Genomic DNA, 72,089 nt, shown 5'->3' with positions numbered 1-72,089 from the left:
AACTGTCATTTTTAATATGCATCATTATTAATATGCATTTAAAACCCAAATGTCACATATATTTGATCGTTATGGAGTGTTTGTTGTGTGTATTACTTTAGTAAATATCCAGGAAACGTCAAGTTGGCTATCAAATACAACAGAGACGGATTGCAATTAACCAATGGCTCTCTGGTGACTTTGTTTTGTGTGAAGGTGTCTTCACGTCAGTTCTGTCCGTCAGAAAGGACAGAGAAAATGTTCAAAAGCTTTTGTATGGTGGGATGCACTATCAGCAAGGTAAAGAACCTAGAAACAATGTTTTTATAAGCATCTAAACAGAAAAACTAAGTAAGGCAAAGAGGCACTTGAGGCATCAGCAGCAAGGACAGGAAAACTGCGAGAGCTTGACGCTCACTTTTTTTGGCAAGACAAATTGGAAAGTTTGAAGCTAAGCTGTGAGAGGCCTGGTTTGATCCCAGGTTATATGATGATCTTACCTGCCGATTCAAAACATACAATAGTTGTAAATCTGAAAGTACCTGATACACACTGGGATAGTTACTCCAAGAAAAACAACGTAAGGAGACATTGAGAGAGGAAGCGGTCGTGAGTTTGTCAGCACACCTTTTTCCTATCTGGTTGAACTAAGCTGCTAAAATAATCCTTTGACACGCTTAATTCTAATGTTTTAAGCTTGGAAACTTCTTGGGCTCATTTTCATATTTTTAGATACAAATCATATTTCATGTTTGTATGTTTACTCCTCATTAAGTCCCTGTTTGTTGTCACTGGGCATTTGGAGTAAATTTTCCAAACAGGATCAAGTTCAAATTGTAATATCCGCCTTCAGCGAGATATTTTAACCCAACCTCTTCTGCATCTGACTTGACCTTTGACCCTTATAAGCAGAAATGTCCTAAAGGGATTAATAAAGTGCGAACCACATGCATGAATGTATCTTTGATTAACACACACAATACAGATTGTTGTTGTGACTCTAAAAAGTCTGCTATTATGATATTTATTTTCTTCTATCACATCATCCACACACATGCAGTTTCAACTACTTTGCAATCAGGTTCATACTCACACACAAGGCAAACACACACACACACACACACACACACACGGACTAACACGCGCTCGCACACATCTGTTATGATGCTGTGGAGGCCAAATGCCATTATTCTAATTCAAGACTCAAGCAGTTCTGGACCATCAGATTGTTGGATAGCCGTACCCTTCAAACCTGTGACACACAGCCTGCCTCTCACACACTCACTCATGTGTGCACATGCATGTAGAACCCCATCTCATCCCATCTCGTCACCTTGCCCCCCTAAAAACGCCCCGAAACAAAATTTATTCATTCATTTATTCATTCATCCAATCATTTTGGCCCCTTCACTTTTTGAGAGGAGGTGAATAGGCCCATTGTGCTGCAACCTGTGTACCTCCACCCCTCAAGCACTCTGGCCAATTTCTGCTCCCATGCTGTCCCCCCTTAAGAGGAGAGAGCTGAAATGAAAAGCCTTGTCCTTCTCTCTCCCTCCTCCCCGCTCTCCTTACCCCCGCCATCATCCTCCCATCCTCCTCTCCTCTCCAAAAACAACCCATAATGGGGGACTGGAGGCTGTCTATCTATTTTTCTGCCAAAAGAAGGGAGAGAGGAAGAGCGAGGGAGAGAGAGACCAACAGTGAGCTCATCATCCTTGATTAGGCCTGTCACCACCAGGTAGGAGGCAGCAATTAGCCTTGGCCAGGCCTGTTCCACTGAGACACACACACACGCACACATGCCCACACGTGTGCCCCCGCACACACATGCATAATTACACAGACACAACAGACACCCGTTCAGACACACACGCGTACACTAGGGAGGCCGACTGAATGAGCGCGGCATCTGTTAGAGAGTGATTTGGCTGCCGAAGTGAAGGAAAGGATGGATGAATGTGTGGCAAGGAGGAGAGGAGCGGAGGCACACACTGGCATGGAGGGATGGAGAGCGGGAGGAGAAGTCATGGTGAAGGACAGGAGAGGGAAAAGGGGGAAAAGTTTTCAGGAGAGGACAGGTGTGAGAGTAAAAGGAGGCGAGGAGAGGAAGTAAGGATGCATGGAAAATGGGTAGAGGAGTTTAAAAAATGAGGAAGGAATAAAGGAAGCATTGAGGAAAGGGAGAGAGAGGAGGAATTTAAGAAATGAAAGGGGGATTAAAAACAAGAGCAAGGCTGCTTGGATTGATAGTTTGTGTTGGGACAAAAGGAGGGAAGGATGGAGTTAGGCGAGAGGAAAATGAGGGACGAGGAGGTGGAGAGAGAGAGGGAGTGAGAGGGGGCAAAAGAGGGATGAGGAAGAGGAGGGGGGGACAGATGGAGTGAGGGAAGGGAAAGAAAAAAGCAGGCACAGAGCAAAAAAAAAAGGGGGAAGGAGAAACGGGGTGCAGAGATGGACGGGAGGGGGGGGAAGAGGAGATTGGCTGTTTGGTTTTGATAGCATGTGCCAAATCGATTGTGGCTGACTAATCCAGTTAGTTATGGCAGAGGCATGCAGAAGAGGCGCTTATGGGGGTGTTAGGTTATAGTGTAGGGGTGTGTGTGTGTGTGTGTGTGTGTGAGAGAGTGTGTCGTCTGGGGTGTGTTTCCTGCCCTGTGTGTTTGTGTGAGGCATGTCCAAAGCTGACATGAGGCAAAGCTACCGCCATGCTGCGAGACTTAGCGTTTGGAGGAGAAACAACAAGCGCACACTCGTCAGCATTCACTCGCACACGCACAGGGAGAAGTGAGGAAACGTTAAATTAAAATGCTTCTGCGGGAAATTTAAGGACGATTATGACAACGGCTAACTTTAATATGCCGCCTCGATTCTTTTGGCTAAGTGTTGTATTAATTAGATGCTTTAAAAGTACACATTTTGAAGCACACACAGATGAGGACAGATGGAGCCTGCTGGCACTTACAAAGAGTTTTTTCTTCAGCTGGAAGTGGAGCTGTTTCCCCACTAGCCATTTCCGCAGTCCAAGAAATATGGTACAGAATAAAAAAATCCCTTTGTCATTTTCCATTTAAAGACTTTGTTGGAAATTATGACCAAGGCCACAGCCATAACATGCAGCAGTGCTTTGCTTAGCGTGCCCCGGCCCCTTAGCCTGCTCTTTACAATGAGCCACTTATGTAGAAAAGGAATGCTGGCATGTTAAATCACTTCATCTATAATTGCCTGCATTTACTTCTCCTTAGAGGCCCAAACATAAGAAATCCTCGCAGGCCCAATAAATGCTGCTGCTGACCGTATTTCTGATTAGGGGCTGGGGGGCGGAGGGAAAGGGGGTTGACGCTCATTTTTCACAAACAATTTTTCCATTTTTCTTCACAGGCAGACAGTTGGCATTAGATTAGGGCAGGCCTAACAGAAGCAGGGCCGCTAGCAAATTGTGCGGCTTGAAGGGCAAATGCCCCTCTGAATTTATCAACTTATGGCTCCAGTGAGCTGCGAGGGATGGTGATGACCTTAAGATACCCTCCTAAGGATGCTTTTACCGTCACTCGGCGCTACACGCAGAGGCTCTTTACAGGGCCATGGGCTACTGGTCTGAATGAGAAACAGCGGTCCTTTTGAAGTTTCAGGTTTAATAAATGTGTAAGTAAATTGGCTGCACATAGCTGTGGTTGTTTTATGTGTTTTCACTCATGATTGTACCAGAAGTATGCGCCTTTTTTACACAGTATGTAATGCTTTCACCATGACGCATAAAACTCAGGTATGACCATTAGGAAAAGTTTGAAACAACCATTTTTTCTTGTCTTATCTTTATATTAAATGTTTTGGAACTTTTGTTTTATATTGTTTTTCATAAAAAATATTTGAAACGTTAATTTTGGTTTCATTTTTCTGTATTTTTCTATTTATTTTTTAGCCTTTTATGACTTTATTTGAGAGCGAAAAAGGACAGTTAATAGTGTAGGAAACAGGAAGAGAAAGTGGGGATGACGGCCGGCAAAGAGCCGCCGCATTGAGGACTGCAGCCTCTGTATACGAGCCGCACGACTTTACCGCTGAGTTAAACCGGCATCCTAACTTTCCTGTATAACTTAAACATTGTAGTGAAGGGTTGCCATTAGCATATAATATGTTAAAGGGTAGGTAATACACCCACACCTTTTCGGTCAGTATTTTTGGTTTCCTTTTTTATTTAATCCCCTTAATGGCCCGAATATAAGACACGTTTTTTTTCCCTTTACATACGTCTAAAAAAGTTGGATCATCATATATTTGGGATCTAGACTTCAAAGGATAATGCACTTTCACCACAGTAGACAGAACCACTTATCTGTAAAGCGAGTGTACCCCTCATGACTGAGGCCAGCCGTCACTCACAACTACAGTGCCGGGAGGCTGAAAGATGGATGAAAGTAGGCCAATGATGTCAATTTTAAGATACCTGTTGTCACAGAGTGTAATGTCCTTACAGGCCACCGTAGCGCTGCATAGTTCCGCCTCGTGCACCGTCCTCTTCGGCTCTCAGCGGGCTTAGCACCTTGGTTAAGCTCCTAGGAGTCCCCCAGGACCTGGCCTGCCTTCTCTGGCCCGGAAAAACACTGCAACAGGTCGCCGTACAGTCGCGTCTTAAAAATGCTAACAGTCTTACCTAACAGATGGTAAAAGAGAAAAACGTACCGTGGTCAAAGCGGCCACTTCCAAGAGATTGACAGGAGAGAACGAAGGTTACCAGAGCTGTCAAATTGACCTCACTTTGATGGTGAATGATTTATTAAAATTAAAATTAAATTTAAATGTGACAATTAAATTTTAGAGATATTGAAAACATAATTTTATTCAAAAGGTAAAATAAACGGTTTCCTTTATAAGAACAATGGAGGTAAAACAATTACATAATAAACTGTATCATGATAAGAAGCAATGCTGATATGAGATCAGTTGAACAGAGTGTATGACAGACTCTAGGATGTGCACACATGCACGCAGCCGTGTGAAAGTGTAAGTGTGTGCAGCAGTGCGTAAAGCCAGAAGTGTGTTTCCCCCAAACTCTATCACTCACCTCCTGTGACAACTCCATACAAAGAAGCGTTGTTCCATCAGGCTCGTAACTCAGCTGGAAGGACAGATACAGTGGAAACACACACATCTCAAAGCTGGTGTAAAACACACTGCTCTGCGCTGCTGTCTGCGAGGACTTACTGTACGGTTCAGTGAAATGCTGGTGAATGAATACATTGTGCCTTTGAAACCGCCGGTAAATTCTACAGTTCAGCAGACATGTGGCCATGAAGGTGGACGGATATACGCACTCAGACATGCAGACGGATGATCATTAAAGACAGCGAGGAAAATGTTTCCTGTAATTTTGTGCAGCTTTAATGCAGGTCGAGGTAAAAGCACCTGAGTGCTGAATATACTGCAACTGTTTCATACTCCCATAGGACTGTAGTATGTAATAAAAACAGTAGCTTTTGTGTTGTTTTATTGAGATTATTGACACATTTCAAGCAAACCATCCCCACGTGACCAGTCCATACATTAACAGTAAGAGAACACCATGCCTGCTAATGGTGTTATAAGGATAATGCATGGTTTACCGTGGACATATTACATGGGTATGATTAAATACACCTACAAAGTCATTTATCCTAACTGTAATTATCATGCAATCTAGACGATCTGAAAGCCTGATAGTAGTTTAGAGTGTAAGGTCACCCTTACTAATGCCTACTTAATGAAAAATGAGGCGTTTCAGTGCACGCTAATGTCATAAACAGCAGCGTGAGGTACTGACCGTGATCATCTTCCAATCTTTACCATCATATTTCATCTGTGGAACGAGGACGTAGAGTGAAAGCGGGGTAAAATCAGTAGTTCTGGCTGTATATATGACGCTAAACTGACACTGTGAATTAAATTCTTTATCGTCTAAATGAAATCCGGAGACAACATTGTTACAAACGATGCAATGCAAAGAAACATGCAGGGAGCACGTAGAAGAGATAAAGCCTGCAGCAGAATGGCTGTGGAGTAACGAGACCCCTTTTTAAGGAAATGAACTGAACTCATTTCTGTTTTTCAGCATGTATTTAGTCTGTATCTTAAGAGGCTTGATTTTGGCGGGAGAAATTATTTACAGCATGAGTACCTCAATCAAAACCTCAAGTACCAACCCGAAAAGCACTGTAGTCACGACTCTGTCACCAAAGCTGTCATTACTGTCTCATTTGTGAATACTTATACTGTCTCATTTGGTGCAACAGCGCAAGCAACATGTTTCTAATATTGACATATCATCTTTCATCCACCCAGCTTATCCTGCTCAGGGTCACGATGGGGCTGGAGCCGATCCCAGCTGTCGTTGGGCGAGAGGCGGGGTACGACAACTTTTGACGCTCACTTTCACACCTACAGGCAATTTTAGAGTCACAAGCATGTCTTTGGATGGTGGGAGGAAGCCAGAGGACCCAGACGAATGCACGGGGAGAACATGCCAACTCCATAACCAGGGACCTTAACCATGAAGGCCTGACATATCGTCTTTCCTTACCAAATTTTAGATTCACTTTTAAAGCCGTTATTTCAGAACAGAATTTCTGTGATTGACACACAGATTTAACATTTTAAGATCTTTAATTAAAAAAACATCAAATAGACAGTTATGAATTGGAAATCAGTCAAAGTAACTGATTTTAGCTCATTTTTTTGTGTAAGTAAGAAAAAAAATATTTTCTCATGATAAACTATCTAAAAAGACCACTCTCAAAAACATCGCGAGCGCCCCCTGCTGAATGGCTGCAGTATAGGTCTTAAGGTCGCCTCCTTTATGTTAACAGATGGAACATGAGTCAAACTATAAAATCAAAATACACATGGTTTCTGTCATTATAGGTAGTTATAATCATTATGATTTACATACAAGTGTTCATCTTTTAAAATTAGTGATTTGATGCTATAATAAGGGTCTTACACCATGATTGACAGCTCTGTTGACCAATACGGCTCCTGCAGCCGATCTATTCCGGAGTAGCAGAGTTTCGGTGGGTTAAATGTGTGTTTTGGTTAGCAGAAGGGGCGGGACATCGTTACCGTGGCTCCACTCGCCGATCTCCAACTCCAAATAACGTCACCATTGCAAGATGGCAGGGCCCGCCTCAAGCATTGATTCTAATTTATCAGTCTAATCAATGCTTTATATAACTCTGAGGCTTATCTACTACCGTACACAACTCCTTCAGTGCCAACATTTACATTAACAGAGGATGAAACAATGACATTTCCCTCCTTCTTTATATGCTCATATTAATATTACACTTTATCCAAAGCAATTACAAAAAGGAAAGTATCAACATCCTTAAGAATCAAGGTAACCATTCATATATGCAAACAATCCATAAAGCAACCCCTGCAGTCTCTCTTAAACGGTGCGTTCACTTTGATCCATGACATGTTTTGTTGCCGATGGCAGGTTGCATTATTTTAGCACTTGATGAATGGAAACCTGTCACACATCTGAAAGTGTAAAATGCAGTCATGCGTGCTGGGAGTCTCACTATATATAGGACATAGAGACTAATGGAATCCGCCTCAAATACTCTCAGAGTCTAATCAATGGAATCCCTACTTTTACGGTAGTCTGCTGTTTAAATTGGAATAGCTTTATTTGAGTCGGAGCCATCAATCAAACGGTCCACACATATTAAAGTCCGGGGATATTTTGATGGTGTGACTAAACCGTTCAATCATGTGTGCTTGACGACCTAGATGAATGTGCGTTTATACAATTTTATGAATGTGTGAATAAAGAAATGCATACTGCATGGAATTATCTTTCATGATCTTAGCCTTAGCCAGTGGGCAGGCTTTATCCCTACTCTGAGCTCCTCTGCCTATACTTAAGGTGACTCTGCATTTTGAGCAATTACAGAAACGGTATTTGTTTATTAAATCTTTTTTTTAAGCTGGTAAAAGCAACGCAACAAGGAATAATCCAATTGGATTGGACACAGCTAAAATAAACAGAGGTGGTATCCAAATGTCCGGATTTTACTGGCCTTGCAGACTTCACTGGGAGCAGCAGGATAGGACAAGCAGAAGGACAACCCATGCGTGAATTTGATTCTTCAGTTCTTATTGGTTATGTAAACTCTGAATGCTAATTGTGCAATTACAGGTAGATAGAGTCCAGAGGTGGAGTATTAAGACTCTGCAGCATGCATGAGCATTGAGGTGACCTTCTTACATTGGACAAACTCCAACATTAGGAGCTCTACTGGGGCCTTGTGTGTATCCTGACCACCTGTTCATTACAACTCCAGAAAAAGGAATGAATCCAACCTTTATCCAAAAGCCAGACATTAGCCATAGATTGTTAGCTAGCAAAAGCAACATGCTAACAAGGTTTAGTCATGACATCAGTACAATCTGAAGGTTCATTTTCTCATTCCACGTTCAGACAAAAGTAATCTGCAGATTGCAGCGTAAATTCCAGATCACAGACTGATGTGCAATGTGTAATAATGACACATGTCCGGTCCAATCAATGTTCTTAAACGTATTAAACCACATCAGAGCCACCTTGATGTAGTAAAGAAAACTATGATCTTTTAGAAATCAATGCTATTACTGTAATCAACAAAATCAAGCTATTGCAAAGGACCTCTGGGACCTAAGCGAGCCAAACATATGAGCTCCAACTACATGATTGCCTTTGCTTTCGCTGTTCAAGCCGTTATGGCTGCATTAAATTATGAACTCTCCCTCATAACCTCAGGTATTGCAGAGCTTTGCAAAGCCACGGCTGATTCAATTGCCTACATATAAAAACCCGGGACAACGGCCTGTAATCAATGGATAATTTCCACGTTACATGTCCCGTGGACTTCTGAGGTGTCAAATGCAATCAAAAGTGTCAAAACCTGTAAAGCTTCCTCTCTGCCTGTGTGTACATGACGTTGTGTAAGTGTGAGTGGACGATGTGTGTGCACTTGATCTCGCCACTCAATATCTGCACTACCTACTGCTCACTGCTCTTGGAACAAATGGAACCAACCACTGTGGTGTAAATCCAATTTTCAACACCCAGTAGGTGTCATCGTGCGCCTCATGTCAATCTCTCTACTTTCTTATAATTAAAACATTACTTTCCCTTACACAAGGCTCAATTAATACTAAAGCAGTGCCTGTTCTTAGTGTTAGATATTGTCACCTTTCTTAAACACAAAGCACTAACATAAGCCACTGCAGGAGCACTGATGTATGTCAAACTCCAGGCTTCTTACACATGTTCCTCTCAATTAGCAACATCTAATCTTTCCTTTGATTATTTATGTCCAAACCACTAAGTGAATTGGAGGCCAAAGAAGTGTAGCATCTTATGTGTTGATTAGCATTAGCTTACACCAACTATTCAGATATACTAAACACAGATCATCAATCACACCATGGAATTTCTAGTAATGTCTAGTAATGACTAGTCCTTATACTAAGACAGGAAACATCACTAGTTATAATACAAAGTGTATCCTAACCACTCTACTCTCTTAAGACATGAGAATAAGAGAAATCATTAAATTGGTCTCCTTTTTTTGTGCTTGCTAATGGCATTACATCTCTTTGTTATGCCTCGCTGGTGCAGACAGCAGTCCCTCAGTAATTAAGTACAAATGCTAAAGAGAGAAAGAGCGAGAGAGGGAGAGAAAAGGGGAAAGAGGCAGGCTCAGCTGGTTCCCTGAACATAAAAACAGGTCTAATTAACAGCGCTGACTTCACACATGAGATTGACTCAAAGGGGAGTGAATTGCAGGCAATTACTCATACGGCAGAATATCATTTATAGACAATTCATTTGGAAACTTCCGCCAGTTTTTATTCCCTTTTTAGCCGAGCAGATTGTAGAAAAAGCAAAGTTTAAATGTGTTTTATTTTAGGGAATGTATCAGGTGTAATAATATTTATGTCAATATTAGTGTTGTTCATTTTTAACACATGTAAAGATCAGAAAACACTTGACTCGATTAGCTTAGAAATAGGGATGCATAATATTATTGTCACATTATCGGTATCTGGAGATAATCACATGCCAATGCCGATATGTCATTTTTCTGACGATATTTTCCACTGATAAAACAAGGCTTTAATTCTGCCTTAATGCTCGATGATTCCCTAAAATAGCTTGACGTAATGCTACGACATTAACTCAGCATCAGAGTGCGTGCGCACTGCCTGCGCAAAGTTAACAATATACAAATAAAGACTAAAAAGTCACAGAAACTCCAGCCAATGAATTGAACGACTTTCACAACTCGTAACGAACTAACAGTTTGCTAACATTCTCATCATTTTACCGGACTTAACATCAAACATGCCGAAAATACACTCGCGGCCAAAGCCGACGCTAACAGAGTGTAACATAAACATCAGTGCAAAACTAACTTACATATTCATGGACGCACACACGATAAAAAGAGTCCGTCAGCGATCACTAATGTCTCCATAGTAGGTGCAGTAAAAAAGTCTGGGCATGTCTCTCTCACTGCCGCGTTTAAGGGGGGAAGCTGCATTCAGGTGCGCTCAGAAACGTGAGCGATCAGTGACCTTTTGGTCAACGCCTCTTTAGTCAAGCGCGAAGAAGGGTGCAAGATGTCTGCGGTATGTTTTTGGCCATTACAATAAGAGTAGGCATGATATCAATTCCAGTACAGGGGAAGCTTGATGTTCTCTGCAAAAAGGTGGAAAAAAACATGTCTAATATATCGGTATCGAAATTGGCAATCTGCAAAAAGGGTTGGAAAATAACGGATATGGGCAACATTTCCAATATCGTGCATCCCTACATGGAACAGAATACTACATAATCCACATCCATATAGCTCCCACATGTACCTTCTTTTGAGAGGACAAAGACAGACATCTATTTCTCCTAAAATGTAGGCCAATCATGGCCCCTTATTTCGGCTTTGTATGGAGTTGTTCCAATTTCACAATGGGGAAGTTACCTTGTGTGTGGATAGTGCTTTGTCATCAGGTTTGTCTGACAAGAGATTGAAAAAAAAACACCCTCCACCGTCCTTCTGCCTTCTTCTTTTCTTTTCACAGTGAGGCGTGATAAATGGCTAGTCAGCGTCCCACTAGAGAATAATATAACTCCAGCCTTTACTGTCTGTCCATGCCTCCTGTCTCTACCTCTGCCAGGATTTTCCATTTCTCTTTCCTCTTTTTTTTTTTTTTACTCGCCATCTCTCGCAGACACTCCCCACCTCCCGCCCGTCTTAACCCTATCTCTCCCTCCTGTCTGGAACACTCCCCTCCCTCTCCCTCATACCTCCCCTTTCCCCTTCTCCCTCTCTCCATCATCTCCCCCCTCATCCTCTCGCTCCCCCACCCCACAGAACAGAGAGAGAAGCCAACATTATTCTAGCAGAGGAGCAGGTGAGGGTTAAAAGGCGACCGCGGCCTAGTCTTCCAGGAATTAAAGGGAAAGAGCTCGGGGAAGCAGGGGGGATAAAGACGGGGCCCTGTTTAAAATTCTGACACCTCTCCGCTATAAAGTAGGATTTCTGAGCCACTTGGGGCACAGGGAGGAGGAAAAGAGACTTAAGCAGATGCAGAGGGTAAATGCAAGGCTTTGTTATCCCTGACAAGCCCACAGAATGGAAATGTCATTAACCGACTGTAAATATTCAAACTCCATCTTTCTCGCTTTCGCTCTGTGATGGAGGTTTTCACAATGTTGTTTTGTCTTTAGGCACATGCATAGATAATCCACGTTTGTGCACAGAGAAGATATTCTGGGAGTCTTATATCAATAATTCAGGCATATAGGTAGAAAAAAAAAGAAAGGCATACGTAAGTCTCCACACGTAGAATTATTCATACCCATGCATTTTGTAAGTCGGAGCCTTTTTGAATTATGAAACTTAGAAATGGGACAATGTTTTGCATAGTATAGAAGGTGCAGTTTATGAAAGGGTTTTTTTGTGTGTAGGCAGCTGTAGTACATTATGCTGAAACTGTATCATAAGAAATTCATTGACATTCTGCAGTGCACTTAAACTTGAAGACCGTAAGAGTTTCACTTTTTTATCCCCCGAAGTTTGCAGAGTGGCCTTTGACTTTTTACAGTATATTTCAATGTATTTATTTCACTTACTGCAGCACACACAAGTAGATTTATACCCCTTAAGCTACAAGGATTTGTTTATATTTGGGAACTTTACAATCTTACATAGAAAGCTATTTTTTGCTTGTCTATCTCTAAATATTTTCATAGCGTACATCGGAAGACAAGAGGTACAACAAGAACCGATAAAAAAGAAAGCAGGGAAGACAGACATCTCATAATGTGTTAAAGACTCACAAGTCCAAAAAAACCAAGAGATTTAGTGAAGGTACTGTACACACACACACAAACTAGGCAACAAAAGACAACCCGAGCAGATGACAACATTTTCAGCCAACATCTTCAAGGACAAATGGAATAGCGCTGGCAGCCGCAGAGCACCTGAGGGCAGCCAGCAGAATCACTCTCTACCACCAACAACATATATTTGTCATTTAGCCCTCGGCAATTCAGTCCCCTCGAGACATTTGGAATGCCTCATCAAATGATGCCGATGTTCCCTTTCGCTGGTTTTGTGTTGTGTGCCCAAAAGCTGCGAGGCACATTCATCTTTGGAATAACCCAATCCCTCTCTTTCTTCCTCCCCTTGTGGGTAAGTTGAGAGGCCTGCTGATGTGGGTTATTTGTCCCCTCATGCTGAACACATGGAGGTAGTGTATTTGGGTTGATGTTGCAGTGTACTCTACTGTGTTGCAGCAGATTGGAGGACTGAAAAAACAAAAGGAATGCTCAGTTATTTGCTTTGCTTGCTTAAGTTTGGTTAGTCCACTTCTTTGGTTGATCCTAAAAGGTCTCAAATGTAGATGATGGATTGCCAAGAAGTTCAGGCGTTCATGGTCACCAGAAGTTGAATCCTTCCGACTTTGGAGATATGATGACTTTTCCTTTTGCGCCATATTTTGACATATTTGGCTTACGTTGAAATACCAACAATCACTAACTGCTTTATCATAAAATTGGGTAGGGATATTCATGATCCTCAGAGGATGCATGCCAATGACTTTGTAGCTCCCCTGACTTTTAGAGGCACCATTTGGCATTTGAAGTTTGTGGATTTCAAGGAACATATCCGAACAACGGCGTGATAGATTGCCTTAAAATTGGGTGCACACATTCATGTTCCCCTCAGGATCAACTGCAACAAATTTGGTGATCCTCTGACTTTTATTCCAGCATCATTATCAGCTTTAAAGTAATAATCTCAAAGATTATTACACCACCCAGCAGTGGTTGGTCTGCCAGAGAGGGTAGGCGGAGCTAAGCGGCTGCTTCTCCGGTCTCTGCAAGTGTTGCGAGTAAACAGTAATCTACTATGGCTGAACAAACAAAGAAAAGATGGATGACTACAGATACAACTTCAACAATAAGTGAAAATTCAAAGAAAAAGAAACAAATTTGACGCTCAGATGAAGGCAAACAGTCTGAAAAGGAAAGCGACCGTCAGCCAGGAAAACAACTGGAGTCAACCGCAGACGTCACACATGCAACACTGTCTGGATATTTGGGAAGTGTGCTCCTGCAATTATCGTTTATCACCATGGGTGATCTTCAAGATTACCACTTTAATTCTTAATTTTGTCTTTGGAAAACTTCTGTCATTTCCATTGGCTTCAGGTGTGCTTTAAATGTAATGCTGAACCAGATGAACATGTCTTTGGACTGTGGGAGGAAGCTGGAATACTCCGAGGGAACCCACACATGCACAAGGAGAACATGCTAACTCCACACAGAAAGGCCATCTACGTCCCGACCGAGATGCGAACCAGGAACCTTCCAGCTGTGAACCCCCTGTTAACGACAATGTACTAAATTGAGATTGTGAACAAAACATCAGCTTTATATCAGCAAGAAAGCATTGCCATTGTGAGCATGTTAGCGTGCTGATGTAGCATTAACTTTAGGGACCAGTAACAGAGCACTTACAAGGCCATAAACCAAAGATCCATACAATATTACACTGTCACTTAGACAGCAGGAAGCTAATAACAACATGGTGGAACACCAGTAGATACTGTGAAGAAAACAGGATAAGGGTAATACCTTCAAAAAATTAAATTGATGCAATATCTTTACAAACCAAGTGTGAGCTAATCCGACAAACAGGGGTTAAAATAATTCTCAATCCATAACAGACAGACACACAATTGTAATGAAAAAGGCACGCTCATTATCTGCCCATTTAAAGTTAGAAATAGCCATTCTACACGCTGCAGCTCTGTGCAGGCAGCTCGTTATGAAGAATGGAAAGGTACTGAACATCAATAGCATGCATGACTTCTTTTATGAGCCTTGCACACAGTTAAATTGGTGACATTTGGCCTTTAATGGGCTGGCTGAAAACTCATATCCCTTCTAACTACTGAATGAGGACTTCTAATGAACACCCAACCAGCTACGAGAGTCAGTGGCCAGTACTCACTGAACTGAGAAACCAGGAAAGGCAATTATCAAGGTTCCCAAACAGCGCTGATCGAGGATTGCTGCCCAGAGCAATGTTTCTAACCTTGGTTTTAGAGCTCTGGTTTTACTGCTGCAGCCTTGCAGCAGTTTTCATTATTAAACAAATGCCACTTCGTTCTTTTCAGGGACAGAATTCCCCCAAATCTGAGCCTCCAAAGCAGCTGTAAAATCAGGAATAAAAATTAAACACACACGAATAAAAACAGGACCCAAATTTGGGCTTATCAGAAGATGACATGCGCGCAGTACGCAGACTTTAATCACGTCATAAGCACCCAAACCTCCAGATCAGCTCCTAAATGATGATCTGAAAGGCCACAGCAGCGAGTATCTGACCCCGCCAGCTGTAAAGTTGCTGATGGAGAACATATACGACGCGTTTTATACTTCAGCATCACTTTTCATGCCTTCATTTTTAGCACGCGACTGTGCTATTGATCTACGAGTGAGGTGATTGGACGCTGCGATTAATGACCTCAGATGAAAGAAGTATTCCTCTGAGGTCCATTCCCTGAAATGCCACTAGATTACCTTCCACCTTCCACCGGAGCTTTATCATCAGAGTGAGTGATACAGGGGGCAGGAGGACAGAACAAATGACGGGCCCTGAGTCACAAGAGAGCTGTGCAAGTGTAGAGGTAAGGTAATTTTTGTAAAGAGCAAAGACTCCATCTCTCTCGTTCTGTCATTTATTCATTCTCTCAATCTCCCTCTTCCTCCTCTCCCTGTCCCGTCCCCTCGCTCCCTCTCTTTACTCACCCCTCCCTTTGCTGCAGCTCAAGTCCTCAATTATTTTCAGACTGCCAGGCAAGGCACTGCGGGGGCACAGGGGACCATTTGGACTTAGTACATTAAAGAATTCATGATTTGAAACCACCACAGCCCACCCTGACGACTCTATGATATGACTTTTCAGTGCCCGAAGCTCCTTCCCTCTTTTCCCCCCTTTTTCCACCAGACTGGCTTTCATTCCCCCTGACGGCTGACATTGATCTATCCTTGAGTCTTTTAGCTCCAGGACTCCCATACCTTAAACTTCTGACTCCTGACCATTAAAAGAAACAGAGTAGCCGATATTTATGAATCTGTCCGTAATGATTTCCTTGTCCGTTCCTCGTGTCGCCATCTGTAAATTGGCCTGTTGGTGTCAGGGACATGCAGCGATAGACATGACAGCAGACAGCTGAGAAAGAGATGAAATGTCTCGGTGTAACACATGAGATCAATCTGTGTAGAAAGTGGGGCCGTTGTTAAAGAGAAAATGGGACAAGGACACAGCACTGTGTAGTGTGTCTTGGACTTTTAACTAGAGTCATGTATTTCCACAAAAATTCAACATATCGGCCATTAATTGTCATTTAAGACACAAAAAAACGTCTAGATTAAGACAAAATGAATTTTTAATATGTTTTTGGCCTCTGCCTGTATTTGGTAGGACAGTGGACAGAGTCGTAAATATGGGCGAGAGTGAGGTCGACATGCAGCAAAGGGCCGAAGGTTGAAGTCTGACAAAAAAAACAAAACAAACAAATTGTATGAAATAACCATATAGTACACTAGAAATAAAGTAGTTCCTAACACAGATATTATCTGTTCCGCTTATCCGTCTCAGGGTTGCAGGGAGCTGGAGCCTATCCCAGCTGTCATTAGGCGAGAGGCGGGGTACATCCTGGACTGGTTGCCATTCAATCACAGGGCTGACACATACGGGGCTTTTGCATTAGGGACCCATGCCCGGATCCGAGTAGGCTACACTTGGCCCCAGAGTGCAGTTTGTTTGATTAGTGTGAACACTGTGTAGCGTACCTGGGTCCACTTGAAAAGGTGGTCTCGAATACGGTTCATGTGTACTCGGGTACGGTACGCATCAGGTGTGAAAAGCTACTGTACAAACCACGGAAGTGGACCGCTGTTTATAATGTCTCCTCTGAAATCCACGTACGCGTGCAGCACCGCTGATCTCATCCTCTGAACTGCACAGCCATGGCTGATACCGTAGGAATGTAGGTGAGAGGGTCGTTCTTGAGATTTTCTTTAAAATATGAATAATAGCAGCACAGTGAGAAGGTCAGCTCCATTGTATGGGCTGGGGATCACGCGATTTGCACGCTTTTCTACACTGGAACGACAACATACTCTTATTCTCATCCTCATGTATTCTATTCTATACTTCTTATTCCTACCACAAGTGTACTCGGGTACAGAACGAAATTATTAATGTGAAAGCTGACCAGCGGGGGAGAGGAGAGGGGGGGCAAGCGTCAGGCATGGTAGAGAGACAGACAACCTTTCAAACTCACATTCACACCTAAGGAAATTTCGATTCCCCAATTAACCTAACGAGCATGTCTTTGGACTGTGGGAGTAAGACGGAGTACCCGAGGAGAACCCATGAAAAGGCCCCCTACGTCCAGACTGGGATTTGAACCATGAACCTTCTAGCTGTGAGGCGACAGTGCTAACCCCTGGTTAGACCATAACATGCTATATTGAGATTATAAACAACCCCCTATGTCCAAACTGGGATTTGAACCAGGAACCTTCTAGTTGTGAGGCAATAGCGCTAACCACTGCACCACCATGCAGCCCAATGCAACCAATATGCTTCCATCGGATCACTAACGAACCAGAATAAACAAAATTCCTCATTAATGCTTAAATGTAATGGATGGGAAATGTGCATCAGCCTGATGATTATTTATAGTATTTATTAGCACAATCACGGTCAATTGCCACCTCCACAAGTGAAGACACTTTGTAATTTGACAAATTGCTTTCTGACAGAAGTGTTATCACTACACAGCAAGTGCAACAAGACTCCACACCCTCTCCTGCACCTGTTTGCTCTTCAGGGGAGAGGATGACATCACCGGCTTCTACCTCTCAACAACACCAGAGTTCGTTTCGGTGAGAGAGTCGAAGACACTGCAGACGTTTACTACGCCGCTCACAGTGGCCTCATTCATAAATTTCCATCAGCCGCATGCGCGAAAGGAGAAAACAGGAATATCCAAAACTAAAAATAATGTCAGCTCCATAAACCACTCGCGCCTCAAATGTGCTTGTAAAGTGAGCCGACCATAAAATTAGAGGAGCACCCTGCTGCGTTCTTTCAGCCTTCAAAATAACATTTTCAGTTGCTGATGTAACGCTCGCTCAGAAAATGAGTTTTAAAAAAGTCTTTCTGCCTCAATCTGAAATGCAACATCCTCATGTAAAGTCATGCATTTGGTTTCCTGTAATGTCTTAATTGTTTTGACATTTCAACATATTTGCATGCCAACACTATATAAATGCCAGAACAGTAAAAAGCTTTTAGACAGCCAGTCATTCAACCTCTACCTTTTCATTCAAGCCCTCCTGTGCATCTCATTTTGCATGCTTTTTTTGTTGTTGTTGAAGCAACCTGCTTTCCTATGATTACAGTCCAAGGAAAGGTGTTTGCAATGTGATGGGAACATACTGCCATCTCCTGGCCTGGACGGGCTCTGTCATATTCCTGAATTCAACTTGGCTGGCTGTCTGAGACATCTGGTTGCAGACGTATAATGTTGCTCAATCCCTTGAGACTCTCTTCTTTGCTCTTCTCCTGTCCAGCCTGCTGTTTCTGTTCTCTTTATGTGTGTTTGTCTGGAGCGGCGAGGAAGAGACAAAGCAGGAGAGTAACTCGGGAGAGGGAGGGATATCATCTCTGCAGCACCCTCCTAGTAAAGACACAGAAAGCTTTAACATGTGTTTCCAGGATGCAGGGACATTATTACGCTCCTTGGCTGCAACACCCGACGACAAGCGAGCCCTCCTCACTGTGGGCGGCATGCTACTCTCAGTGTGAGTTCCCTAATGGCCATAATGGAGGACAAGCCCATTTATTATTACTTGGAGGGTGGGGCGAGGTATGTATACGGCTACAATTAAGGAGAAAAACATCCTGGTGCTTGTAAAGGGCAGTAATGTGACTCGGGGAGTGATGGATGCTGGGGGAATGAGTCGGAGGCCGGTGGGAGTATCTTATTATCTGAGGCAGGTTGGGGATCCGTCATTGAGGTAAATTAGAGAAGGGGGAGAGAAGGGGAAGGAAGAAATTAAGAGGGGAGAGAGAAGAAAGAGGGGATCTTGATATGGCAGAGAAGTGGAGAGGAAGTAAGAGATGATTTTTAAGGATATTTATCTTTTTTATTGCCTTTAGGGCCTTTAACCAAATGCTTCCCATTTTGCAATCACTGCACTCCCTTTGGAATTACATCATTGTTAAAATAATGTAGATATTTCAGATTGCCAACAATGATTTTCCTTATGGTTTCTATGGGAAACATGCCTTTAATGCATGCATTTGCATGAGTACGTCAATGTACATTTGTGTCACTGTGCAGCTATCCAACAGAATTATCAAATGTCTAGTCATTATGTGTGCACAGGTGTGTATAGGGGGAGTATGTATATAATTATGTACACCTCTGTTGATGTAATGTGTGCATGCAGGCCTATTTTTCTCCGCAGCCATCCACTGAAATTATTTTGTCACTGCAGGATCCACAGTCATTAGTGTATGCCTGGTAACACATTCTCGCATGCATGTACAGAACATGCCTGTATACCCTTTTTAATAAGTAGCTATCTGTTTGAATTACTGTATCTGGCTGCATCCACAATCACTACTTTACCCCGGGGACTCACTCAGACAGACGGTATGGGTGGTCAGCAGCAAGCAAATCTCAATTACACTGACAGGTGACGGTGAACTGAATAAATTATCATTATGCCTGCACAGTAAAGCCAAATGTATTACCGACCCTATGTGGGTCTATGTGTATGTTTATGTGTGGGGCCCGTACACGTGTGGGCTCTTTTGGGATAATCAGCCGTATGCATGAATTCATTGTGCAGCGCAACAAATGCCAATGAGCAGCCTAATAGCACCATTAGGCTCTGACAAATGAAAACGCTAACTTGCACCAAAATGGAGATTCATAGGTTTCAGTGCAGTCGGTTTCTTAACCATCACTGCAGGGTCAATCTTATGATTATGTATGCCTGTGACATTTTGAACCGCCATTGATTCAAATGGAACATTTATGTCCATGGATCACAGTTATTCAGGTTGTACAAGAGGTGAAATTGTGGAATGTAATGTGGGCGGATTTCATTATGAGTTAGTGATTGGTAACGTCCAGCCCTCGTACAGGAGACAGTCTGCTCGAATCAGGCAATCAGGGGAGGTTAACTCTGTCTGACTGAGGTTTTCAAACACTAATATTTTATGAGGTTAGATGGCTGTTATATGATTTAGCAAAACGCTCAAAGACGCAGGTGAAACATTAGAAAATTCGGCAAATTGATTCATAAACACAACAGAAGTTCCCTTTGCAAATGCAATATGATACTACTCTGTACTTTACAACTGCAAATTGGTCATCTATGTTTGAATATTCTGTTTAAAAATGTAGAACCAGTTGACGCAGGACTGGATTTTACTACTGGAAGTGTACTGGTTTCCCTTTGTAGTGCGATTATAGGCCACGTAGTACTGACCAATCACGGATTAGCAGGCTTCGGTTGCATGCAGGAAAAACAGTCCGTGTGGAGAGCAAAGAGCAGGTGGAATGCAATCCGCCGTAATGCCAACCCAGCTCCCTTTGCCTAAAGACGATTTAGCTTTTTATTCATCTCCATAAAGAGACATTTGCATGCAAGTGCAGCTAACAATTCGTTCTTAGACCATAGCCGAGTCCCAGTTCAGGGGCTGCAGCCTTCGGAGGCCGTATTTGAAGGCTGATTGTGTCACAGTGGCGTGTCGAAGGCTGTCTCATTATCAAGGCTCCTTCAGATGCAGCCACGAAGAATCCATCCTTTGTGGCCCAACGTATCCCAAGATTCATTGTGCGTCATTTCAAACGAGATGGCGGACACTTAAGCGGCAGAGGAGTATACACTTTTAAATGTAAATGTTTTTGGTTTTAACTCAATCAAATAGCTAGCGATACACATGTTTAAAAAAACAAAAGGACCCTTGAAACAAATTATCTTTAACATAATAGGTTAAGTTATGTGACGTTAGTTATGCTAGCTAGTTAGCCAGCTAGCTACCTGTTGGAGCTGAATTTAGTGATGCAAGTGTAAAGGTGGGAACGTCTGGTGACGCAAACAGGAACTCCTCCGTGGACCAGACCGTCTCATTTCAGTTCAGCTTTAGCAGTCTTCGCAGGCTATGAATGGAGCATCCTCCGTGGACCGCCTCCTTCGAAGGCTGCAGCCCGTGGATTGGGACACAGCTGTTGTCTCTCTACTCTAACTCCATTTACGCTTCTCCATCCATCATCCATTTTCCCCCGCTTATCCAGGGTCGGGTTGTGGTGGCATCAGGCTAAGCCAGTTAGCCCAGACGTCACTCTTCTTAGCAACATTTTCCTGCTCTTCCGAGGCGTTCCCAGGCCAGGTGGGATATATAATCCTTCTAGCTGGGTTTGGGTCAACCCACATTCCCAGTCACGCTTCTCAAGTTGGTAATTTGACTGTAAAAAATGCAGTGCAAGGAAAAGGAAGTCTTCAAAGCTGGTGTTCTCTGTAATCGATAGAAGAAATAATATTTGAAATTGCCGGCATAGTTTTGGGAAGTTGTACAAACAGCTTGTGGTTTCGCCCATTCTACATTCCTACAACACCCAGCATGCATTGCGCCCCTCCCTCTGAAAGGAATGGCCCAGCGAGAGACGCTGGAGTGAAATACTAACGTTTCGCTGCAGGCAACGGCTCAGAGCGGGACAGAATCCAAAATACGACGAGAATATACCGGTGCATCGTCTAAAAAATCTTCAGGTCTGAAGTCTACATTTCAAACCTGACGATTTTGAACGAGACATGACTTCAGAGGCGGGCGTCCTAGATTGAGGAAGATGCAGTTTAGCGAGCTCCCTGGCCTCCACCAGATGACGTGTTTTACGTCATCTGGCCCATTGGAGAAGCGATAGCGTCCTCCAAAGGCACAGAGCCAGATTGCATTTTTTTCCTACCATAATGGCATTAGCTCCCCATAATAGCATGAAAGGACTGAGGTTTGAAATCGGCGAACTGGCCCTTTAAATCCAAGTTCTTTACAGAATAAACCATGTAGCAGTTCTCCTTGTGGGAAAAAATGCAGTATGTAACCTGAGAAAAGCATTTGGTATTCTTAATGTGCATGCCAGCTAGGGGACTAAGAAATATCCCATTTAAACCATGCTGATATGCTGTTTAGACACCATGCAACGTTTTTCCATCTCATCCTTATCTGGCTAATCCAAAATTCCAAAAATGGGAATAAAATGTCACGGTCCTCTATCTCATGTACATACCCGTGACATTTCTTGAGCATGGGGTATAAACTTTGTTTATCCCTGTATCTGTGTGTGTTGTGCATGTGCCAATGCATATGAAATTTCATCTTTTAGTGTGTAATCGAATGCGTTCATTGAATATGTGTGTGTTGCGTCTGTGTGTGCAGGTGGACTTTGTCAATTTACTTTTGGGTAGATGTCCTTGATTCGCAGTGTCAGTGGTGTGCAATGAGAGACAGAGCAGTTTAATGCACAAATAGATAATCCCCAGCCTCATGATGGATGCAATATGATAAGACATTTATTGTCATACGAATGTGCTTTCATTGATATCATCATCTGCCAAAAAGGCAGGGAGGGAGAGCGGAGAAAGAGGAAACACCGCAGAGAAATAGAACGACACGAGAAGCGGGGAAAAAGACAGACACTGAGACAATTAGTCCTAAAATGAGACAGAATGAGCACGAGCGAGAATAAAAAAGCCATTCAGTCATACAGACAGAAGGAATGACAAAGACAGTCAGACAGCAGGAGCACGAGATAGAAAGAGGCAGATGGGGGACATTAAGTCAAAGTTAAGTAACCATCGTCTGCTTCTTTATCTCACCCAGATATGCTAATCCAGTGAGCCTCTGCTGATATGAGTTTAACAGCCTGCCTGGTGTGTATGTGTGTGTTATAAGTGTGTGTGTGTGAGAGAGAGCTTGAGAGTGAGAAAAAGACCCAGTTGTCCTTTTTCATCATGCTTCCAGTTATACCATCCCTGCTCAGCCAGTACCGGATGACACAGTTATAATCTCATTGCAATGGAAAAGTAAGTATAAATTACCTCTAAGGCACTCAGCAAAATGTGACTGTGTGTGTGTGTGTGTGTGTGTGTGTGTGTGTGTGTGTGTGTGTGTGTGTGTGTGTGTGTTAGGGAAAGGGTAAACATGAGAACAGTGTGTGTAGAGATTGAATGTGTGTGTGTGTGGAAGGAAGCAAGGGAGAGTAGAAGTTTCTTCTGTTCGTGGAGGAAGGGATTAATGTGTGCGCGCATTTGAATATGGGACAGAGGGATGAGAGTATCAGTACTAAATTGTAAATATACATATTTAGAGCAAGAGCAAAAGGTCACTCATGCTTGAGTATACAGTATATCTCAAGGCAAAGGTGTTGTTTCAGCAACACTAAGACATTTCCATTTGCTAGATGCCAACTTCATTGAAACTAAATTCTATTTTCAAGTGCTTGGATGGATTAAATTGCAAAATACGAGCCTAAAAGGAGCAGTGTGTAGGGTTGAGGAGAACCTATGGCGGCCACAAAAAAGAAAATAGGCCTTCTGTAGAGTTAGTGTTTGGTTTGTCCGCTCAGGGCTACTGTAGAAAAAATGGTGGTGCAACTGTCATGACATCTGTGTCCCAATTCAGCAGGTGCATCCTTCAAAGGTTATACTTCAAGGCCGATTGGGTCACAGCGATGCGGCCGAGAAATGCCTCCTTTTCCTGGGCCACAAAAAAGCCATCAGGTGTATCCTTTGTGGCCCAGCGTATCCCAAGATTCACTGCACGCCAATTCACGAGATGGCGGACTCTCAAGCTTTTGGTTTCAATCGAATAGCTAGTGATGCAAATGTTAAAAAACGAAAGGTGCCTTGAAATGCCACATTATCATTAAAATAATAGGTTAAGTCGCGCGAATTATGTTAGCTAGTTAGCCAGCTTGCTACCTGTTGCTAGGGGGCAGGAGCGGTGACGCAAACAGGAAATCCTCCGTAGACCAGACCGTCTCATTTCAGTTCGGCCTTAGCGGCTACACAGCCTTCAAGTGACTCATCCTTCATAGCCGGCGTCCTTTGAAGGATGCAGCCCCTGAATTGAGACACAGCTGATTAAATGCAGGCAGGAAGGTCAGACCTAAGCGCAGATGATAACAGACATACTTGTGCAATGTATTGTAAAATAAAAAAGAGGACTTACAGGCAGGTTTTGTCGATAGGCTGGGAGGAAAACTGGGACATGAAAGCGGCAGGTAGGTCCAGGATACAAGTACTTGAACATCTACAAAGCCGAGTAACCATGGGGAGTAACAAGGCAGAGTGAATAAAGATGAACTTGCAACAATGAAAAGAGTCCAGTATATATGGAGTGAGGCTGATTAGTGAATTGGACGCAGGTGAGCAGGGCAGGTCAGGACTCTGGTTGGTTGATTGTGACAGGGAACAGGTGTGTAGAGTGAGAAAGGAGGGAAAGTCTGAGGACATCTGGTGGAGAGGTGGAGAATAGCAGGGACATTGGGGAGTTGAAATGTGGAGGAGGAATTGAGGAGGAACAGGGAGACAGACAGTTCTGTATTTAAACTGCAACCACATTTAACCTAACCATTTCCTGTTTACATTATCTGTAATAGTGCTACCATCACTAGGAAGGTGTGGTTATGTTCTGCCTGTCACTGCAGATGCGTTCATAATAATAGATGATTACCTTCTGGCATGCTGGTAGGTGCCACTGGCCTCATCTGAAGCATTCTAATGGTACTCATACCATCTGATAATCAGCCATATAATGTTCTGATAACATCCTCACCAAGTGGATTTTACCCATCACACATTTCTGTTCCAGAGAGAGGCCTAATTACCATTTTACCATCCCAAATGCTCGGCATAAATCTGGGTAAAATTGCCTCACAGGGTCCCTCACATATCAGAACTTCAAGATCAGACAACCCATAGACACTGTAATTTCACATCACATGGCTATGAGTTAATCTTCCACTCTTGTGACCAATCGATTGGACATGCATCCCGCTATCTCTGAGACCTGACCTAGTAACACAATTAGATTATAATCTAACACATACTTTCATGTCAGGACAAGTGTGGGACGTTAAAAACTGTCAGTTCTGTGTTCACGTGGAGAGCGTGACCGATCGGCTGCTTCGACGTCATTCAAATAAACCTTGTTTCATTTTCAGCGGCGTGTTCATGCTACAGTTAGCTGTGTCCAATCGCTGCTCTCCCCTAACGATTGCAGGGATATACTGTAACATAGTATAAAACCATGTGCACGGCCGCATGCTGTGAAATCCATGGCACATCTGCAAGAACAGACACGCATCCAGAGTCATGCATGATCACTGACATGCACACACTCTCACTCACACACCGTAGGACCCCTTTGCTGCTAAAATTACTATTTCAGGCCCCGGTGGCTAAAGTGAATAAGGCTCCATTAACTCTCTCTCTCTACAATTCTCTCCATTTTTCTCTCACCTTCTGTTTATTTCCTTACTTCCTCTCTCTCTCACTCCCTCTTCTCTTCCTTCCTGTGGCCTCTCTATCCATCTAACTCCCTCTCTTCTCACCCCTCTCTCTCTAATATCTCCCCTGCAGCCATTTTCGGGGCTCTACAGGGAGGGAAGCAATCTTAGATTTATTTTACCTCCAATTTCCAATTTGAGAGACCCCTGCTGCTGGAGGCGAATCTTCAGAGGGCCTGATGTGAGTCGTCCTGTTAAATTAAAGTCTGTAAAAAATGGCAAAAGATTTCAACGGCTCCACATGTTTATAGAGCGAGAACACCATCCGTGTGCTGTACACAGAGCAGTATGCATCAGTTACCATTATGGTTTTTAGGGCTTTGACTCGGGGACCCATTACAGTTGAGTTCCCATGTGACATGAGAAGAAACATGACTCAAAGAGGCTAAATTGAAGGTGAGACAAAATTTCGCCGAGAGCAAAAAAGAAAAGTCATAAAAACGCCCTGAGTTCAATAGTTTCTGAACGTCTCTCATGTGACAGTAAATCCTTTAAAATAGGGATGCATGATATTGGATTTTTTGCCGATATCCGATATTTTCCAACCCTTTTCGACGATTGCGATACCGATATATTAGGCACATGTTTTTTTCCACCTAATTGCAGAGAACATCAATTCTCCACTGCAGTGGAATTGATGTCATGCCTGCTCTTATTGTAGTGGCCAAAAACTGCCATACCGCAGACATCTTGCACCCTTCTTCACGCTTGACAGAAGAAGCGTTGTATAAAAGGTCACATGTCTGATCACTCAGATTTCTGAGTGCACCTGAATGCAGCACCCCCCCAGAACATGGCAGTGAGGGAGACATGCCCGGACTTGTTTACCGCACCTACTACAGAGACATCAGTGATCGCCGACGGACTCTTTTTATCGTGTGTGCGTCCATGAATACATAACTTAGTTTTGCACTGATGTTGATGTTACACTCAGTGTGTCGGCTTTAGCCACGAGTGTATTTTCGGCGTGTTTGATGTTGTTAAGTCCATAAAAATGTGCTGTAAGTTGTTTAACTCCTATTCATTGGCTCGAGTTTCTGTGACTTTTTTGTCTTAATTTGTATATTGTTGATAACTTTACGCAGGCAGTGCCAGCACACTCTTGTTAAGTTAATGTCGTAGCATTGCGTCAAGCTTTTTTAGGGAATCATCGAGCATTTAGGCAGAATTAAAGCGCCGTTTTATCAGCGGAAAATATCAGCAGAAAAATGACATGTCTGCCGATGGCGATAACGTGTCGATAATACTGGCATCCCTACTTTAAACAGAGTTGTTCATATTGACTAAACCTTTAGAGTCTGCTCTTTGTATTCGCAGTTTAATATGCTTGTTAAATGCCTTTTGTGTTGCATAATGCGTCTGGAACTTATACAGTATATCTTCAGTCTCTGCCAAAAGGCAGACATTCAACAGTTACAGTGGGTATCATTCACACTGCAATGAAAGCTCTCTTAGTCTCCTGGTTACTGCTAATCTGACCCCCTGCAAAATAAAACCCCATCTATTCCCAAAATGCCCTTTGATAGTCCATTACCACTGAAAAGAATACAGTCCGCCTTGTAGTCTCCATATGTCCATTCTCAAATCCCCGCACAAAAGAGCCACGCACACAATATTTCTCTTTTTGCTCTTGATCTCGCAGAAACACAAACTGTCTCACTCTCTTTTTAAACGACACTCGCGCTCTCTCCCGTCCACACTGTACTCACTCAGCGCACACTCCTCTATTCCCAGTATAAAGCCTGGAGACAGGTGTTGGATTAGCTCTCTGGAAGAAAAGAGCTCAGCGCCTTTGATAGGAGTTGAGCTGGCCTGGAGAGCAGGGAGGCAGGTGCACCACGAGAAGATGTGTGTGTGTGTTAATGTGTGTGTCAGAGGATGCAGCCCAGTCATCCCGTCTATTGAGAGGAATAGAGGGGGTTTTGGCAGAGCCGGCTTCTGTAATTGGAGAGCTTGGCGCGGCCAGAAGTGAAGCATGGTTGGCTGTGGCCACGTGGTGACAGTTGCTTGCCAGCCGGCCTGTCTGTACACATGTAAACACACACGTTCGTGCACACAGACACACACGAATACACACTCTGCCAGACGGTTAAACTTCTGAGTGCCTCCATTGACGAACATTTGGTAGCCAGTGGAGGACAGTTTTGGTCCTGCGACCATTTTCATGACCTGAAATGTGATTCTCAACCTCATCTCTGAGATTAAATACAATTTTTCTAACATAAATCCTTAAAATAAAAGTTTGGTTGAGATATTTTGACTGCACACCATAGTAAATACTTCCATTAACTACTAACACGCTGTACAAACACACACACACGCTGCCAGCCTGTAACCACAGTAACTGAGAAAGCAAAGGAGGCCTCCTCCAGATGCTTTTGTTCTTAAGGACATCCCTCTGAGACTGTCTGCCCTATCAGCATGGGACTGCCTGTCTCTCTCCCACTAACACATAGAGAGAGACAGAAAGAGAGCGAGACATGCACGTCTAATCCTCCAATTTGGGGCTTTTTCATTTAAATGACCAATTACAGAGACAGAGGGAGAAGGAGAGGGGAAGGGAGCCGAAGCAGAGGGGGTCGAGGAGGAGAGTAAACTGAACGGCAGATGGAAACTACAGAACACAAAAAGAGCAGTAGACGGGAGAGTCACTGAAGTGTGTGTGATGTGAAAGTCCAGCTGGACCCAACCTCGCCCTGCAGACTGGGAGGCAGGTGCAAGGTGGCGTGTAACAGGTTCAGGGTGAGTTGAAAATCAAGGAAGTTGCACTTTTATACAGTGTTTATTTTGAGGCTTGGACTGTTGCACTGGAAGAGCTCAATTTCTCTACATTACTGCCAAAGTGGTCGAATTTTCCAGCATTCAAATGTCATGATGAAAGCAGAACAAGGCTATTCATACTGTAAATCATGAGCAACAAAGTATGCATGTTCAGAAACACTGCCTTTATACTTACAGTTTCTGTTGCAGGTGTATTAAGAGACGGCCAGATCCTACATTTCTAACCCGGAAATCTTAAACCTTTAAGCCACTGGAACACCAAATCCACAATTACCTTCAAACTTAGTAAAAACGCATCATAAGCACCTAAAAAGTATCGTGTTTGATCTGTTAAGTTCCTTTAACGTACCCAATATGGGTTTGATATGAATAGTAACAGGGCAATATTTAGATAAACACACTGCGTTAGAGGTTATTATTGATGGACGCAGGTGTTGAGTGTTGAGTGGATTAGCAGAGCAGAGGAGGAACAGCGAGAGGAGACGTAACTAAAACAATCACTACAGTCACTGAAGTTTACATTTCTGTGAGCGTCTGCTTCAGACCAACACAAGAAGCTGTTCTGCTGTTAAACACGCCGACGTGCGGGATCTTTGCTGCTTTTTCAGGAAGTTAAGTGTGTGTTTTGGTTCGCGGAATCGGCTGCTCCACCCACCGATCTCATGACTCTGGCTCCAAATGATGTCCCCATCGCAAGATGGCAGCGCCCGTCACCGGGGCTATTTTGGCATCAATATTGTACAATGAGAGCAGATGGAGATGTCCAATGGAGTACCCGGAGGGAACCCACGCATGCACGGGGAGAACATGCAAACTCGGCACAGAAAGGCCCCCTACGTCTAAACTGGGATTTGAACCAGGAACCTTCTAGCTGTTAAACACTGCACCACCGTGCAGCCTGAATCTGACTCATTCACCATAAGCACGCTGTATAGGGTTAGACTAAGCTAGCACGGCCGTGACTTAGCTTTGAGTGGAGCCTGGCAGATGTCAATCAAATGGTGGTCTCACCACACCTCCACAATCTTAAAAAAATTGTGAAATTAGCTATTTTTAAAAAATGTTTTTGTTATAGTTCTGAATGTTTATTTTCACTCAGATTTTTGTGGATGTTAAATAAGACACTAAACTTTTATACCATATCTGTATTTTCAGCTAAATTCAGTGGAAACTGCCGGGGAACTGTCTGAACATTTGATCCTAGTTTGCTTTCTTGACAATACTCACATATATAGCTTGAAAAACGCAATATGAAAATGTGTGTGCGTGTGCACGAGAGTCAGCAGGGTGTGATCCAGCGTGATTAATTACCGTTAAGTGTGTCTCTCGTAAGTGATGTTGTGCCTGAAGAGCAAAGCACAGACGATTACAGCTCAGACCCATACATCAACCCCCACAGACCGCTGACTGATGACCACTCAGAGCAAATGTTTGAAAGGGGACAATTAAAATATGGGGGTAGCTGAGGATCACTGTGGGAGCACCAGGCTGGAGCCCCACAAACTGCGTGTGTTAATGCATGCTTCAGCCTGCAGGTAAAGAGTTGTCAGGAAGCTGTAACAAATCATCGCCTATTATTTATGAATGATGCATGATTATGACGAATGTCCGTGCACTGATGCATTTTTCAAATAGAGGCATTTTCTTTACACCAGACTTGCTATAATTGTAAGGAGGCTAGAAATGAGGCACGTTACATGGACAACTATTTCTTAGATAACACTTGACAAGGTTGCACACTCCTTAAACTTTTTACTTTCGCATACCTTCCTGAACCTAGAAAATTTATAACAAAGGAGATTTACACTCAATTTGTATTCAAACCCAAGTGTCTGATGCCCTTTTGCTTCATATATAATGGAAAATATTCCCATATAGCTCCACGCCTACATTTCCTGACTGATCGGTTTATAAATCCCAACTGTGGCTTTACCAACCTAACTTGATTCTCTGTTTCCCCCCTGAAGCTCCTCGGAGCGTTAATAAATTATTACAGCACACATAAGCCATGTTCTCATAACTAGATTTGTTGAAGGCCGAGTAATACAGATAGCCTTTGGCCACAGTTTTAATATGTGGAAATCATTAATGTTGGGGGAGGATGTGTCGGGATTAAATGAAAGTTTTCAGAACAGTTATATAAATGTTTCCTCAGTATTTCTCCTTATGTAACTTTAAATTAAGAGATGAGGACACTGGTCTCAGATTTTAAGTATCACTGGAATGAGTGGAATAATTGTGCTATGACAGGGCTGTTTGGTACGGAAGCCCTAAGCGATTCTTTTCTCGAGATCTCGACTTATTTATCTCGTTATCAGATGATCATAACTTGTATCCCCAAAGTTGCAAAAAGCAACAACATTATGGGAAAACAAGCTTTGTTATCTTGAGATAATGAGCTAAATTTATCCGTTATAATGGGAAAACCAGCTTTGTATATCCTCAGATAATGAGATAAGTAAGTCGAGATCTCGAGAAAAGAACTGAAATGAACTCGTTATAACGGGAAAACCAGCCTTGCTATCTCGAGATAAGAAAAATATGTCGAGATCTCAAGAAAAACAACCGAAAAAAATCATAATCACGGGAAAACCAGCGTTATCGCGAGATAATGACATAAATTAATCCCTTCTAATGGGAAAACCAGATTGTTATATCCCAAGATAACGAGAAAAATAGTCGAGATCAGGAGAAAACAACTGAAATTAACTTACCACAGGAAGACCAGCGTTGCTATCTCGAGGTAACTAGATAAACAAGTCAAGATCTCGAGAAAACAACCAGAAATGAACTTGTTATCATGGGAAAACCAGCGTTGTTATCTTGACATAACAGGATAATGAAGTTGAGAGCTCAAGAAAACAACAAAAAATGACTCGTTACTGCAGGAAAACGGAGTAAATAAAATATATGGATGCGTGCCCTCTTAGGGCTTCCGTACTTTGGTGCCATTTCTACATTACTGTAAATGTACCGGAAATACTTTTTATATACAAAAACAAGACCAGAAGCTTTCCCTGACCCCAACCTTATTATCTGTATGGAACACAAGATTGAACATAACACACTCAAAAAATAGGTCAAACTTGTGATATTACTGTTGGTTTGTGATCAATCATGCCATCTACATAGTAAAAATAAATGTAATCAAAGTGATCCTGTTATCTAAATTGCACATCAGAGCTTTTATTCGGTTGTTTCCTCACTCGTGCCACCTTTCTTTGCGACTGTATAAATGTTGCCTCAGTTTAATGTCCACACAGCTATAACTTTGACAGCTTTGTCCCACAGAGAATGATCACTTCCATCACAGCGACACTTTTTTTTGCGCCCTCCAGTCAGTGCTTTATGAAATACAGCACGGCCCAAGTGGAAAGTCCGAGCTTGCAGCCCTGGTGTGGCAGAGTGACAGAGGAATCAATAGGATGAAGAATGGACAATAACACCAAGGCTAAGGTTCCTGAGATGGATAGATCAGGTGTCCCTCCCTCTCATCTATCATCAAATATAAGAGGGGAGTGGGGGGACTAATGGAGGACAGCTCAAACCAGGAGTACTTGAAGAGGAGATTTATTGATACAGTGTGTTTTTGTTTCACTCGCAACATTTGCCAGTCTTTTAAGTGTCATTACAAGTTCCTGTTGTTTTTCCAGTTGATTTTCTGTCAATGCTCTTTGCACATTATGTTTGACTTAACAAGTTGCGTCATGAAAGCTACACTAATGCAGTTTTTACTACTTTATATAATAGCACTAAAATACCACCTATTAAAACTGAACAGTGAATACAAAGATTTATCCAAGATGACTGAATCAAACATTTTCAACACATGGGGCAGTAAACATGGCAGACATATTCAGAGCATTTACACAGTGTTGATGCAGAGCCTGAGATGCCCAGTAGATGGCAGCCTTGTTAGTTATTTCCGCCTCTGCTGATGGTGTTTACAGCGGTACATAAATGAGCTGCTGGAGTCATTTATCATTTAAATTCCTTTAAAGCAACACTCCCATCATTATAATCATCATGTAGTATGTATTGGATTGACTATCAGAGGACAAATAATCATAATAATATAGTGCACAGAGAATAAGGGACAAAAGGTAAAACAATCGACCAACAGACAGAAGAACTCACAGCATGACTACCATTTACTTTAGACTGCTGCTCCCTCTGTCTGCTGACTAGTGTTTGTTTTTACTCTTCATTAAATTACTTTATGTAAATATCTGACAGTAAAAATATACACAGACCCACACGTCTTAATCTAGATAATCTAGTTGATTTTGCCGTTGCAGGGACTTGTAGGAAAACATAAACAGTCAGCCACCAGCATGATTTAAGAGGACTATTTATTTTAAAAACACACACACATTATACTATTAGTATGAGAGTACAGGGTGTCAAGGAAATCAGCCATATTGCCATAATTCTCTGTTTTTGGGGGTAAACAGTGTAAGAATTTTTGATGACACTTAACATTAAGGGTACAATTTATATGCTTAAGTAAGGCTTAATTAATGCATGACTCATGATGATTTAATGCATGAATTAATGCAGGATGTATCATGAATTCCTGTTGCTCACCATTTAGAAGTCACTGTGACTTTATGTGATTAGTTTACACTTAATAGATCATCAATTAAGGGGTGTTAATTCACAGTTACTTCATTAATTAATTGATATGCAGCCATTTTCAAATGATTATTATGACGTGAGCAATGCAACAGCATCCACCACAGACAGAACTCCCACGTTTTCATGCTATCCAATGTTAGCATGTAAAGCTAGCTAATGATGGGTTAGCCTATGTGTCGTGTGTGTCATATTTGCGGTAGAACGAGTTTTTTTGCCATATGCTTCACAACTTCACAAATACGACACAAATGACACGATACAAAAGCTAATCTGTACTGCGATAACGTTAGCTAGCTTTACATGCTTACATTGGTAGCATGTTAGAAAACGTGCGAGTTACATCACGACACATCCTGCATTAAATCATGCATTAAATCGTTATAAATCATGCATTAGTTAAGCATTACTTAAGTATATAACTTGTACCCTTAATGTAAAGTGTTTCTTTGCTGTAACTGAGTCACCAACATGACTGCCTTGTGTTAATTGGGTGAAGTCATGGTCTGCTCTGAGGTGAGAGAAAAATAAATGACACACGCTTAAAGGAAACACACCTCGACTTACTCCCCAAGGTAGACTGCAGGCAACAAGAAAAGCCTTGTTATGACTACAAGCTTGTGTCAAACACATACCTTAATCCTGAATAATCCAACATCAATTTCAATAGACCAAAAGTTGTATTTTCTTATATAAATATATACCGGGTGGGGGGAGGTGACACTTTAAGACACTTGATTACATGATGTCATACTCTGACGGCAGAGAAAAGACCTGCGGACAAAAGATCTTGATTGAAGTGATTTCTTATGACTGTTATTTTGCAGTTCTCGGTCTCTCAGGCCTTGTTAAACTCATATACTTTTGTCATCACTGACCCAATGCAGCCGCAGCATTACCTCTTATGTAGGTCACAATGCCCTGCTGGGCAGCCAGGTAGCATTGCCCTATATGCCAGTGACTGCAGGTCCTCTTGTTTGTTTCTGTTTAAATGATCTGACAACCACAGCAAAAAAAAATATGGCCTACTTTAGCAGATACATTTTCCACTAGCTTCAGAGTTTGCTGCTTATCCTCGTGCAGAGTTAGAGCCATGTCTGCTTGGCTGCTTTCGATGTCCATCCCTTCCTGTATGAATAAAGTGAGCCTTTCTTTGCAGCCTTTCACATTAATTGTGTTGCCGGTGGGATTTGCATCTGTGACCAACACCTTCCTCCAACAGAGACACACACACACTGTGTAAGTGCAGCATACCATTAGTATAAATGTTCTATTGTTTCTTTGCTCTATGATTAATAATCTCTCCCGATCGCCCCCCTCCCCACCCTACCCGCTCTCTCTCTCTTTCTCTCTAATGAGCTGTGGTCTGTTATCAGTCATTACGGGAAGCCTGATTATCCCACTGGCATGCTGCACACGCTCACAGAGAACTTCCTGAAGGTGACCTTTTCACGTCGCCATAGAAACCGCCTCTCTCTGCTCGGAGATGTTCTGCTTGTACACAGACTTAGAGAGAGAGAGAGAAAGAGCGGGAGAGAGAGAGAGAGAGAGAGATGACAGAACAGTTTCTCCCAAACAAAAGTCTATTAGTATGCTGCAATGTGATAGCACGTGCACAAGTCATCCAACAACGTGGCAGCACAGATTATATTGTTCACCAATAATATATTAGATATGACCTCACCTATTATTAAACACAGGGCATTGAAGAGCTTCAATTTCTCACACTTCATTGCATCTAATTTATTTGACAAATAGGACTGTGAAGGTCTCACAAACGCACTTAGTACTCGGAGTCAATCCAAACACATTCTGATATAATTGAAAGTGGATTCAGCCCAAAGAAAAGCACAAATAACTGTTTAAAAGGCAACCTCAGTGCGCGCGTGTGCGCGTGCACTACTTTGTGTAAATGTGTCTTCAACTGTTAGTTACAATAGATAAGTTAATGCTGGGGATAAGAGGTATTCTGGCATGTCAAAAATACACAATGAAACCACATTCGAAACAATAACACAAAAGAGAGTTGGAAAATGTTGAAGGCTGTCGTGTACTTACTTATTTTTCACTATCCATCCATTATCTATACCACTTATCCTGTTCAGGGGCTTAGTGGGGTTGGAGCCTATCCCAGCTGTCATTGGGGCGAGAGACAGGGTACACCATGGACTGAGCGCCAGTCAATCATAGTGCTGAAACACAGAGACATAGATGGGCAATTTGACCTAACAAGCATGTCTCTGGACTGTGGGAGGAAGCCAGAGTACCCGGATGCACGAGGAGAATATACAAACTCCACACAGAAAGGCCCCCTACGTCCAGTGAACCATCTAGCTGTCAGGCAACAGCGCTAACCACTAGACCACCGTGCAGCCCTATTTCAGGCCCTTTTCCTTCACATACCATGATCTGTATGTGGTTCAAAGCACAGAACAAGAAATGTGCCTGGATGGGGGATTTAAACCCCTTCCTGTGTGTGTACACTACATTGTATTCTGTGACAAAGAGATGTGTGTAAAGGAGGTTAAGGATGATAAGCATGTGACATACACAGGATGATGATAGACAAACGATGTGTGATAAAACTATTTAAAGAGCTGACAATTTGCAAGTGCCACAACAGGACTCAGACCAAGGGCTCTGATTAACTATAAGTCATGTAAAGTCAAAGTTACAGACTAAAGTCAAATGTAAATTGAATTGAAATTAATAGATCATTGTTTTAATTTAATCTAATTTAAGTGCAAAATAAACACCTGTTCAAAGGAACACAAGGTGATGATGCTACATAACTAACTAATCCTTAATACATTCAGTAGTATTGTTTCAGGATTTTAAATGACAAACATCTTCATACAAACTGAAACACTCATTTAAAACACAGAGCATCACAGCAACGTATGTTCTGAGCGAGAACAGCCTCTCTTCAGCTTAGAAATATCCTCAAGATCATCATCATGGCGACAGCTCCTCCTCCGACCTTTCCAGCTCCCTTCACTGCCTCTAGTTCTACAGCTTATATTGTGCATACAAACCTTTGCTGATTAAGCTGCTGAAATGCTATTCCAAACCTGCCCACCAGCTGTCAACCTCACCTCAGCTGAGTTACCTGTTTACACCCCAACATTTACTTATATCTTTGTTTGCCTGAGGTTACCGTTCCTTCACTGCTGACCCAAATTCTGCCTTTTGACCAGGTAAAGATTCACGTAATCACATCTTTTTTTTGCCATTTGAGTCTTTTGGGCACCAATTATATAACCCAGTGTTAAACATTCTGTTTCCAAACAGCCATTGTTAACAGATTATTATTGATGTGGCCATGGTGTAATGGGAGTCCCTTTTTTTTGGCTGTCACTGCCAAAACAACAGAGAGGAAATAGCAATGAGGGTGGTAATTAAGCCAAGCTAAATTAGGTAATCAATTCTTTCTGTGGCTTATTTTGGGCAGAACGTGGAGTGAAGTAAATCTTACTTTTTGGCTAACACGACTTGCATTTGTGTTTTTGTAAAGCTTCTTTCTAAGAATCTGAAAAGGCTCATTTTACCAACACAAATTAAAACATAAACCTTGTAAACAGGTGGTGCTGAGCATAAACAGTCCCCTTTATTTTATTCATGCCCTGAAGTCAGCCTGATCTGTGACAAAACCTTAATACCTGAAACAAACTGAGCGGCAAGCTCTTATTTTATTGAACAGGGATTTATATTTGAGTCGTGATGCGGCTTCGTCTCTTTAGGTCATACCTTCCTCAAGAGGAGCATTAAGAGGGTGACTAACACTTCCTTCAACAGAGTACGTCATCGACAGCGCTAAAAATAGAACGACCTGGAATGTGACTGGAATGCTGGAAATGGTGTTAGTCTTATGTGTGTGGTTTGTATTATTATTGTTATTATTATTATTATTATTATACACCTACACAGACCAACACTGTACACTGTGAAGGGCTGTCCCTGTTGCTTATTTCCACTGACATTACTATTACCAGCTCCCCTGAGAAGCAAGTTTTTCTACCCCTCTGTTCCTATAGAAACATGCCATAGTGTGCTATCGCTCTCTCTCTCTCTCTAGATCTATCTATCTATCTATCTATCTATCTATCTATCTATCTATCCATCAGTTCATTCTTCCATTAAACCTTCCAGGCATGAATGTACTATCTCCAATGTCTTTCTCTTCAGGTACCCTTCCAACCCTCTTCCCCGGTTATTTATATTCGCCATTGAATCATATATTGTCATGGATGTTACGCCTGCGCAGTGCAACGCGTGAAAATCTGAATCATCGATGGAGAAAGAGAGAGAGAGAGAGAGAGAGAGAGCGAGAGAGAGGTGACTGTAGAGTGATGGGACCCGGCTGAGGGAACAGCAGCGAGTGATCACTCTCCGAGCTGGTAATGACAGGTAAATGACGATTTTAGTGATTTTTACGAATACCTTGTTGATGTAGAAGCTCAGCTGGATTGTTGCTTTTATGTACAACATATCTGGAAAGCATATTTCCTGTTTATTTTCGTTCAACGGGGTCATCCTTGCACGCGATATCATCTTGCACATCTGGAAGTAGCGTTCATATGAGGAAATCGTCGAAAAAATGTTCTTTTAAACTTTGTGGTGCCACCTTGTACCCAATTCGCAGTTCCTGTTAATTAAAGGCGTTTCTGGCTTTGGTATCTTAATCCTATGAGATAAAACTTACCACCTAAAGCTTGCACCTGCAGATGTCATTTTAAAAGATTACATTTTCCAGATGGTTTAGACGTCAAAATAGCTGTTTTAGTCCAAATGCTTTGATGTAAAGTCCGCTTTTCTAAACTGAATATAAAACGTCTTGTGTGTCTGTGTGAGTCTCATGGGGGGTTGGGAGGACGGATGGATGAGGTCTGTTATCAGACTGGCGTCACATATTACGTCTGTGTGTTTTCCTGCTGGGGCTGAGAGCTGGATGTAATAATGGCGTTCAGCACCACGGATAGCTCCCGGCTCAACGGTTGAAAGGACATGTTGGAGGCAGGGTTACACACTTATAAGAGACTCGCATATTTCTTCTGTTGATTGTGCTGATATATAAAGATATTATTTTTCAAAACCTAGCATGATTGAGGTTAAGAGATAAGATAGGTCGAGATATTGGGAGGATCAGTTTTATTTTGATAACATCTCGTTTTCTGTGTTGTTGATGAGGGAAAAGGAAAAAGGATAAGAATGAAAAGACCTTACAAGAGTAACAGTGTACATCTGCGAGTTTTTAGCTCATCTGACTTTAGTTTCTGACCTTTCTCTCAATTGTTTTGGTTGTATTGTTTCAATATAGCCACACACATATGTCAATTAAGTTACTTATCTGTAAATCTTGAGCCATTTATGCTTGTTGTTTGTGTGTTTCTGTATGTTTGAGTGATGTACCACACAAGGTCAAGGACACTGAATTAGTCTCTGATAACTGAGGCTAATTTTTGTTTTGTTTATTTAAAAAATGTGGTATTGTAAGTCAACTTATGACTGAATCATATAATGTGAAAAGTCTGTTTTTTTTAAAAATCCCTTAAATAACTACAGTTCTTTACTAAAGTTTAGGGTTTTAATGCAAGTAAATAAGGGCCTCAATGGAGCCTCTATAGCTTTGAAAGTAGTGGCAGTGTATAATAAACAATCAATCCATATTTTGCAGATATGATTTGGCTGGATAATGAATATTCAAGCTTTCCTGAAAAGATGCAGATTCGGGTACAGAGAAACTTAATAGCATTGGGAAAGAGCCAGATGTTCATGAGAGTCCTCAGCAGGAACAAATTAAGCTGTAATACGATTAACATGAGGTACCAGGGAACTGTGCGTCTCATCTTAATGCTGCTTTTCACTCAGTACACTCATATTATGTATCTCACTGAAACCCTGACATTTCCTGAACACTGGGTGAATTCATGTTTGACCATTTTGGACATGAGACACTCCCCATCCCGTGTACACATTTCTGAATAACTATCATCTCTTATTATCTGAATGATGATAAGGATGTTCAAATTACGAACACGGTGTCTGTAGACTGGAATGCAAACATATTAAATGTCTACTGCAAACTTTTTTCCCCCCAACAAAACAAACTTGTTTGAGCTTTGTTGACATTTGAACAATATAAAGAAACAGATCCCTGAAAAAGGAAAGGTCAAAGGATACATATTGTAAAGCCCATTGAGGTAAATTATATGCAGTAACAGAGTACCTATATTTTATTATTGTTTTACAGAGTGTCTTCTTTTCTATTTTTAGAAAGTGTGTATGTTTTATACAGTGTATACCTTTTATTCTTTATTTTATGTTACATTAATCTGAAGCTCTTCTTATATCTTTTATATTTTATGAGGCTGACTTGAGGAGCAATGCACACAAATTCCAGTGCACCTGTTCTGTCCTCTACCTGTGCAAATGGCAATAAACATCTATTCCAATAAATTAGTGGCTATATAGACAAAGTTAACTTGATGTCAGCTGTCAAACATGAGCAGAAACATTGAAGACATGTTGATGTCCTTTATGGCTTACCTAATTAAGGATCTGAAAAGTAACCACAGCTGTATGTTAAGACATGGGCTTGATTTTAAAGGTGCTCTTTTGCACTTAAGCTTGTCATGTACCATTCATTAAGTAAATGCTTCTCAATACTGTTTACTCTAATAACCACTTAATAAAACTACAATATGTTGTAAGTCAGCCATTCTGGGATATGATTATTTTCTTCTTTAGAGGTGTGTAACTACTTATCATTGACATAAGATATGTCATAGTAAGCAGCTGGTTTTGATTCAAGTTTGGATTTACTGACATTTTCAAAGGGCAGTTTCTTTGTCTATTTGTCACACATATAAAACGAGTACAGGATGCTGCTTTGGAACCATAAAGAAAACGAATGTGCTCCTGAGATGTAATTATTTTTTTATCGAATTTCTCAGAAACTCTGCCCGCACCAGGATCGATGTTTTGTTCCCACTTCTGTTCCCCAGTCTATTGCTGTTGTGGCGCTACAGACGCAGCAGCCGAGATTTAGTGCGAGCTGACAAAAACTTGAGACAAAGTTATGTGTGTTTGTACAAAAGCACCGAGCTGTGAAATGCCTCTGGATCTCAAATGGATACTTGGGGAATTGTGAGTGTGTGTATAATATTATTTCCTAGAGCAACTGTTTGCCTTTTTTTTATGTTCTTTCTTTTTTGTATGGAAGATTAACTTTAATAGCAGCAAAACAAAGGAATGTACTGTATATATCATGTATATTCAGCTGTTAACATACAGCCACATTCACTAACTGTATGTAAAACTGTACATATATTTTCTTACTGTAAAAGCACATATGTTTTGGATGTAACAGATCTATTAAAACACGTCCCAATTTGTACATGTACCATCACAGTTATTGTGAGATAGAGCATATCGCATTGACAAACGTTGAACATCATCTGTAAGAAGAAAAAGCATGAAAAACTAAACAGGATATGTCCTTGATTTATATGTCCTATGAAACTTTATAAACTGTACACATACTGGTTTATTTATTTGATGCACAGCTCAAATAAATGGTTCTGATGTTGTTATACTTGAATGCAACACAATAAGAAAATGTGCACGTCAGCACTCTGTGTATTCATCCGACATAATATTGAATCCAAGTCGGAGGACAGATATAATATTTCATGGCTTATTTCATAATGGCCGACAAGAAGAACGCATCATTAATCTCAATGTACTGAGGCACCGACGCCTTCAGCTCCATGTTACGTAACTCTCTGGCTCTGTGTGTGTGAGGGGACGTGCTGCTGTGTATGAATGTGTAAATGTACAATGTGCAAATCGTGTGGGTGTTCTCTTACAGCAAGTGTGTGCTCATGCATTCATGCATATATGTATGTGTGTTTGTGTGTCCTAAATCAGGTAGACAGATGTGAAGGATGACTTCCTGCTCAGAGATCTGTGGGTCAGACTACGGAGAGCAAACTCAAGCCAGCGGGAACTGCCAGCAGTATGGGGTCCGCTCCTACCTACACCAGGTACAACACACACACACATGCATACACACAGAAAATTCCCTCCATCTTTACAGCCTTGTGTTATAATTACTTGGCGAGTTTCAATGTCCACATCTGAAGCATGTCTCTAATCTCTTCTCCAGTTTTATGAGGAATGCACAGCTTCCATCTGGGAACGTGATGAAGATTTTCAGATTCAGAGATCACCGAGCAGGTGGAGCTCTTTACTCTGGAAGGTGAGGTTACAAACGGAACCACGTCTTACCTGCTGTTATCTGGATACCCACAATGTTGTTCCAAAAGACTGCAAGCAATGAGGTGACTTTATAACAGGCTCTCTCTTTTTTTTTGGCAGGTCTGTCTCACGTTCGGCACCTTGATCTTGGTAGTAGGCCTCATAGTTGTGTTGGTGGGTTATGGCACTCCAGCCAGGATCGAAGCATTTGGCGAGGATGATCTGCTATTTGTTGACAGGTAGGAACACGAGACAACAGTGTATTAACGTAAGGGAGCGGATTGAATTTAATTAAATTTAAACTACTTTTTAAATCCAAGGAGGGGCAATAGTACCTTAGCTGCACATAAAAAACATTAAACACAAGCAAATACAGAGAATAAATAATGATACATAATAAGTTAAATTATGGAGTAAGATCTAGATTTTTTTTTACTGATAGTTAAGTAGACTGATAAACATATGTCAGGATTTTTCAGGTCCATTGGATTTGCAGATAACGATGCAACACTTCCGATCTGCTTTATTATTATTATTATGCTAATTTCAAGCTTCATATTTCAGTCTGATGCCTGTGCCTAGCTTAGCATAATTTACAGTTAAGAAAAACTCACACTGGTGCTTTGTGCAGGCCCTCATACTGCAACTGTTTTTAACTGTTCCAAGGTCAAGGCTAGTGGGTAAGGGAGATCGGCATTTGCAGTGGCAGCTCCAAAGCTTTGGAATGGCCTACCATTTTCCATCAAATGTTCCCCCTCCATGGACTCTTTTAATATAAAACTCAAAACGTACATGTTTTCAATGGCCTTTGGTTGCCCTTAGCGTTTCTAGTGTTTTAGACACATATTGCTTTGTATTTTTTCTATTGTCATTTATTGTTTTTTTGGTGTGCCGTTTATTTTAACTTGTAACTTGTACAGCACTTTGGTCAACTCTGGTTGTTTTTAAATGTGCTATAGAATTAAACTTGACTTCATTGACTGAAACGACTCAGTCAGTTCTGTCCCTTTAAGAAACGCCGCCCCGACAAGCCCACTTTCTTCTGATTGGCCTGCTCTTTATGACGTCACAAAGTACAGCTTGTAGAAAAAACTGTGTGAAACCTGGCGTTCACAGCAGCCTGCAGACTGAGCTGAGAGGCCTGGGGATTAGTCCAACATACTTTTACCTACAGATTCACCCACGTTTAGTATTGACATCCAACTTTGTAAAATTATATATATGACTTAAAATGTGAAACAGCATAATACCCCCTTTTTTAAAACTATTTGTCTGTTTCTTGAACAGCCACGCTGTCAGTTTCAACCGCGCGCTGGATGTTTGTAAGCTGACTGGAGCTGTGCTGTTCTGCGTGGGAGGCACCTCCATGGCTGTGGGTCTCCTGCTGTCTGCCTTTGCCAAAAGCTACTCCAAAGAAGAACTGTATCTGCAGCAGAAGTTTAAGGAGAGGTTGGCGGATCTGCACGCAACAGTCGGTAAGATTTCACTCTCTACTAACTTACTATAGCACAGTATAAAATGTAGGTTAGAAAATTCAGACAGTAGTAAAGTGTGAGGGTTTTTTTGTGCGCTCATTTTGTATGAATGAACGACAAAATAGAACTGCTTTCATCGCAGGTACCCCCATAATGAGGGCGCCGACCCCCGGAGAGGGAAAGGTGCCAGTCACACTTTCCAAAGTCCAGAACATTCAGCCAACGACGACAAAGTCAGAGACCTGACAGCAGTCCACATGAAGTCATACAGTGAAGATGTGTGTGTGTGTGTGTGTGATGATTGATCGGTGTGCAGACTTTGCGTGAGCGGCTGTCGATCTGTGATTTTTTTTCTTATTTTGAAAGGTCAGCTTACATGACTGATAGTATTGGCTCTTCATCTTTACTCGCCGCGTTTGACATTAAAGCTTGATTTTTTTAAGGTGCGGAGGTAATATAGCTGAGTAAAGTTTAACTCCTCTGTTTGAGCATCACTTGTATGAAATTCATTATAAGTCTAACAGAGCACATGCAGCCTTATACGCAGAGGAGAAACCACAGAAACAAATCAATAGAACACAGCCGCTGAACAACAACATCGTAGTTAAGATGTTTTTCTTTCGAGAGGATCCACATTTGTGAGATAGCATGCTGGAGGGTGTAGAGATTGAAGTTATTGCTGATTGGCTCCCATTCACACAAATGATCAAAAGAAGCCGCGAACACAGCAACCATTAGCTCTGCCTGGTGTCTCGGAAATCAAAGGAGTATTTCTTTATGCTTTGTGTGTGCTGTGTGTACATGTGTGCAACTTCATTATAACGGAGTGAGAGCTGTCAATGAAAACCGCACAATACAACACATGTGCTTTACATTATAATCACTTCTTTTTAATGCTGTTTACATGCAAGAATGGAGAAGTCTTTCGACATAATTTGCTTGAAGTTCACGCACAACCAGAGCGGATTAGAGATGAACGCAGATTAGAAGAGACCTTAAGGGTAGATTTCACACTGACATTTTCTTCTGCCTTATTAGGCTTTTGACCTTCAGCGAATTTTCAGACAGGATCGATAGACGAGACCAGACAGACTGATGAAAGATGCATCGAACTAGAAAGAGCATGCAGAACAACAAAGCCCGTCACTTAATCAAGGCTTTACTTTTTCCACATAATACAAATCATTACCCGCGCGTCCTTTTCTCCCTGACACGAGACTCTGTTGCCTTTTTGCAAACAGTTTCAATCAAAACAGGCTCAGCTAGGAGTCATGAGTGCAGGTGCTGTGTGGGTAAAGTGGTGCAAAAGGGAGCATCAAGAGAGGCAGCAACGTGACACAAATGTTACATAACAGGGGAGGGTGAGGAGAGCAGGAACAGCTCTCTGGTGAGATCACATCAGCTACATCGTGTTTGACAGCATGAGACTCTCTGTCTTTAGTCTGTGTGGACACAATAACTGCCTTCCTGCGCTCACAGAAAAACTTGAAACTACATGACATATGTTTCAGTAAGCTGAAAAACATTACAGTTTTATACATTTGCTTTAACTTCCAAGCACAATAAGCTGTTAAAGGTCATGTTTTGCTGCTTTTAAGATGTTCTGTTTCATTAATGTGACCGTGCCACTTTAAAATATGTTGTTTTTGGTTGTTTTGTTTGCACACAGATACAACAAACAGTGTAAAAATGCAGATTTCTTTATGTACTTGTCACAGTGGTAGTCACAGTGCCGTCAAGCTTCTGTGCATCAATGCTGCAGAAATATATAATATCTCTTTCTCACATCCATGCAGCAGCAATGCCACATACTGTACTTGCTATATCAAACAGTGATGAATAACTATGCTCATGTAAGTTGACCTTTGAATATTATTCCATCACCCTCCACTCTTCCGTCTTTCTACTTTTACTTTGAAAATCCTGTTATGTCTCCGATACAACGCAAACACGTAGCTCTAACTATGAAGAACAACACATACGTAATTAAGACACTGTTAAGCTGCAGCCCACTCTTCAAAGAGAGACACCATGCTGTTATACAAGCTGTTATGACCCAGCCCTCCAGTGCGGTCAGAGCGTTATTAAGTGATCGGTCGATGTGCTGACAATGTCGTACTTCTTGCTGTGATTTGTGACTTTAATTTTCTTCCTTTTATAAACCAAAGTTGAGTTCTGCAAATTCACAAAGATTCTTTTTTTTGCTTTTATTCTGAAAAATGGTCTCAGAGTTTAAATGTCTCCTGATGTAACAGTGGATTCTCCCAGTGATATGAAAAACTATAATGTACTGTTACTGTACTGGAGGTTGGATTGGATAAAGAACAAATATATATATATCAGTGTCTATATATACAGTATGTCTATTTTTCAAAGAACACAATAAAAATATCTGCAGCTTAAAATGAGTGACCATTCTTTCTAAACACAACACACTCACTAATTTGTCAGTGCAAAGAAATACTATCTCAATGTCACCGCCTAGCAAAGTACGGTGGCCGACAAGGGCAATCATGCTGTAAAGGCCCAAACAGTTTCCATTAGAAGAAACAGGCTGCAAATTCACAAACGATGCAAATTCAAAAACACATGCAAGATGCCAAAGCAAATGCAATGACAGAAACGCGCTGCAAATAAAAAAACGTGCTGCAAAAGGCTGAAACAAATGCATTAACATCAAATGTGCTGCAAATACAGAAACACTGCAAAGTCAAAAACACACAAACCCAGAAAACACACGCAAAAGAAAAATCCAGTCAAGACAGCGGAAGCGCTCCAGGCCTGTAGTTGCATGTGTGTTTGACTTTTGCACGTGTTTTGCGTTGCAGCGCAATTGCGCTTGCCACTGTAGTAAAGAGTAAATACCTTAAACAATAGAAGTATGATAAGTTGTTTACTGAAGGAAGTAAGCTAAGTGGGAAAAGATGTTTTGGCAGAGAAGAAAATAAGTAATAAAATATTTACATTGCACCAGGTGATGAATGTACAGACAGCGCATGATATTAATCGTAACTGTATAGGATTATAGTGAAAATTAATATTGCACAAGATATTTAAGTGATGTAATATTACACATGGTTTAAATAAGCAGAATGGAAAACTGTAGCTTGTATCCTCTTTTAGATTTTAAGATGCCTAAAATACTGTGTTAGTTAACTATACTGTATCTGTCTGAAGATCATTTTAAGGAGAAAAAACTGAGAATTATTTGGGGTTTTTTTTCATTAATTAAACGGCTCCAAATTGTCAATGGACCCGACATGCTAAGCCATCACTACTCTGTGTGGAAGCTGCTTATGTAATCAATCAGGAGAGTCATTTAGATAGGAGAAGTGCAGGAGGGTGTGAGTGCTATTCAGAACCTTATTAACACGCACACACACACGCACACACGCACACACACACACACACACTAAAGGGGACCACTGGAGGAGATAAGACAGAATTGATGGTAAGTCCAGAAATAGCACCTTAAGGATCATCACCTCAACCAGTCAGGCCGTATATGACTCACTCACACACACCCGCCCCCGCTTCCCCCGCCTTTCTCTGCGTCTCCAGCTCTCCCTCTTTTACCTCACCCTCTCTCTCTCACCCATGTGCCCCCCTCCCCCCTCTCCTGGGATGGTGAGTCACAAACACACTGACTGCATGAATCCCAATTTGAGCAGCTGCAGGGAGGAGAGGGAGGTGAAGCCACCATAGACGCTGAATTAGATCACAGTTGACACTATAGCTTCCTTCCTGTGGGAGGCGCTTTTATAGTGTCTTTATGAAGCCTTGTTTCATGGGAAGACAGATTGGCAGGGAAACAAAATGACGTGTTTGAAATATGTTGCTACATTACATTCTGAATCATGTCTCACCTGTTGCTCTACGAATGTCCTTCACAGTTAGTGCCAAAGCTATGACTAACACGTGTTAATTACAGAAGCACATGATAATGCCCATCATGTTGTCATGGCAGTATCTTTGCCAACTCCAACATCATCTATTGCTTACACGCACTTTACATTAAGCTTTAAGGATCACTTTGTGAAGCAACATGGTGCTGTTTAGAGCTAATATTTTAAATGTTATCAAGTTACTTAATAAGTCTGTGTGTTTAGCTAATTCCTCTTAGCCAACATCAAAAACTTCAGCATTTTGAAATCCAGAGGTAAAAGCATATTTTCTGAAGCACTTGATTTAAGCACAGATTCGAGGTATTTTAATTAACTATTAAAATTGAATGATATGTATAAATCCAAAGATAATCTAGAGAGAGAGACAAATACTATACTTAACATAAAACAAAGTCTATTGTTGTGCAGTTCAGTAGCTGCGCCTCAGTTAATGACATTAAGATGCTGCATAACAATACACACCACAACACAACACAAGTCATTTAACATGCCAAAAAAACTGTAATGCAATATAATGTAACCTAACATAACGTGATGGTACGTAACATGCCGTAATGTAACAGAAGGTAACGTGCTGTAACATAAAGTAACATGCCATAACATAACGTCAGGTAACGTAAGATACCGTGCCGTGACATAATGTAATGTAAGATAACGTGCTGTAATGTAATACTGTATAAGGTAAGGTGTGGCATAAGGTAACGGGCCATAACTTAAGGTAATGTGCCGTAAGATATGTTAACGTTCCTAATATAAAGTAACGTAAGGGAAGGTAATGTGCCGTAACGTAAGGTAATGTGCCGTAACATACGGTAACGCTCCTAAAATAATGTAATGTAATGTAAGGTAGCGTAACGTAACGTAATGTAACATAAGGAGACGGGTGTTTCACAAGGTAATGGGCCGCGACTTAAGGTAACATGCTATAATGGAATATAAGGTAAGTTGCTATACTGTAACATAAGCTAACATGCTATTACGTGCCATAACGTACGGTAATGTGCTGTAATGTAATGGAACTGAAGGTACTAAGTATTTTAAGTATTTTCAGTAAAGGTACAAATGTTGGTCTTGTTACATTGAGGTAATACTGGTTTTACTTAAAGGTTCCAAATACTTCTTCCAGTATTATGTTCAGGTAAGATAAAGGAAGGTCGTGGACGTGTTTGTCGTACAAAAAGGTTCCTGTAGCAGTCATGATTGGAGTGAACATAAATGTACATCCAGTTCATCTAGTTTGTCTTATATTACAAATGTTTTATAAACTAATGTAAATGCTGATACATCCACTGTGGGAAGCATATCATAACACTTTTAATGATTTTACATACACACATATATATATATATCTATATATCTATGTATATATAGTTTTTTAAATTACTTTATTAGAGCCTTCATAAATAAAGTGAAAGGAATAAACAGTGGATCAAAGTTGGTTTTATTAAGGCATCTTTAAAAGGTGCCTATATGTAAATTTCTCCATAATTTTCTGGTAGAAGACAGATCTAAATAAACAAAGCATAAATAAAGTATGCATCATATATATTGTTTACATAATGAATAACTTATATTTGGAGACGCTTTACAAAGACCTTCAAGCTACATTCATTATCAAACAATCTAGCTGAACATTCAGACACATACTGTGTGCTTACAATACTACACATATCTTATTGTACTTACTTAAAAAGCTCACATGCTTTTTACAATAAACAAAAAAAAACATAAGTAAAAAAACTTCTTTGACATTAAGCAGCTAGATCACTTATACCTGTTCAAAATAAACATATATTTTTCAAATAATCAATAGTACTTTCAATTTCCCAGCATCATTCACTACAGTGCAGACAGTGTATACTGAAACAATTGTTCAGCCCCAGAGGTAACAGTATGTCTTAATGGAAAAAAAAGGTTTTACTGATATGATATGAAGAATGGTTTGTTAAATAGTTTTTGAATACATACGTGAAATATGATGGTGTCTTCAATGGTGACATTCAAAGCTTCTATTACTTGTTTAATATTTGGACACTGTTTTCTCACGAGTGCCGATTCTACAAGGCCATCAAGTCAAATATATCTGAATATATCTTGGTTTGCTTTCTTTAAGGGTGCTCCACCTGCTTTAGTAAGTTTAAACTGTACTACAAATTATGAGCACGACTCATCCTATACATTCGACATCTTCTCTTCCATTCCTAATCCTTCTCTTTCCTGCTTTTACCCCCTTTCTCTCCATCATCTTCATCTTTCCCCTCGTCCTCTGTGGCCTCTTTGCTACTGGCTGCTTTTTTCTCCTCTACATCCAGCTCTGCCTCGCTCTCCACCTCATCATCCTCTCCCCCGACCTCTTCGTTCACCTTCCTCTCTTCTTCTCCTGACTCTTTTGTCGCTCCCTCTTTGGTTCTGCTTGAATCTTCTTCCTGGTTACTGTTGCCACTGCTACTCCTTCCGTTATCTTTCTCCTTTGTGTCGTTATCTGACCGGGTCTTCTCCGGGTCACTGCTGCTTTCTGTCTCCTTCTCTTCCTCCCCCGTGTCTACATCATTAACTTGGTCCTTACTGCTTTTCTCCCCCTTTACGCTCTCTTTATCTCGCTTCTCTTCTTCTGTGTCATCCTTTTCACTCTCAGAAGATCTATGGCTTCCATCCTCTTTCTCTTTGCTTTCCTGGGTCTTATCACTGTTGCTACTTCTGGACCCCTGCTCCTCTCTCTTCACCTCATCTTTTACCTCCTCCTTCACTGCTTCTTCTACCTCCTTCTCCTCAGATCCTGCCGTTGCCTCTTCCTCTTTTTCACCATTTATCTCCTGGTTTTCACTCTGCTCTTCCTTGCTGGCAGAAGTGTCCTCTTCTGTGGTGTTTTCAGCAGCTGCAGCCGCCTCCTCCTCTCCTTTCTCCTCTGCAGCTTTTGTATCCTCATCTGCAGGTTTCTGTAATGCAATTATACCACAAAAACAAATTTATAGCTCTAAATATTTTAACAGGCTAACAATATAATTGGACTGTTTACAATAATACTTCCTGACAGAGAGTGACAGCGCTATTGAGTCAAAAACACTTACAAATTCAATGGAACTAAAGCTGTTTTTTTTTTGTCTAGACTTATTTTTTGTCAATTAAAAGGCAAGACAGCAGCCGTCTCGGCTTCCTAATGTCCCATGGAATAATAAAACAATAGTTATTCATTCACATGTATTCAAGAAATACTGATATGTTAAAACTAATTCTTCACATAAGAATGGGAGATATTGACTTGGGTTGGCATCTCGGTCATGAAAGGTAAGTACTCTTCCTCTACTACTAACGTTACCTGTGGTGTACCGCAAGGTTCAGTTTTAGGTCCAATTTTATTCTCTATTTATATGCTTCCACTCGGCCAAATGATCCAGCATTACAACGTCTCTTTTCATTGTTACGCTGACGACACATGAATATATGGACCCTAGAAGCTGAGCTACTGTAATAGACTATCTCGGTGATATCAACTGTTGGATCGCTATAATTTTCAACAACTCAGCAATTCAAAATCGGTGATCATTTTGTTCAATCCACTTAACTCCACTTACGTCCACAGAAATTAAGCAGTAATGTTTGATTCTCATCTTACCTTCGAAACACACATGAAAAAGTTGTACAGTCGTGCTTCCTCCAATTACGCATTATCTCCGGAATAAAACAAATACTCTCTGAATCGGACCTTGGAAAAGTCATCCATTCACTAATCTTCTCCAGACTAGATAACTGTAACTCCTTCTTTTCCAGAGTTAAACAGAAAGCTCTCTCTCGCCTCCAATTAGTCCAGAATGCAGCAGCTAGGCTTCTTACTGGTTTTAAGAGACGACATCACCCCAATGCTGGCTTTCTTACATCGGCTTCCCGTTAGTTTTACGTTAGCTAGTTTGACTCCGAGCTACACAGCAGAATTGTTGACACCTTATGAGCCAGCTGGAAACCTTAGATCCTTAGATGTATCCTCTGTCTGCCAAGTTTTTACATGTTTAGTCCCAACTTCATGTTGACTGAAGCTTTGTATTGTCTCGCTGTGTCTGGCCATGTCTGGTAAACTCCTGTTTTTAAAGGTGCTATATATATAAAGTTTTATTATTTATTATTATTATTATGAATTCTGTATTTTAAAGCACTTAAGGCACAGAGAAATTGAAATATATAGGAATATAAGTATATTCATCCCTGATACTATCGTAGACTTGAAGACACGTTATCATTACATATTTTAGTGGTATCATGAAAGTAAGAATTACATGCAAAGTGCACATACAATGTTAGCTTTGTGCCCTACTGTCCCTGTAACAGCCCATTATGTTTACTTATGTGTGTTGACCTCTTCCGTCGACTGGTCTTGAGGGGTTTTGTCCTCAGAGTTTCCATCATCGGCCCTCGATTCCAGCTCGTCTGGGAAGAGAAAGAAAAACGAAGCAAATAACTGAATGTCTCAGAGACGTGGGCTGAGGTAAAACAAGGGATTTAAAGCAAGATTCAGTGTGATATATTCATCAAAATGTGTGATACTGTGTCCTGAATGGGCTTGTTAGGGTTGATATAACATGGACAAGTGCAAACACTTTTTGTATTCCCTCTTACTCTGGCTTAAAAAAACAAAATACAGTCATAGAGGTAAACATATGAATTACATCCCAGCATGTTTTATAGGTTGAACATTCCTTTATCTGCTGACTTATTTCCACAGCATTCAACTCTGAATTCCTCAGAGCTAATTACATAATTCTAATAATCCATAAAACCTCTCAGAAATAAAAGCTTTTATTCATCCCGTGACTTGTTGAAATGATACATCTTTAACTCCATCCCTAACCTCTAACAAACGCAGCACAAGAGTGACACCTGGTGGTGGGGAGGTGAACCAACCCAAAGGCTACTTCAGGCAAGTAAACAACCTCTCCAGACAATGAGAGTGCCGGAGAGAGAGTCTGAAAACATTCATATGATCGAGTGGAGGAGGGGGCGAGGGCACAGCAGGGAAGGCCAAGGTCGCGAATACAGATGTAATACCAATACATTATTATTATTATTATAAATATCTCTGCCCCAGTTGTAATAAGGTAGATGTTTGTTGGTTTATACTTTATCTATCCATACACGGAGAGTTAGAGTAGGCACTGCACTAAAAGGGGGAATATGACCTCACATTTTCTTCTGATTTTGGAGAAAGTACTGGTTTCATCTGTTTTTTAAATGTCCTAATTTCAAACAAAGCTGGTTGTAACTGCAGACGACTTTGAACTAGCAGATTAATTGCAAGAAAAAAACAAAAACGAATCAGCCACAATAATAGCCTGCATGACTACAAGAAGATATCTCGCCCCGTCCCCCAGAGGAAACACTTGTCGTCGTTTACTGTCTGAATGGCTGCACACTTACACTGCGGATCTCTGCGTTTTAAATGAAGGCATCATCAGACAACCAAACACCACAAACACATTCATTCCTATTGAAGCAATCAGCTCCACGAGGCACGTTTGCTGGAGTGCAAAATTAATACACTTTCTTTTAGTTTTCATGTGTCCATCAAAGGCCTCAGAGTAATTAACCCAAAACATCATAAGAGCAATACAACTACACGCTCTGATAAACAACATAATTACACACTTGTTTTGGATGAGACTGAAATTTCCAATCAGTAATAAGCGGCGAAAGAGTGTGCTGAAAAAAAAAAGAACAGAACAGTGTAATTAATGTCTTTAATATTAGTTTCCCTTTCCACACACACCAGTTAAAGAAGAAAAATGACTCGGGTGGAGATTAGAGGAGTTTATGGAGACATTTAATGCATTTCAAATGCAAAACTGATTGAAGTTTAGCTATGGTGGGAGATGAAACGTTATGGTAATAATAACGGACCTCTTTAAGAATATTTTATGGAAATCGCTGCATTCATTAAGAGCGGCGAGGGCCGAGCGATCGAGTGCAAGCAGTAAGCAGAGGATGAGCCGCTGCGACTCTAAACATCTTAACGTGATTTGAGGATGAGGCACGGGCTCATGAAAATGCTAAATCAAATTAAACACGATACTTAGAATCGCTCCTTCTTGCTCTTCGTTAAATCCAGTAGATCTGGGATTGCAAGCGGCTAGACTGTTTTTGTGTATGCCTGTGTGTTAATGTGTGTCTGTATTTCATACTCAGGGGAAGACACACACATTCTACTTCTTAGGTACAATGTCGCACACAGACTTAGGCAAAACACTCACATCTCAGAGACAATGCTGAGTCTCATCCATCAGTGTGAGGTAAAACGAGGATGCAAGAGTAAGTGGGTATAATTACTCACTTAAATGGCCCTTGCTGCCATTCCTATGAGAGGTAAAGTTATAAATGACTGGAGTTGCAAGTAAATGTAATAAAACACAAGTGAAGATGAAGTGATAGCAGGTAGTGAACTAAAATAACCCCCCCTCTCCGCTTTAAGAACAAACACATGTATTCAGCCTTACTGCTGCAGGATTGTAGTTGCAGGGGACTCGGTTGTGAAACAAAAACACAGGCCGTTTGTGATCTCTGCATACGCACATGCAGTTATATTGTGCAGCATCGCTTTGATCTGTGTTTCCATTTGATGTGCTCATCCAGTGCCAGTAACCCGAACACGCCGGGGGAATCCAGGGTGCAGTTTACACCAGGTAACATGATGTAAATACTATTCCATGAAATATACATGGGTTATATTCATCAACTTAATTAATAAAACAACGGTCTGTATCACAGAAGAGGCAACTGTGCTCAGATGAACCCTGAGCCTGAAATGCACTGTCAGTGACGCAGTCCCAGAACAGTGCAAGCAAACAATGGCATGTTATTTCCTCATTCCTTTTGACCAAGTAATCTGATTGGACAAGAGGCATCCATAAAGGGTGCTATAGAATATAACATCACTGGGACTTTTTAACTACTTGTGGAACTGTTATATAAGCAATATCACATAGGAAGGAGTGCTATTGTACTGTATATTAGCACGGCTTTGAATATCTTCGGCATGTTTAGGACTGATTTAAAGGGCCAGTTCGCAGATTTGCAACCTCAGTCCTATCACGCTGTATGGGTAGCTAATGCCATTATGGTAGGAAAACAAGCAATTTCGCTCTGCGCTATCCGCTTCTCCAATGGGCCCTGGAAAACCTCCGCCAGACTCCTCGCTAAACTACACTTCCTCAATCTAGGACGCTGCCTCCGATGTCATGTCTCGTTCAAAATCGTCAGGTTTAAAATGTAGACTGCAGACCCCAAGAGAACTCATTGCCTGCAGTGAAACAGTAGGATTTCACTCCAGCGTCTCTCGCTGGCCCGTTCCTTTCAGAGGGAGGGGCGCAAAGCACGCTGGGTGTTGTAGGAATGTAGAATGGGCGAAACCACAAGCTGTTTGTACGACTTTCTCCACAGCTATGGTGTCAATTTGATATATTATTGCTTCTATCGATTACAGAGAACACCAGCTTTGACTGACAGTGGCTTTTTCCAGGGGCAAATTGCTCCTTTAAGGATGGGCTGATATTAAGTGCAACAGCACCCCCTGTCGTGTGATAGCGCATGTTGTCTTCTCTGCCATCCATCCATCCATTATCTATACTGCTTATCCTGTTCAGGGTCACAAGGGGACTGTAGCCAATCCAGCAGGGGCGGGAGCCAATCCTGTCACTGGGCGAGAGGTGGGGTGCACCCTGGACTGATCGGCAGTCAATCACAGGGCTGTCACATAGAGACAAACAACCTTCCACTCTCACACTTATACCTATGGGCCAGCTAGGAACCTTCTAGAAACAGTGCTTACCACTGCACCACCGTGCAGCCCATTCTCAGAGTTATGTAACCAACGTGTTAATAACGCTTTTCTTTTATTTCAGAGTAAAGAAGCTACCTTTTATATCTCACCACTTTGTCTTTTCATGAATGTTGATGTGCAGTACATCAGTGCTTTCCTGCAGAATCAGAGTGTGCAACCATTGCTTGCAGAGACTTGCAAGATCTAATATCACATTTAAAAGCTATTCCACTCCTCCAGGAAGCAATTCTGAGTAAACCCATCCAGAGCAATCATGTTCTTCCCTCTATATCTCTAGCAGACCAGGGCATGCATACACATTTCTCATTGCAAATGGAGCCACAGATAGGTAAATGAGGATGTATGTTGCTCTTTACAGATGTGAAGACACTATGCTGGAGGACCTGCTGATTTAGAGGTTAAGCAAATTGTTTAATAAAGTTTATCAGGAGCTTTTGCGTCAGTTTTATTGGATTAGAAGAACAGAAGTTCTTAGTGTGACACTTCTGGGAAAAAATATTTAACTGAATGAAAAAGTGTGGAGACACTAGAGACCATGTTCAACTCAGAAAGAGGACTGAATATTGCGAAAACAGAACACCATGTAATGAGAAGGTCATCAGCAAGACAATGCACGTAGCATAAAATCCCCATGAGGTTCATCAAAGTAGGTTGTTAAGCAATGCAGTAGCCACCCATAGACTGTATAAAAAGATGGACGACATGACAGCTCCCTAAAAGTGAAGCCTAATCTCTATCGCCCCCTGCTGACTGGCTGCAGTATAGGTCATAAAGCCCGTCTCCTCCATTTTAACAGATGGGACATGAGTCAAACTATAATATCAAAATACACGCCAAATAAATTTTCCTCAAACATGGTTTCTTTCATTATAGTTAGTTCTTATGCTGATTTATGTCTAAGTGACATGTTTATTTTTAATTAGTTATTTGATGCTAAAGGTTGATTGACAGCTTTGTAGACAAATCCGGCTCCTGCTGCCGATCTGTTCTGGATTAGCAGAGTAGATGAGAAACGGTGAGAGGAGACGTAACTAAAACAATCACTACAGTCATTGAAGTTTACATATCTGTTCTGCTGTTAGAAGGAAGTGGCTACGGCGGCTCCACCTGCCGATCTCTACTGCGCAGAAGCACAGATTCTGTACAATAAGAGCAGATGGAGAGGCGTCGTCCATTTAGATATACAGTCATTGATATGCACCATGCGACACTCAGGCATTGTGAACTCTGAGTGGTTGGCAGCCTCCATACAAGCTTTCTGGGTAGACATGTTCTTGGAAACGCTTTAAATGCCTTGTGTCAATATGATTGCAGCACTTTGTGGTAGAGAATCTTTATTCTTTCAAAGCCTCTTCTGAAAAAATCAATCCATAAACGGCAGAGGTTGCAGGTCTAAATAAATACAAATCACAGCTTTAATACCTGGTGTGTTGATGCTTATGAACCAAAGGGTGGAAAAAATCGTTGACATGCTCCACAAGCCAATTTTACTCTGAGTGGATTAGCTGTGCAGTATTAAATAAACACTCAAGTTTTGATGTAGTACTTAATGTACCTAAATCACTCCCTGTATATCACCACACAGTACAGTATACAGCTTATTTACACCCCGCTGATTTAACCCACTCAGCACATGGCTGAGTTATGGTAGGTGTAAAACAACATGGGTAGTAACTCTAAATGGTAATTATGAAATGTTGCCACTCAGCAAGTGCGCTCCAGTCACTGACCGGGGTCCTGTTAAAACATTTAATGAGAGTATGACCGGCCACCGTGAGGAAGGCCCAGCTGGTGTCGACTTTATAGTCATGTGAGGACATTGTGCTTGGTCATGTGATTTTCTTCTCTCATGCATACACACAATACATTTCATGGAATTTATATGAAATATTTATAGTTTACAATCCACCAATGCACAGATGAATACTTCCAACTTATACTTCTGTAATGCTAATGCTTGCTAAAAACTAAGTTTGTGACTCAAAAGTCGCATCTTAAAGTTATAATCTTGAAGATCTCAGTTCGTTCTCTTTGGCGGCGCTCATGGTGATAAACGGTAATTGCGGGAGCACACTTGCCAGATATCCAGACAGTGTTGCATGTGTGACGTCCACGGTTGGCTCCGGTTGTAACTCTTGATTTTCCTCACTGACGGTCGCTTTCCTTTTCAGAATGTTTGCCTTCAATCTGTGCGTCATCTGTAGTCATCGATCTTTCTTTGTTAGTTCAGCCATAGTAGATTAATGTTTACTCGCAACACTTGCAGACACCAGAAAAGCAGCCGCTTAGCTCCGCCTACCCTCTCTGGCAGACCAACCACTGCTGGGTGATGGAAAACGCGTCACTAACTGGGCACCGCTTGTGATTTTTGCCGTGAAAGTCACACCAGACACAAAGTCTGTAATTCTGCAAATGCAAAGGCTTTCATCAATCACCACTGTGTTACCTCATTCAGCGATAGGGTTGTAATAGTGTTCTGTGGCTCTAGAGGAAGCTTTTGACCCATACTAAGAGTTACAAGTCACTTTTCTTTTTTAAATCTGTCTTCTCTGAATCCCACAATTTGATCTAAGTGCAATTCGCAATCCCGAGGCTGTCCCTTTAAGAGCTTTCAATCAATGAGCCGGGGGAAACTGCATCTAGGACATCAGCATCATCATCATCTTGATTGCACTAAAACAATTACAGGTTTTGTCCTGTGTGTGGGCTCAACAAATGTCCACTGTGACATTTATTTATAGCGAATAACATCCTTTGCATTACGGTTTGTTTCAAAGATGCATCTGAATAGAGTGCCGTACCATTATATGTCTAGATATATTGCACTTTTCTCTTAGAGTATAAAATGCCTCTTATCTTGACTGCGTGCAGCCCTGTGCTTCCTTAGCTTTGACATTAAATCAGAGGAAAGCTCTGCTTAACAATGTCGCAGTCAGACAGGCAGAGTAATATTTATAAAGGTCATGGCTTCAGTTAAAGAATTTAATAACTTGCAGTTTGTTCGCTCTCAATTTTGCCTGAAACATTACCGTCAAGCGTCTGCAGGAGGTTTATATTCCGAGTGGCTTTTGTCTTATCATTGCAATGTGACTTATCAAAATTAGACTTTTTTTGTGTCAATGTGAAAGGTTGCAAGCTTTTTGCAAAAGGTTTGAGGTCTTAAAAGGCCTCTGTAAAGATATCTGTAAAGATACCTTTAACTGCCTTATTTGGACTTAGACAAACTGTTTTATTACAGAAACATGCACCATTTACTGCATTATAACTGACGCTTATGAAAACAAAACACAGCTCAACACAGCTCATTGAGATGCCCTGTGAATCCCAGCTCCAACACATGACGTAAACTCCACAAACGTCAGATATTTTCTCATGCCATTAAACCCTACAGATCCTGATGCTCCTATCACAAAACCTCCAGACATTCGTCCACAAGCTCAAGCTTAAAAAAAACCTACAAAAAAAACACCAAAGCTGTCTCGATTGGAGGTGACAAAAACGAAGAAAATTTGTGTCACTGAAAGTGTCACATGTTACCCTAACCCTATACTTCACATGTCACAGCCAGCAGTTTTGTATGTCACAGCTAAAACACTTGTTAGCAGATTAAAGTGACAGATTAGTACAGCTACACTGCTCTTTAATCCAGTAATCCTGCATCAAAGGGTCATGAAGAACCTTTTTCTGTCGTCCTGAAAGGGGAGAGATGAAAGGAGGTGAAGAATGAGCGAAGGAGGGATCGGGAAAGATGGCCGTGTTGTCTGAAATGTGACACACAAAAACAGGCTCGCACATTTAACACACATGGGCGATTTTAACACGGTGCTCACTTTCTAAGAACTTGGCAGAGAAAAACTTCCTTTAAATGTTGCTGTTTCTCATCCGTCGCTGCTGAGCCTCTTTTTTCCTGACACAGGCACACGATTTAAGACACGCAGCCTCTTTGTGCACACGTCTCCTGCCTCCCGACGCTGTTTTGAACCCTGTTTCACTCTGACAGGAATTAGAGATACATATGCTAACAAGGCTAATTCCCAGAGGCAGCATCACATTTTATGACACCAGAGGCAGAAGGTTGATCTGGCTGGATGGCTTGTACGTGTGCAAAGACACACACAGCCGGGCTTACATAGGCAGCAATCTGCATTTCTTTCACATTTAATTTGCAAAGTGCACAAAGATTTTTCCCATTTACAGCATTTTGAAATAACTTTTTATGAAATATAACTCAACTAAAAACCTCCTTGACTTTAAATAAAACTCTCTTCAATATTCATAATAGAAAGGGACATAATGTGGATCCATCATGTAGCATAGATTGAATGGCCCCTGCTACATTAAGAGATGGAGTTTGGCACATGAAAAGGTAGCCACTCAGAACACGAGGCTTTGTGTGAAGCGGATGTCCTTCAGCTTTTAATGCTAGCAAAGTGTAATGTGAAACAAAAGGCAAGATGAAACTTACAGATTTTTGTAAAAAATAAATGAAAATCCAAAGAAAAAGAAACAAACTCGACGCTCAGATGAAGGCAAACTAAAAAGGAAAGCGACCGTCAGCGAGGAAAATCAAGAGTTACAACTGGAACCAACCGTGGACGTCACACATGCAACACTGTCTGGATTTCTGGGAAGTGTGCTCCCGCAATTACAGTTTATCGCCATAGGTGCCGCCAAAGAGAACGAAGTTCTTCGAGATTAGCACTTTAACGTCAAACTCCTTTCAAGGGAAAACAACTGGAAGGGACATCATGTAGCTGAAATTGCCTCCTGCCAAAGATAGAGCCAGGTACGTTAAAATGATGTAGCAGGCCACTCAGAACTCAAGTGTTTGTCTAAATTAAATGTCGTTGAGCTTTCAAAGCACGTTCTGGAAGGTTACTGCAACTTTTCATTACCATACTTAGAAGTGTGAAACAAAAGGCAAACTTAACTGAGATGTGAATGTGGCAAAACTGGCACCCAAACCTTAAATTCAGCGTGTCAAAGTGATTGCTGTTGTAAAGTCTACTATCAACTGGACATTTCTGAAAGCAATTTAAACGTGTCAATAGGTTTCAGGGTGTTTCCAAAATATCTGCCAGAAGATAACTAATGTGAAAGCTTGAACTACATCACTGTAAATAAATTCTATAATGTAGCATGCATGGCTCACAAGTCTGTGTAGCATTGTTTTCCCTGCAATGTACACAGCATTAAGCTTTTACCACATCTTGTTATATGCTAATTGAGTTGGTTATGTCATGTTCAGGTCAATAAAACATGTAACACCATGCATATCTGACACTTTAACTGCACTTACATGTCATGTATCAATATATTAGTATTTGGTCAAATACTCCTTGTGTCTATATGGGGACAATTAGCTTATTTTGACCGATTTCACTCATATTTAGAAAATCAAAAAGCTAAAAATAGCGTGTCCACTTATGAATGTATATGCACAACAACATATAAAAAGTGTAGGCGTCTATAAATAATGATATAATCAGTAGATCCCCTCTCCCTCTGCCTTCCCTCTCTCCTCTTGTCCACCCCTCTCTGCCCGTCCTTCCTCCTTGAAGTACAAGGCTCTTTTGTTGATTCTTTTAGAGTCGCAATTTGGCCCCAGCGAGGGGGCAGAGGCAAGTAAAATTCTGCTTTGATGACTCTAAATGGAGAGATTATCCAAATGAAAGGCAATTATCCAAACCCCACCCATCCCTCCACCCTTCAATATCTCCAGGCCTTTTTTTGCTCCACCATCTCAGACGATTCATCGTGTTCCACCTGTATTCTTTTATTCATTTTTTCTTCCTCCTCATAACGTTCCTCCCTTCATCATCTCCAATCTTTTATTCCTTTTTCTTTAACCCCTTTCTTTTATCTTCCCTTCTCCTTGCATACGATGTGCCCTCATCTGTCAAAACACATCCTTTTTCTCCTTCTTCTGTCCTTCATTCTTCTCTTTTCTGCTGCTTCTCCTTTAACGTCTTCTCTCTCCTCAAGGGAGCCATTAACAGAACTGGTCACAGAGGCCCTTCAAGAGCGGGAACACTGATAAACATCCTATTTCTATTTCGGGGTTAGCAACAACTGCTAATTGGTTATCTACAACCTGAATGTTGATGTGTTTTTGAGAGCTAAGGCTAACAGGAGCCAAATTGGACCGATAATTCACCCACTTTAAAAGAGCTTTCATAAAGTATGTGGGTGAAGGCAATGTCTCTTGTTGGTTAAGTCTTTTAAGCCAAATGTCTTTGTTACAGTGAGTTCAAATTCATTCTGTGACCTTTGCTGCATGACTTGTCGCTCTGCCTCCCCCTTGTCTTTGCTGTCACTCACCGCTGTGTTCCCTCTAATGAAGCAGAAAAGTCAGAAGCTTTACAATAAACCAGACAGAAACTGCTGGAGTTATCCTCAGTCTGCTTCCCAGCAGCTGATAGACAGTGAATAATGGGGGCTGGCGTAGCGACACACACACATACACACACAAAAAATAAAGCTATAGCCTCCCTGTCACAACAGAGTCCACACAGAGCAGAGGGGGAATCTCAGATTACGGGGTCACTCAGTCTCATTTGTCTCGTTTTTTCTCTCGCTCTCTCCGTCATTTGCTTGTTTGTCTCAGTGCCTGTCTGAATGCATTTATAATCAGACGACACCTTTATAATAATCTTTTGTTTTCATTCCAATGTTCCAGCACAGCAGAGATCCAAAGTGTGGGTTTCATGCTGAGTTTTTTTCCACAGCCGCTGCCAGTCTGACTACTTTTTTGGCGGCGTTCCTGTTGGCACCAGAAGGAGATGTGTTTACCTCATAACCAGGCAGGGCAAGGAGTTCCCAAGAGGGAGAATAACATCCACTGTCACTAAATCACTCAAAAAGGGTGGTAAGAACTGTGTTCGCATTAAGAAGCCAAACTGGAGAAACATGACAACACTAAACTTAGCAATCAGCGGGCACAGAACACATTTTTTTCAGCCAATGGGGAGCTATGATTTCAGCTCATGTTTGCTTTTTGCCAACTGAATGCACCAATAACATCCTAGACTGTATATGAGAAATGTTTCAAACATGAAGCCAATGTGGTCGTGCCTTAAATCTGCGCTCATTCTAATGGCCAGTAGATTGTACGGAAGTCAATGACCAAGTTTATAGTCTCAATTGCAAATTCAAAGTCTTCTTCAATACAGTATGATGTTTATTTTGTACATCATGGTACCATTGTGAGCAAAATCAACCACAAAACAGGATATTCTTTAGGGCCTGTGTGATTGACAAGTTGCCTGTCAACCGGGATAGAGTCCTAAATATGTGTATCCACCCCGTTGCCCAAATATGATCATTTCTGCTTCCAAAAAAACAAGATGTAAAAGCCAAAATACCAAACTGGAGCATTAAAATCAACTTCTTTTACAAAGTCTTTGCATTTCAGTTTGCCTTTGGAGGGAAGACGACCAAAAAGAGTACAGAATACTTTTGAGAAACCTTCACTAACTGTATCTTCCAAAAAGTCTGTTCAGCACCATGGACAGAGACAAACTATTACTGCAATACAAATTGTAATTGCATAAACTAGTCCCTGCATCACAGCCAAAGAAATAATGGGAATAAGAATTCTTGTAAACATGACGGCATTTGAGAAAGACTTTATAGGTCAAAGAGTGAAGGCTGCATGGGAATTTGATATGCTCTCCAAGCCATTCAAACGATCCTGTCTGATGCCTGATCTTGTTTTCCGAGCTGTCTGTCTGTCTGTTAATTTAATCTTTGGTCAATGTCACCCAAGGGGACCAATAATGCAACATGTTTTTTTTCTCTGCCTGTAATGCGACATGCCACACAATCTGATGCACAGAGGAGGATTTTGAGGGCGACATTACAGGTCTGAAAACGCACACATGTACACACGGACAAAGACATCACACACACACACATCCCTCATCCCTCTCTTTTGATGCAAAATGCCAGCTCCCCTGAACCAAAGACACAATTCTCCACGCTCCTTTGGGCTTCTGCTGTCAACTCTGCTGCCAGACGGGGAAACAGGCAACATCTATCATGAGCTACAGGATGACGTAACGTGGTTGGTACTGCAGTAGTCCTTACAATAAGGTCAGATGCAGTCTGCAGAAAAAACTAAACCCATTTAAGATGAAAATGAGGAAAATGTTCTCCATCCTCTCTGACATTGTTACATACATCTTGTCATGGAAATATCCGGTAGGCTCCAGGGGCAATAAAACATCTTAATGTTCAGATGTTTACAATGAGCACAAAAGTAGCACAAATTGAAAGTTTCAGCTCGACAATATAATAAACTGATCATGAACTCAGAGGATGATGTAATGTGTTTCTTGTTATAGTTGTAAATGTCATCATTCTAGACCTACTTTCAACACTTCTTTCTACATTTACTGTAGAGCAACAGTGCCACAGTGTGGGCATCTGAGGATGCAGCAGGTTACATAAGATTTCAAAGGCAATGCATTACATCATATATCTTTATGTATAATAATCCTAACTGTGTCTAAGCCCTGTTTGTAGCTCATGTTTCAATCGTTATTGGCGGGAGAAGACAATTCAGACATGCATGCTTTAAAGGGCCACGTATCTGTGAATGTAAAGGAAATGTGATGAGAAGAGGAATGTTTTAGCCAGGCTGATGCAACCACACATGTATGCAGGAGATAACTGCTTCACTTCTGTTTTACTTTGTAGCCCTGTTTTTTTAAATGTGACATCAAAACTAGCTTTCCCTTCAATGCTGTAAGTACAAAGAACTGTAAGATGTACAATTATAATTGCTGTTGTGGATTATAACTGCATATGAAAGGCTTCTATATCAGATGTACACAGGAAATTTAGCTAATTAATTGTTTCACAAATACAGTACTGCTGTTTTTTTTACTCCGTTTTTCTTTAATATAATGAAAAAAAAAACCCTCCAAAGCCTCAACCACACCCTCAAAAATGTGCAATATAAGCAGGTATGATCATTGGGTTGAAAATGTTTGATACTTCGATACTGTAGATACAACAGATACAAAAGATCTACAGTCACATTTTTAATGCAAAGCTGCAGCGAGCAAAAGAGAGAGAGACGCTGTCGTCTAGCAACATAGACAGGAAGTGAAGAGAGCGAGCGCCATTACTGTAAATAAAGCAGTGAAACAAAGAAATAAGACGTTATTTTTAAATTTTTTTCAACACACCTACACCTCCATACAACCCCCGCAAGAAGGTACAGGGCTTAGTTTTTATATGCCGAACCCCGTGCTTCATTCTGCCGACTTTCTGCTCTGCCCTCCGTCACACCTGGAGCTCTGACACAGCAGTCACCCAATGGACTGCTGTCATTCACAGAACGGCAAATGAAGACGTTTTGTGAAGTCTCTTACACGTCTCATAAAGATGCAAAAGTTACAGACAGACAGAGAACAGAGCAGAGAGACAGCCATGTCACCTTGGTGCTACGTTTGCATTCAGTCCCGACTGTTGGCAGAGCTCAAGACCACTGCTCATCGACTGACGTCCACAAATGTCCCAAACACAGCAGAATAATAAGTTATTTTTTTGTTGCTGTGGTATCGAAACAGGTATCGACTATTGTGTTGTTTTACTAGTAACGTATCCAAGTTTGCAATTCTTTTATCGTGACAACCCTATATAAGCATTTCTGTGTTTGTGTCTGCATTACCGTTGCCGAGGGTCATGCTTTGTCCACTCCTCTTCTTCCTGAGGGAGATGAGTCTGGCCTGAGAGATCTCTCTGACGATGGAGGACAGGTGCTCCTTGTTGTTGTTGCTGTGGCTCGGAGGAGAGGCCTTGGAGTCTCCATCTCCACTATCACTGCAGCGGACTGTAGACTTACCCTGGAGGAAGCAGAAGTTTGTTAGGCAATTTGTTTTATATTTTTGGAAGCTTTGTTCTGTATGTAAGTTATGAATATGTTATCAACTTTTGGGATCAAAAACAAACGAGAAATTCTTAATAATTAATGCGAATGGAACAAGAAATTCTTACGTTGCCATTTTGCTTGGAGAATCTGTAGATAGGCGGTAGAGAGTAAGCTTTCATTCTGCGAACAAACCAGACAAGAAATCATTTAACTTGTATAAAGGCCCGCACCTGAAAAACACTTTGATAATTGACTAATCAGCAATGTTAAAATCCAACACAACCTAATACAATATGAAAAAGCCTCTTAAAAAGTCTTAGTTTAAGACTACAAAGCTTTTTGTATGTGGAAGTAAAGCATACATTTTCTTCATCAGTGTATTTAAAAAAAGGCAAGACGTTTATTCAAGTGCAGCAAATTATCTTTATAATAATCTTTGGTGCTCAGGGAGGAAGGCTCGGGAGATTTGAACGTAGATTTGCGCCCTGGAGGAGTAATTACTTTGCACAATGGAACACACAAAAACAAACTGAACGGTTTCCAAGATCCGTCCCTGGTAGCCATAGTATTCAATTTTAAGTTTCCACAACGCTTCATGAATGACTCTGAAATCTACATATGGATTCAAACAATGTTTATAATTAGTCAGTGTTGTTTCTGTTAAATGATTAACATAAAATTCGCAGATTTTCAACCTCAGTTCAATCATGCTATTATGGGGAGCTAATGTCATTATGGTGTGGGAAAAAATGCATATCGCTCTGTGCCTTTGGAGGACGCTATCTGCTTCTCCAATGGGGGGGCCAGGGAGCTCGCTAAACTACACTTCCTCAATCTAGGATGCCCGCCTCCGATGTCATGTCTCGTTCAAAATCGTCAGGTTTGAAATGTATACTGCAGACCTGAAGATTTTTTAGACAATCCACCGGTATATTCTCATCGTATTTTGGATTCTGTACTGCTCCGCAGCGAAACTGTAGTATTTCACTCCAGCGTCTCTCGCTGGGCCGTTCATTTCAGAGGGAGGGGCGCAATGCACGCTGGGAGTTGTAGGAATGTAGAATGGGTAAAACCACAAGCTATTTGTACAACTTTCTCCACAGCTATGGCGCCAATTTCAAATATTATTGCTTCTATCGATTACAGAGAACACCAGCTGTGACTGACAGTGGCTCTTTCCAGGGGTGAAATGCTCCTTTAATAGAAGGCCCTTAAGTCAGTTTAGGGACTTTTGTGAACACATAAGATCAATTTGCATCTCTGCAAGATTGAAGATCCTCAATCAAACTATCAGCCTTCAAACCACATATATAACGTTAGGATGATTCCTTTGGTGCAGTGCTTACCCGTTGACCCGCCTCGTCCCTCTGGGTTTGGTGAAGAGGAGGTCACTGTAGGGCAGCTTCTTAAACCTTTCTCTCCCCACTGCCACATAAAGCTGCCCGCCCTCCAGCTGATTCCCATCAGTCACCTGGTGGCCTTCATAGGTGAACAGACTAGAACACAGACCCAGAGTCAAAAGCCCCACAGTTTCCATCATGTCCTTGTGCAAAGCTTGAACTGCAGAATACACTCCCATAATCACCATGTGGTCATTATTAAGATAAGATATTAACATGTCCTGCTTCTACGTGAACACACAAAATCTGTATTATTTTTCATTTATATGCAAATGTATGCAGCATGGAGCGATAAAGTCTAACGAGATCATCTGCTGTGATAAAAGAACATATGGTGGAAGTGTGAAACTTCTGCCAGGTGTTGCTGTTGAGTGATTTTGATGGCCAATTTGAACACGTATGATGTCATAATGAGGTAATAAACACGGTCCATATGTGAATTGTGTGCGTTTTTTTAGAGCTTTACCTTCGAACACCTCCAAGGACTTTTAAACCCATCTTCTCTGTGATCATCTCGAGGACTTTGTCAAACTGGCCGAGCATCCTCTGGTGGATGAGCAGCCTCATGGCGGGGTTCAAGACGTCGCCATTTGCGACCACGCTGAGAGCAGAAAAAACACAGGGTTAAAGAAAACTGGTTAAACATTGGTGACAAGAAAATCCCTCTGTGTTCAGTGGAGCCAAAGGTAAGTTTGAGTGTATCCTATGAGTTCAGGAGTCTATGACATCATCTGCCATTTCGATACACAGGGCTGAGAGTTAAATACATACTATATATTATACTTACAATACAGTACATGGCTCTTTGATGGGTTTCAGGAATCGAGCTGACACGATGAATCTATTTGGTGGCAGCGGTTTGGCCTGAGAGAGGATAAAGAAGAAAAAGTTAAAGGAAAGGGTGATTTCAAACAATCAGGCGCAATATGCAACCTCACCACTAGATGCCACTAAAGCCTCCACGCTGGTCCTTTAAGGACAGCTCTCGTTTCCAAGTGGAAGACTTAAAACAACAGAGCTGCTTTTGGGAACGATGCTAAAACTGTAGTCCAGTTGTTACGGAAAACATCGAAGCTAGCACCAGCTGCTACATATATATATACCCGCCTATGTCCTTGAAGGCAACCAGGTTAATACTGTGCATCCTCTGGAGAATCAGAGCCAGAGAGAGGGTCAGTTTCACGTGACATAATGTGTTAAATGTAGGCGATGACGTGTATTTATTCACCGATCCATTGACATATATACAACTTTTCGGGACTCTGTTTCTTTCCTTGCAGTGAGAGTTTTCACCGACCGGTACATAAAAGAAAAGAGATTGTGTGGCATCAAAAGCGTTACCCCTTAAGGCAAAGATAAAGGGCTTTTGTCTACACTAAAATAATCTGTCCCTCATCGCTGTGACAGCCCAAGAGTGAGGCTTCTGCTAATCCTTTGAGATTGCAAATAGCGAGCACTGCAGGTCCTGTCCCATAACACCTGCTAACCCACTGTGACTCTAAGGCTAAGATTTGGATCCTGTGAGACAGAGACAGGGAGATAAGGGAGGAGGTATATTAGAAGTCTTCTGGGGTCTGTGGGTGCAGCCTGGGCAACAGTGTTTAACATAAAACAGGGTGCAGGACAAGATCTGAGGTAAAACAAGGCATACCACCAAGAAATATACATTGACCGGTTCTTTTTACTCAGATGATACGCAAATTTCGACGTTATCCTTTTTGAATTTCTGAAGACAACCGAGACGAGTGCAGACCTTTCCACCTTTAAACCAAAGCAAGCCAGGAACAGAGTATAACCATCACAGTGAGGCAGTCTCAAAGGCTATAAGAAGTACGACAATAGTTTTTCTATACACAATATTTTCCATCAGCACGCAACATTTTCATGCACAGCAGGAGAAAGAAGTGGCGTGAGCTCATTTTAAAGTCAATATATACTTTGCACTTGGCAAACAGCATCCTTATGTATTACTAGTGCTGAGCTTACATAGATTTAATTACCAAAATTATGAAAACTATGGAAGCCCAAAGTGGACATGCATCCATACATTTTATTTACTCGATAACGAATAATTTCTGGTTGTTTTCCGGTTGAGATCTCAACTTATTTATCTCGTTATCTCGAGATAAAAACGCTGGACCACCGTTACGTCAGATGATCATAAAGTCGTGTTCTCTAATATCACAGTGACCAGTCTGTTATTCTTTCTAGATTGCCTGTTATCAAAAGAAAACAAGCTTTTCTATCTCGAGATAAATAAATCAAGATCTCGAGAAAACAACTGAAATTACGTTGTTATCACGGGAAAACCAGAGGCCTGTCCTACGAAGTGAGTTCAACATACCCAGGGTATGTTTTCCTGATCTGGCTTCACTTAACCTGACAAAGGCAATCACGCTAAACGGTCACACGACGCTGGTCATCAACTCGATAAGTCAACCCAGGGTTTCCATGAGCGCGTTCACATAAAAGGGGTGGAGTCTGCAGCGTATGACCAATCACACATCTACCTTCAGCTGATCGGCATATTTGACAAAATCAGAGAAAACTATGATTTTAAAAAGATATGAAGAAGTTAGACTTAATTCAGACTAAAAATCCACTCAGCTGCAGCAGCCAAACGCAGAAAGGAGAAGGGCAAAAAATCACTGACTGTGTAAATAAGTCTATAAAATCACTGCTCGATCATCAGAGCACGATGCGTTTATGACAGACCAAGACTAGCCTCAGCCCCGGCCGTATCAAACGGACTTATGTAGCAAATAAATTAAAAAAACACAATTTAAAGCAGGCTAATTTTAAAAAGTACTTCAGGATTCAGTGTTCATATCAAAAATCATACGGTAAAGCGGAAGTGTTTTACCGCTCTCACTCCCTCCTCCCTTTAACAATCTGCTCACAGAGCTCCTGAATCAAGAGATTACAGTAAAAGATGATCTCTTCTCCTGAACATAACCTGCTCCAGAGAAGGCTAGCTGTTTAGCAATAAGTAACCATGACGATCTACCACCTTCGTAGTACTGAAAACTCTGAGTTAACCCTGAAGTTACCTTGACAACCGCAAATCCTGCTTCGTAATATACCCCCCAGCTTTGTTATACTGACATAACAAGATAAATAAGTTGAGATCTCGAGAAAACAACCAGAAATGACTCGTTACTATGGGAAAACTGAGTAAGTAAAATGTATGGATGCATGTCCGCTTACGGTTTCCGTAGAAAACTATAGCAGAGCAGCTTGAAACCAACACCAAGGAAATAGCATTTACTTGCAGTGCAGCTTAAACACGTCATAAAACACTGTAATATCTGGTGCAGCTATTAGTTGCAGCCACTATATACGGTAATAGAAACACAATATGAACAATTTTAGTCAGATAATTTGAGTAAAAAATAGAAATGCCAATAAGAAAGTAAATTTATCAACAGTAGCAGACCTAGTGTAAGGAGAAACAAGCTTTTTTCTAGCAGCTGTTGTAAAATAATCCATGTAGTAAAATGTACGTCAGAGGCAGTAATCTCCCTTTAATTAGCCCTTCCTTTAAGGCTCTAAAATCAATAAGGACAAGAAATAAACTTGCTGGCCATCCAGGCAGCTAAGAGTTCTCATCATTAATCGACACAATCAGGCAGGTTAAGTGGGGTATTGAGGGGGAGGCCGGGTCCTTGTAAACTAAATTGGCCCTTTTTATGCTCGCCACATAATCACAGCAGCAACAACAAGCTCTTAAGGTTATCGGTGATGAATGCGCTTGTTGCTAGCGGGTGATAAGACCAAATCAAGAGGGCAGAGTAGTTCCTGATTTCTCTATTTATGATGAACATGCTACAGAGGGCAGAGGCAGAGACATAAAGGTTGTGGCAGGAGGGAAAAGTCAAAGATATAGATGACAATGGGTTGCACATTTGACCTTTTGTGACCCCATTGTTTTGTCTGTTATAAGTTGGCATGTCAAAGTTATTAGGTGCTAGTACGTGTATCTGTGCCTTCCCTCGACTAAATCTCCTGAAAAAATGGAGTAAACAACTCTTATTTTGAAAGAGGACCCGCAGCTGACTTCTAAAATACATGAGCCTGTGTTCTCCCTGACTTTAAGCTGCTCTCGTTTTGGCTGTGACTTCATAGCTGGTGATTAAAGATGCATTGAAAGGCGGGATGATTATGATCCAAAAATCAATAATGCATGGCCATTGAGACGACAACAAAGTGATTCTTCACAAGGAACAAAAGGGAGTAATGCTCAACATTACACCTTGCTTAAAAGATCTTTCTGAAACCCTGACACTGTGGGTGGGGGCACGAGTGCAGAGGTGGTGTTCACCAGATCCTTGTATGTTGCATTTAGTGGAAGTTACATACATTGGATCATGAATCAATAAATAAAACCATATAAGATAGCATGTATGATGAAGGTAAAGGTAAGTTTTTTAACTATGGACAGCAGAACTTAAACATCTGTCAGATAAATGGACGTGGTCAATATGTTAGTGTTAGGATCTGCTGAACAAGCGAGGCTAGGCGTGCATCTTAGTGCAACACTACAAGACCATGAGGTGGAGTGGAACCTGAGCATCTTATCTGGCAAGACGAGGGTGTGCGACATGCACCCCAAGACTGTCTGGATGATTGACAGCACTATTTTAATTATGTAAACAGATTCCATCTTTGCAAATTGTGTTTGTATCATGCCAAAGATGATGCGGATAGGGATTTCCAGGCATGTCTAATCCTCTCATATAACTCGCAAACGTTTCACGAGATAACGTGGTGTCTAAATTGTTATTCCTGTTATAATTGGGGTCAAGTCTCAAAGCAAATACACATGTGAGTATGCTGCTATTTTCTATACTGCGCCACACAGCTACAGCACTTTTTGACACTTTACTGCAATAAACAGGACCTACACTTTTTGACTGAATTACAAAACTGATCTGACAAACTGACAGAAATCTTGCTGCTTACTTTAACAGCGCTTAAGACTTACCTGCACTGGAAGAGTCTGCATCATTCTCTTCCTTCTCGAGCCAATTTGTAGGTAACTGCAGACAAAAACATGAAGCAAAGAAAGTCTCATTTTAACACTCAATCCTGTTATATTTCATCAACTGATGTGGATGTGCTGTAAATGCAGTTAATAGAAAGAAATTCATCATCTTTTGTGTTCTTTGCTGCAAGCTGTGCTGCTGTAAAACACTAAAAAGTAACATCTGCCTATTTTCTAAGCACTAGCAGAATACCAGCACTTCATTATGCATCAAAAGAACAAATAGATTTACTGTAAGTAAACCTTACATGAGTCATTTTATCATCTGTTGCATTAGAACTTATTTTACACATATTTTCTTTGGGTACTGAAGGAACAGGGTGGTATGCAGAAAAAGGGAAGACCGGATGAATACTATAAGAGTGCATCATATATTCTAATCGAGGATTACATACAATCTTCCCCATGCAATTTAAAAGGTACCGTCATTAAGGAGCATGATTTTACTATGCTAATTTACTGGCTTCAATACCGCTCCACTGCTTCTGACACTTCCAACTGCTCCACCACTGCATTCTATGAATAGCCTAACTTGTTGCACAAAGCTCATTATCTGCAGTACAAGTCCACTTATTTTTAAGCCTGGGTGAAGCACACATCTCCACACTGCTGATCTCATCTGCCTCATGCTGTGACTCAGCACTGTTTGTTTGCGGAAACCGTTTAGTCTCATAAACTTTAACACCATGACTCAGGGAAGGGGTCAAACGCTCAGGGTTTAAATCTGTACATGTAACCTGTTGCCAACTGACTATGTTGAGTGTGGAAACTAATCACAGTGTGCACTATATTGTAATGTGATTTTAATGTCTTACTTCTAGCAGTAATTCTTACTGATTAGCATGCCTTCCTGCAAACTAAACTTCGTTAACCAATAGTTGTAACAAATGTGCAGTATCCCCTTTTTTACGCATATGCAGATATTTATTTACAGTGAAAAATACGTGTTAAATGTTAGTTTAATCTTACTCCAGCCTCTTGAAACGTTCCCTCCCGCAAGCCACGTATTGCTCCCCGCTCTGCAGGCTGTCCAAGCAGTCCACCTTGTGCCCTCCTCTCGGCGTGTAGATGTTCCTCACCGCTCCAAACGGTGCTTGTATCCCGCCGGTCACCTCTCTGAGCAAAGTCTCAAAGTTGGAAACCCTCTTTTGGTTTATCACAATCCGCCGTGCTTCGTAGTAAGGATCGCCATTCCGGAACATGAAAATGTTCTTCACGATCGGCTGTGACAGAAAGTTTGGCTTCTCCGAGCTCATTGTTGTGCGTAAAAATCAGGCTGGCGCGCGACGGAGAGAGATCTTTGTTATAATAATCTTGCAACAGGTTGATCCCAATTGCGAGACAAAGGCTTATTGGCCATTATAATGACATTAAGAGCTGGTCCATCCAGTAACAATGTTTAGGGATGAGAGGAGCCGGACGTGGCACGCAGATCGTCGAGGAGGTCAGCAGTCTGGACACGAGGGCGTCCAGTGCAAAAAGACGACTAAGAGGTTAAGGAGGAGGTGACTGAATAAAAATATGACCACGTGCAAGAACCTGTTGACGAATCCCGGCGTAGTAAGAGAGAACTATCCATAAATTTAGCAGAATCTCAATCCGCGACAGAGGAAACTATGCATGGTGTCCGCCGTTACGCAGCAGCAGGTGATGGTAAAAGCCAAGCTGGTCTCTGTAGTCTCCTGAAGATGTCAGCTGGGTATCACGGGAGCTCA

The 72,089-nt window shown here is 41.4% G+C and overlaps 2 protein-coding genes across 2 annotated transcripts; one reads left to right on the top strand and one right to left on the bottom strand.

The window, feature by feature from the left end:
- The first annotated feature begins 36,911 nt into the window (after positions 1-36,911).
- Positions 36,912-44,717, top strand: nrsn1 (neurensin 1). The gene is made up of 6 exons (XM_069656295.1): positions 36,912-36,996; positions 40,519-40,634; positions 40,757-40,849; positions 40,969-41,087; positions 42,136-42,323; positions 42,466-44,717. Exons 2-6 carry the CDS (start codon positions 40,536-40,538, stop codon positions 42,567-42,569), a joined length of 603 nt encoding a protein of 200 aa, XP_069512396.1. The 5' UTR covers positions 36,912-36,996; positions 40,519-40,535; the 3' UTR covers positions 42,570-44,717.
- Positions 44,718-45,833: 1,116 nt separating this feature from the next.
- LOC138583722 (doublecortin domain-containing protein 2-like) lies at positions 45,834-71,630 on the bottom strand. Its single transcript, XM_069655684.1, has 10 exons — positions 71,344-71,630; positions 70,315-70,369; positions 66,118-66,194; positions 65,797-65,931; positions 65,277-65,426; positions 64,056-64,110; positions 63,730-63,904; positions 50,577-50,647; positions 48,456-49,164; positions 45,834-45,913 (listed from the first exon to the last, which is right to left on the bottom strand). The coding sequence occupies exons 1-10, from the start codon at positions 71,628-71,630 to the stop codon at positions 45,834-45,836; spliced, it is 1,794 nt and encodes a 597-aa protein (XP_069511785.1).
- Positions 71,631-72,089: the final 459 nt, after the last annotated feature.

Source organism: Semicossyphus pulcher, unplaced genomic scaffold (genome assembly GCF_022749685.1).
Source record: "Semicossyphus pulcher isolate SPU_LCO1_2020_fin unplaced genomic scaffold, fSemPul1.0.p SCAF_9, whole genome shotgun sequence".
In the NCBI taxonomy this organism is placed as follows: Eukaryota; Metazoa; Chordata; class Actinopteri; order Labriformes; family Labridae; genus Semicossyphus; species Semicossyphus pulcher.
The sequence above is the reverse complement of the archived record's forward strand: the minus strand, read 5'-3'. Positions and strand labels throughout refer to the sequence as shown.

Bases quoted from the DNA above. Each gene is read 5' to 3' on its own strand.
- nrsn1 (XM_069656295.1), top strand. From the start codon at position 40,536: ATGACTTCCTGCTCAGAGATCTGTGGGTCAGACTACGGAGAGCAAACT. The intron at 40,850-40,968 runs GTGAGGTTACAA...TTTTTTTGGCAG, and splicing joins GGAGCTCTTTACTCTGGAAG to GTCTGTCTCACGTTCGGCAC. The intron at 41,088-42,135 runs GTAGGAACACGA...TTTCTTGAACAG, and splicing joins GATCTGCTATTTGTTGACAG to CCACGCTGTCAGTTTCAACC.
- LOC138583722 (XM_069655684.1), bottom strand. From the start codon at position 71,630: ATGAGCTCGGAGAAGCCAAACTTTCTGTCACAGCCGATCGTGAAGAAC. The intron at 65,427-65,796 runs GTAAAGCTCTAA...TCTGTGTTCTAG, and splicing joins GTCCTTGGAGGTGTTCGAAG to TCTGTTCACCTATGAAGGCC. The intron at 45,914-48,455 runs GTAAAAGCAGGA...CACATGGGTGAG, and splicing joins AGATGATGGAGAGAAAGGGG to AGAGAGAGGGTGAGGTAAAA.